Genomic DNA, 72,089 nt, shown 5'->3' on the forward strand with positions numbered 1-72,089 from the left:
CTGGAGGAGCAGCACGAGCCTCTCGTCCTGCAGCTACACCAAATGAGTTCCACCTTGAGGAAGATTAATACCAACAAAGCTGCAAGACCAGATAAGGTGTCAGGCAGGACTCTGAAGGCATGTGCTGACCAACTGGCATGGACATCTTCGACCTGTCCCTGCAGCATGCCACAGTCCCTGTCTGCCTCAAGTTCTCTATCATTGTGCCTGTACGAAAAAAGATCAGCTGTCTCCCAAGTCAGTGATTACCGCCCCTTCACCCTGACTTCAGTAACTATGAAGTGCTTTGAGAAGATCGTTCTGAAGCACATCAAGGGCGTCATCCCTGTTGGTCTGGACAGCCATCAATTTGCATACAACCGAGGATTCATTAGCACTATACTCAGCCTTGACCCACTTCGAACATCCTAACTCTTAAGTGAGGATGCTATTTGTTGACTTCAGCTCAGACTTCAGCTCAACTTTCAACAGATAAGCCTGGCTCTGAAGTTTCATAACCTGGGTCTTTCAACATCGCTGTGCCACTGGATCAGGGACTTTCTTTCCAACAGGCCTCTGGTGGAGAGAATGGGGAGCTGGACATCTTCCACATGTGTCCTGAACATGGGCATGCCACAGGGTTGTGTGCTCAGCCTGGCTTTATTCATTCTCTTTACTCACGACTGCTCTGCCATTCACTTTACTAACACAATTGTGAAGTTTGTAGATGATACCACTGTAGTGGGTCTCATATCGGACAATGATGACACTCACTACGGAGAGGAGATCCAACACCTGGCACAGAGGTGGTTAGACAACAACCTCATCCTGAACACAGGCAAGACAAAGGAGGTAATTTTGGATAGCAGGAGGTCCCGGAACACAGAACACACTTCTCTCCTCATGCACAGAGAGACAGTAAAGCATTTGAACAACATTAAGTTCCTGGGTCTCCACATAACATCTGACCCGACCTGGTCCCTGAACACATCACACTTGGTGAAGAAAGCCTAACAAAGGCTCTTCTTCCTTCTTCATCAGGAAGAAGAGCTGCTTTTGAACTTCTACAAAGCCACAATAGAAAGCATCCTCTGGCTTAGTATGGCAGCTGCACAACACAAGACAGAAAGAACTTGGGCTGCCTGAAGAAAACAGCACAAGGGATTGTGGGAGGTCGACTTCCTCGTCTGGACTCAGTTTACACTGGATGGATCCAAAAAAAGCCCAGACGTATCGCTGCAGACAGATATTTGGACATATTTACTCTGCATATGTGCACATATGGATAATGTGCATTCAATTATGTTATAGTGCTGCTTTTTCTAGTGTCTTTCTTTTGTGAGTGTATGTGTGTATGTATGTAGATGTATGTATGTAGATATATGTAGGTGAGTATGTGTCTATGTACAGGTGCATATACACTACGGGTCAAAAATTTTAGAACACCCCAAATTTTCCAGTTATTTATTTCAATTCAAGTCGTTCAAGTCCAATGAATAACTTGAAATGGCACCACTTACCTTTGTAAGTGGTGAACTGCCACAGTCCTGATCCTCAAGGACCCCCAGAAGGGACTGGTCACATCCAACTACCGGCCAATAACCTGCCTCTGTACCACATGGAAGCTTCTGTCAGGCATCACAGCGGCTAAGATATACAGGCACATGGATCAATACATGAGGCGCAAAACACCAGCTACTGGTAGACAGAGCAGTCGCCCGAGACTGCAAGACTAGGGTGATCAACCTGTGCACTGCCTGGATTGATTACAAGAAGGCCTATGACTCGATATCCCACACCTGGATCCTGGAATGCCTAGAACTGTACAAGATCAACAGGACCCTAAGAGCCTTCATCAGGAACTCAGTTTATTGGCCAACTTCAAGAAATAGCTCAAGTCACCATCAAGTGCAGGATCTACCAAGGACATGCTTTTTTCCCACTGCTGTTCAGCATAGGCCTGAACCCCCTCAGTGAGATCAACAAGACTGGCTATGGATACCGGCTACGGAATGGAGCAGTTGTCAGCCACCTCCTCTACATGGATGACATCAAGCTGTGTGCCAAGAGTGAACGAGGCATCGATTCACTGATCCACACCACCAGGATGTACAGCAATGACATCGGAATGTTGTTAGGACTGCAGAAGTGTAGTCAGATGGAAACAAAGAGAATAAGAATAAGAATAAGAACAACTTTATTTATCCCGAGGGAAATTCTTTTGTCATGTACATGCTCAAAGCAGCAGGAGAGACAGAGAAACAGATATAAGATATACAATATATACAATAAGAATAGTGTACAGTAATATACAGTAGGATAGAGTTATCCGATACTATGTCTTGCACTAACAAAGTAATGTATATAACTATATCCTGGTGAATAAATAACTTAACTATCAGTGCAGGCGGTTCTAGAAAGTGACAAAGTATTGTGCAATAGAATAAAGGGAGTAGCAGCATATGATGGGGGGATGAAAACAAATATTCAATAAGTACTCTTGGGTAATATTGCACGGTCTGGGAGGGAACAGAATAACATAGGTAATAGTCTCAGGAGAATCACCTACAGAGTGAGGAAGAGTTATACAGTCTTATTGCCACCGGTACAAAGGATTTCCTGTGGCGATCGGTTCTGCATTTCGGGGCAATGAGTCTTTTGCTGCGTTTGCTCGATGGTCCATCATGGGGCGTGCATGGGGTGGGAGGGTTGTCCATGATAGAAAGAAGCTTTTTAGCATTCTCCTCTCAGACACCTCCTCCAGGTTCTCAAGTCTGACACCCAGGACAGAACCAGCCTTTCTAATCAGTTTGTTCAGCCTGTTGGCATCAGCTGTCTTCACCCCACTTCCCCAGCACACAGCTGCAAAGAACACGACGCTCTCCAACACCGAGTGATAGAACATGGTCAGCATTTTCCTACCAACATTGAAGGACCTGAGCTGCCTCAGTAGGAAAAGCCAACTCTGCCCTTTTTTGAAGATAGCATTGGTGTTCTTGGTCCAGTCCAGTTTACAGTCCAAGTGTACCCCCAGGTACCGGTAGTCCTCAACGATCTCCACATCAGCCCCACTGATGGTGACAGGGGTAGGAGGAGGAGCCTGCTTCCTAAAGTCCATAATCAGTTCCTTTGTCTTTGTGATGTTAAGTTGTAGGTGGTTTAGCTCACACCACTCGACAAAGCTGTCCACCACACTCCTGTACTCCTCCTCCTGTCCATCCCTGATACAGCCCACGATGGCAGAGTCATCAGAGAATTTCTGCAGATGGCATGACTGAGACTTGTACCTGAAGTCAGATGTGTAGAGAGTGAAGAGGAAGGGTGATAGGACCGTCCCCTGCGGCGCCCCTGTGCTGCTCAGGATGTTATCTGAGCGGCAGCTCTTCAGTCGGACATGCTGTGGTCGACTTGTTAAATAGTCCGTAAACCAACCTACCAATAGGGCGTCCACCTGCATTTCCGTGAGCTTATTCCCCAGCAGTGATGGTCTGATCGTGTTAAAAGCACTAGAGAAGTCAAAGAACATGACCCTCACAGTGCTCCCAACAATGTCCAGATGAGAATAAGCCTGGTCCAGCAGGTAGATGAGGGCATCCTCCACGCCGATACGAGGTTGATAAGCAAACTGCAGGGGGTCCAGCCAGGGCTCCACCAGCAGACGCAGATGTTTCAGGATGAGTCTCTCCAGCGTCTTCATGATATGTGAGGTCAGAGCCACTGGCCTGTAGTCACTGGGGGAGAAGAAAGGTAGTCAGAACTGAGGGGCTCAAACTACCAGGAGGCAACATTGCAGACATTGAGGACAGCTACAAGTACCTGAGGACCCCACCGGCAAATGGGAACCATGAAGAGGCCACTAGGAAAGCTGCAACCAACAAGTGCCTGAAAAGGTTCAGGCAAGTCCTGAGGAGTCAGCCAGATGGTAAGAACAAGATCTGGGCTATCAACACCTATGCCCTGCCCATGATCAGGTAACCTGCTGGGATAATAAGCTGGCCAAAGGAGGAGATAGAAGCCACTGACATCAAGACAAGGAAGCTCCTGACCATGCATAGGTGGCCAGCACCCTGAGACTGTATGCTAAGCGGAAGGAAGGAGGCTGGGGACTAATGAGTGTAAGTACCACAGTGCAGGATGAGACAGCGAACATCCACAAATACATCTAGAAGATGGCCCCAACCGACCGCGTACTCAGTGAATACCTCAGGCAGCAGAAACCCAAGAAAGGGAAGGAACCATTATGGAAGGACATACCCCTGCACAATATGTACCAGAGGAAGTGGCTGACATCCAGAAGTCTTACCAGTGGCTTGACAAAGGTGGACTGAGACAGCACAGAGGCACTAATCATGGCAGCACAGGAGCAAACTCTGAGCACAAGATCCATAGTGGCTGGGGTCTGCCACACCAGACAGGCTATGTAAAGATGCCCCTGAGACAATCCAGCATATAACAGCAGGGTACAAGATGCTAGCAGGCAGTGCATACATGGAACGTCATAACCAAGTGGCTGGCATAGTATACAGAGACATCTTTGCCAAGTATGGCCTGGAAGTCCCAAGGTCAAAATGGGAGACATCCCCTAGGGTGGTGGAGAATGACTGAGCTAAGAGCCTGTGGAACTTCAAGATACAGACGGACAAAATGGTGGTGGCTAACCAACCAGATATAGTGGTGGAAGACAAGCGGAAGAAGAAAGCCGTAGTGATTGATGTAGCGATACTGAATGACAGCAACATCAGGAAGAAGGAGCACGAGATGCTGGAGAAGTACCAAGGGCTCAGAGAAGAGCTTAAGAAGATGTGGAGGGTGAAGGCAACAGTGGTCCCGGTGGTAATTGGAGCACTCATTGCATTGACTCCCAAGCTAGGTGTGTGGCTCCAGCAGATCCCAGGAACAGCATTAGGGATCTCTGTCTAGAAGAGCGCAGCCTTAGGAACAGCAAAGACACTGCGCAGGACCCTCAAGCACCCAGACCTCTGGTAGAGGACCTGAGCTTGAAGGATGAAGGACCGCCTGCAGGGGCAAGAGGGGATTTTTTTTTTAAGTACCTGGAACGACAAGCTATCTGGGCACAGTAAAACACTGTGCTGTGAGCGGCGTTTGGTATGACTCAAACCCAATACATTTAATAGTGGCTTGAACTATATTTTAAATTGTTTAATCAATTATTTGTTGCTACACCTAGGATGTTTTTACATTTGACTTTGACCTTAAGCTCACCTTAAAAAGGCGTAAGGTACAGTTGAGGTGAGCAGTTTATTGGCAATTTCCCTTTATAGCATTAGTCTTGGAACTAATTGGACTAAATGAATACACTGTGGACTAATTTGATTCAATTGTGCTTGTGGCCTGTCAATATGTCCGCCCTTCAGTTGCTTCCCTGTCTAAATTCATGTTGTTAGTATCGTGTCTGTCTCTCTTCTTAGGTTATTTCACTGATGGGGATGTGTTGAAAAGATTTAAAATGCAGTCAAATTAGCCCGAATAAAATATTCCTTACATGAAGTAGCTGAAGTAAGGTTCTGTCTCTCTCTTAGGGACAACTACACAAAAATTCATACACACAGATATGCATGTATGCAGACATAAGATTGTACACGTACATGTACATACCTGCCATGCAAAAATTGACTCCATTTGGCTGGCTGCTGGTTTGTCTTCTTCCCTCATCAGTGCAAGAGTGAGAGTCTCATCATTAAGAGAGCATGCATAATGACGGCAGGCCTAACCCTTTCTGATGCAGGGACTCTTTGATATTCTGGAGGTAATCTTACACACCTTCAACTGTGCTTGGCTCGTCACAAAAACCTTTCCTTCTTGCTAATTTCTCTAAATATCTTTCTGCTTTACAAAGATTTGGTCATGCAGTAATAAAAAAAAAGTGCTGATGTTACTATTAACATAATTTTAGGACATATTGTGAGATGTGTGAGAAACAGCTTGTTTGGCTTTCTTTATTGGAAATAAGCACCAACCTGACACACTAACTGTCTAAATGGGTACAATGGGTTTGAATCTTTGTTGAAAAAAATCTCTCTGTACTGCCTGATACAACTTATAATTCATTATAAAGATGCAAAGCCATGGAACTCCAAAGTGTTTAGTATTAAATAAATCTGAAGCGGAGAAATCTGTGACCTGGTGTGCTTAAAATCACTTCTTTATTTTTCAAAAGCGTCAGGTATAAGAGCACGTGGGACAGGCACACTTCCAAATACATGCACAAATGCACAAAAGCAGAAATAGTGAGTACTGGTTCTACTCGACCTCTTATTGTGCTATTTTCTAGTCTTTGTAACGACTGTTCAATAGAACACTCCTCCGCAATTTCCTCCTCTTTTTATTCATCATGTAATTAGGTCCAATTATTGTTAATAACTTTGGGCAAAAAGCCTTTGTTACCAAGGTCAGTATGGTCTGACAAAGCTTTAAAGCTGCCCTGCCCTCATCTTTCTCTCAGCACCATCCAGTTAATTATGTCCAACATGAACACACACACATGCTCTTCCACTGACTCTTTATCGGTTTCTCTCTGTGCCTCTCTATTTCTCTCATTCGCTCACATAAACACACATAAAAATCATTTGACATTTTAAAGGTTCTTTCCTGCACACAATTATAGTTGATAAGCTTGAAAGAAGAGCCTCTTTAGTCTATAGAAGCGTGGTAATGAATTATCAACCGAAAAGTATGGTCTCCATGGGCTTTAAGGTGGACAAGTTGTGTGTAAAATACAGCTATAGTTGTGAACTTGCCAAATTTATACTGCAGTCTTTATATGAGAGTCACTGCTAATAAAAAGATTTTTTTCTGGTGTTTGCACATGAATGTGGTGTGAAATTGACTTTCTCTCACAATTTGCTTAATCAGTTTGTGCTTCAAAAATAAATGACAAAAATATGTTTTCCAGCAGTGAAGTTGGAAATTCAAAGAACCAATCAGTGAAACAGATATTCAAGGAACTGGCTTTCTAAGGCTTTACCATGGACCTAAAAAATAAGCAAAGAAGATTAGAAATCAATGATCTGCAATTGGTTTTGAAATACAGTCATTAAACAAACCAAGATCAATTCTTGTTAAGCAAAGAACTGCATGAACATTGCTTTATCCTTGTTAGAAAATATTAACACAAGAAGTCTGTCAGAGTTTGCTTAAGATGAAGAACTTATTTTAAATTATATTAGGTAAAAAACCTAACCATTCCACATGTAACTCATTGTTTTTATTTTTAAACAGAAAGTATGTTATACAGTTTTCAGTTAGAATAATCTCATTACAGGGTTGTACAAGCACACACACTGCAAGCTCAAAGTTTACTTCGCATAAATTAAAATACAGTCAGGACCATAGGTTTTTGGTTAATGGCACATTTTATAATTTTGTCCCTTAAGACCAGCACAATGGATTTTAAATTAAATAATCAAGCTGTGATCGAAGCGCAAATGTTCAGTTTTAATTCATTAGTTTGGTAAACATATTGTAGTCACTGTCTAGGAATTCAAGTCATTTTTGTACAAAGATCTCCATTTTCAAAGGAATTGGACAACTGGCTGACAGGCAGCCATGTCAGGTTTATTTCTTCATTATTTGATGAAAAACTAAGCAGATGAACTTGAAGTCCATAGCTTTCCAGACAGATGAAGCTGCAAATAAAGGAGGCCATAATTAGGCTGAAAAGAACAAAATAAGCATTTCAGAGACCTAGCAAAAACTTTAAGAGTGGCCAAATTAACAATTTGGTACATTGTTAAAAACAAAATGAATTGCCTGACCAGCTTAGCAACATCAAAATGCATCGGAGATCAAATAAAATAGCTAAAGAAGATGACTGCAAATTCTTTCCTTTTTTAAGGTCTGAAAGAAATTCTTCATATCTTTGGACAGACATGAAACCAAAATTATCTTGCACCAGAATGATGGGAAGGGGGAAAAAATTGAGAACGAGAGAAATAACTCATGATCCGATACCACATTATCTATCAGGTGGTGGAGGCAATATTATAGCATGGACTGACAATGACCTGGGTCCCTAGTGGAATGTCAGGTCATATAAGCTGTGCTCATATTCCCTCAAATGCTGCAAAACCTATTGGACAGTGCTTCACAATGTAAATGAATATTTGGTGACCCAAAGTATTTTGTAAAAGCAACCCAACAGTTTCTTAAGGCAAATAATTGGGATTTTCCTTAATAGCCAAGTCAGTCAATTGACCCCAGTCCAACAGAACATGCTGCTGGATTGAAAATTACAAACAAGAAACAACTGATGGTGGCTGCAATTAAATCCCAGCAGAACAACAAACACCTGGGTTTTAGTCAAAATACACAAAACAAACAAAAAAATCCACAGCAGTGGATTGTGTGGCTTGGAGGCCGCAAGATAGTCGGTTTAGTGTTAGCAACTAGAGAAGAGGGAGAGAAGGCAGGTTACACAAGGCTAAATGCAAGAAAAAGTTGAACAGCAAAGAGGCCTAAATGTCACCATATTGGTTAGGATGATCTGGTAAAAAAACCCCAAAACTATGGGACCCAACAGCCGAGAAATACCCAGCACTTGACTACACGAAGAGGAACACATGGGGCAAAAATGCAGGAAAACTCAATCCACGGTGGCACCAGCCTAGCAACTCTATCTGAGATGCATTCATTTTCTTCTACAATTAACAGCCATGGGGGACTGGAGCTTATGCTGTCATATAGTGAGAGACAGAGTACACCCTGAAAAGTTCATCAGCTGGTTGCTGTGCCAACACAGAGAAAAAGACAATAACTTATAACTCTTTCACACTTTGTAGAGAACCCACGCACACAGGGAGAATGTGCACAGAAAGGCGCCAGCTAGACGGTGGATTCAAATCAAGGACCTCTGACTAAGGTGGCATTTTGAGGTAACAGTGCTAGCCACCACACTACCATGCTACCCAATGCTTCCTGAAACTAGGAGGAAAAAGGTTAAAAAAGAAAAGACAGAAACTAGAGACCATCCTGCCAGACCATGACAAAAAAAACCCCGCACTGAACTGACTGTAACTAAGATCAATTTAACTGTTAGTAAAAATTGTGAAACAGTCCCGGGAACTGTGGTTGTTTGTAGTTTTTGTGGAATGGACCTCTCACCTGTTTATATGTACAATGGTAGACTTTATCCTGCTTTTGGATGTTCCAATGAAAAAAAAATACCACAGGGAATAAGGCAACTATTAAGCTGTAGGTTATACTTATAAATACAACAGAAGTTAGAACAAGTAATAATCCCGCAAACAACGAATGAAAAATTAAAGGTGTACCAATAGGAGCTATAAGATCCCCATCTGATTTTGGCCCCATGAGCATGACGTTTGTGTACAAAAATAGTTAAAAAAATTTATATTTTTAGTTTTTAGTTCTGATCACATTGAAAAGAAGAAATAAAGAAATGTTTGCTAGGAAAGGTTTTGGGGATTTGCAGAGCAAAATGTCTAAAAGGCCAAACTGACTGTAAAGTTTAACAAAAAACCTTTTTAGATTTTTACATGTTTCAGTAGGTGAAAATATTTCAGACCATGATTCTTCTTGATACAACTTTTGGACAGGACAGGTGTAGTAACCTGATGACTTCATAATATGTCATGCATTAATGAAGTTTTTTGACTGTAACTGTTTTAAATGTAAAAAAAAAATACAAGGCAAAAACAGGCCGTTTTAGCCCATTAGTAGGTGGTTGCCGTGCAACCTGATGGCATCATAATATATCATGCATGAAGATATCATGTTCTAGCAAACACCATTTACTTAATTTACTGCTTACTGCAGTAAATTCACTCTGCTTCACAGAGTGAATGGGTTAAATGCAGAGAGGAATTTCCCCATGGGGATCAATAAAGTATACATCATTGTTATTATTATTAATACTAAAAACATGTTCAACAAATACACTCTTTTTAGCACATTCATCTTCCCACAATTAATGTTGCAATGCTGTTGCTAAATGGTAATTCTCTTATGACAAGAATATTAATTTTAACCTATAAAGTAATTTTCAGTAGGATTAGAAAAGTAATGATCTACCCTTCTATAATCAGAGTGCCCTTTTGCAGACTACATTCACTGATTCACTGAGCTGCTTAAAACACCAATTTCTGGTTCTATTTGAATTGTGGATTGCAGTGTTCAACAGAGGGCCACTAAGACCTTGAGAGTGAGTGGCAGCGAGGATGATTAACACAGCTATGGGGAATGTAAGTGAGACTTACACATGGATACACAAAGATTCCCTGCTATGGAATCAAGACTGGTTATACTTAAATGTTCTTAAGGGATTTACATATTATAATTGTAATTGCAGCAATGAGCCAGCAGCATACATTTGATTGTTTGCAAATATTACAGTATACTAAAAGTTACATCTTTGTATTCTCAGAGATGACATATTGTATGAATATGTATATATATCTTATTGTGGTTATAACCTCATTATTGTTGTTTTTTTACTGTTACTAATATTCTAATTATCAAGAGGTTCTGCATATGCTCTAAAAGTTGGATGTAAGTTAGAGGAAAAAGAGGAATTCTGAAGTAAGACGAATGAAGTGGTAGAGTGTCCTCAGTGTGGTGAGAGTGGTGATTGGAGCGGACTTCAATGGACATGTAGTGAAGAGAGTAGGGGTAATGATGAGATGTTAGTTAGGCATGGTGTTAAGGAGAGGAATGTGGAAGGAAAGAAGGTAGTAACTGCCAAGAATGTGTATCCCATGGACATAGAAAAGAGGACAAGAAGACTTGGTGGTGGAATGAAGAAGTACAGGAACATATTCAAAAGATGAAATTAGCAAAGAAAAAATGGAATGGGCAGGGTGATGAAAGAAGTAGACAGGAGTAATAGGAAGCTAGGCATACAGCAAAGAGAGAGGTGGCAAAGGAAAATGTTTAAAATTTTATGTGAGGCTGGACATTAAAGAAGGAGAAAATAACTTGTATTGAAAGAAAGATTGCAGTTGCCAGCAGACTTGCCTGAAGAATGGAGAATAAGTGTACTGATACCAGTTTTCAAGAACAATGATAATGTGCAGAGATATAGTAACTACAGAAGTAAAAAGCAGATGAGTCATATCATGAAGGTATGGGAAAGAGTTGTCAAAGCTATGTTAAGAAGATAGGTAACAATCAACGACCAGCAGTTTGCTGAGAAAGAGCACTACTTTGAGAGTGTTGATGGAGAAGTAAAGAGAAGGTCAGAAGGAGCTTCACTATGTTTTTGTGGATTTAGAGAAAGAGTGCCAGGAGAGGAACTGTGGTGTTATATGAGGAAGTCAAGAGTGGCAGAAAAGTTTGTAAGGACATGTACAAGAACAGCAAGACAGTGGTGAGGTGTGTGGTGGGAAATGACAGATGAGTTCAAGGTGGACTGACACCCCAACCGGTCGCAGCAGATGGCCGCCCCTCCCTGAGCCTGGTTCTGCCGGAGGTTTCTTCCTGTTAAAAGGGAGTTTTTCCTTCCCACTGTCGCCAAAGTGCTTGCTCATAGGTGGTCATATGATTGTTGGGTGTTTCTCTGTACCTATGAAGCGCCTTGAGGCAACTTTTGTTGTGATTTGGCGCTATATAAATAAAATTGAATTGAATTGAATTGAATAAGGTCAGGCAGAGGTATCTATGGAGTATGTTGTTTGTAAATGACACTGTGACACCAGATGAGGAGCAGATGAAGAAAGCCTGTAGAGGTGGAGGTATGCACTGCAGAGACAAAATGAAACTCAGTAGAAGCAAGCAGAATGCACGTGTGTGAATAAGTGGGGGACAAATTAGAATGAAAACAAGTGGTAGAGAGAGTGATGGTAGACGAGTTTAAATACCTGGGGTCAACCATTCACATCAAGGGCACAAGAGAGGTGAAGAAGAGAATGAATGTCTTGACCTATGTACAAGACAAAGTCTCTAGATAAAAGTGTTGTTCAAAAGCCAATAGGACATTATATAACCACATTCTAGTATGCAACTGTATGCAATTAAAATGCTGAAAATGCCACAAACCAGTGGATGAAACTTAATTGTTTTTACATGTCATTGCTAATAAGCTACTCTTTTATTAGATCCTGAACTCTGACCACAAAGTAAGAAAGTAACATTTGTCAAGTTATTTGTGCTGGAAGATTCCAGTAAGTTACAGGCTTTTGTTAGCTACCTGTTGAGTTAGAGAATGTATTTTACTAGCCAATTAAGCTCAGAAATGTTTTGGGGAAAAAATCGACAGCTAGGTGAATGTGGTGTATTTCTATTACTTTTCTTGTTGTTCCTTGTAACGTGGTATAAGTGTTCAAATGCTACGAGTATTACTTCTGATGTTAGGTGTGACGCTTACTGGTAAGTGCAGTTAGCCAAATCCCCTAAACCGTAGCACGACAGGCAAGTATAGGTACTGTTGGGATTCAGAGATTCTTTTATTGTTACCATATAATCTGCCTTATGATAAATGCATTAATAACATGTTTTACAGTATTATCAGTAATATTTCTTATAGGGTTCATATTGCATTGAATATGTTTGTTATCACATTGACCTTTCTATTCACAGGTTGAGTTCATTCTATACACAATGCATAACTGTGCTTGTTTAGAGTTGATGTTCCATCCAAGAGGGTTTTAAGCTTCACTGGTGAGAGTGTCCAGGTGATACATGTTGAGGGAAGATGAGAACATAGCAGGTTAATTGCATGCATGCTTACAATACACATATTAATCTAGTAGCAGGCCTGAGCGAAGGCCCCAGTGTCTTCGGCTTCTTTTTGAGACCTGCGCCAATTCAGTCTTCTTAGTGATTGGTGACGAGGGTCAATTATTAGCTCTTAACGATCCCGAAGCTTGAAGTTTATTACCTTAAAAGGCAGGTGTTATAGAAAAGAGAAGTTATATGACTGTTTATAGTTATTAAGATGTACGAGATGTGCTCATGTCTGTAAACAATGTATTTTTGACCAGTATTGACGTGTATGTGTGGGCGTTAATTTTCTATGCTATAAAACCAGCATTCGATGTATTTTTGTCAGAGGAAGACATATGCTGATGTTTCCTCTCCTGTGTTAATAAACTCATCGTTTGATTGCATTTGTCTGGTGCCTCCGTCGTTTGTTGTCTGGTCTGCAGTTGATCGATCTCGCTTCAGTACTTGCTCTGTTTATCTTAAAAACGGTTCTGTCTTAATAGAACCAGCCTATCTCAGGTTTTTTAAGTATTTGCACCGTAAATTAAGTTACATTTGGCTGTTAAAAGGTAAGGATGCTAAATGTTACTTTTCATTGCAAACAGTGATTATTACTGTTTATTTATGTTTTCCTTACTGGGACATTGCAATTGTGATTAAATAACTACAGTACTACAATTGCCACTGCAACTACGATTGCAGTAGCAATTTGCTACTACTAAAAATAAGTTACTGTAACTGTGGTAACTTTGTGAAGCTAAAATACCATTTGTTATTAATGCATCTGGGATTGAAGTACATACATAATGGATAATATTAGATAATATTATTTTTCGAGGGTTAGGGTTAGGTTTAAGAAGAGAAGAAGAAATTCATTGTCCTGCATTGTTTGTGCAGATTGGTTTTTTGAACTGCTATAAAGGATTCTGGAGAACCACTGATGATAAGTCCAGCCCAAATTACATTCTTAATGATCATGAAATGGTGTGGCCAGCCATGCAATTGGATTCTGGAAAACCTCAGAAGAACTGAGTCAAGTCATTCCTTAGATTTCAGATAGGTCTTATGCACTATTAGTCCTACCTGGTTAGTAGGAAATAGGGTCTGCACGCCGACACTTCCTTTACAGTACTGGTGTTTGGGTCTCAACAAACATTAAAGGACAATTCAGACTAGAATTTTCTTATTTCAGCGTGGGAAGAATTTAATTTGTTTTATTCATTTAAGAGATTATACAGTACAACCCAATACAATCCAATACAACCCAATATAACTTTATTCATTTTAGTTTCTTATTTTATTTTATTCTATTTTATTTTATTGTATTTTATTTTGTTTTACATCTATTCACCCAAAAGCGCACTATTAGGGTACCACCTTGGTTGTCTGTGACTGTATGTGTTTATGAGTTGTAGTGAGGCAATAAAGGTCCCAGTTGTTCATTTCCAAGACAACTCCTTCTGTGAGTCCCTAAATCAAAACCTTCGGAACCTAGCTAGACGTCTAGGGTCCCTATTGGAATTGATGTTGTTCTGGTCCTGACTAGAGGCGCTACACATATTAATCAGAGGGAGTCAAATACTATAATTTTCCCTTTAAAGAGGTATAAAAACTGCACTGTATTGCAGTCTTTGTAACTCTTTAACTTTTACTTTCTTATTTAGATTTTGCTTTGTGTTTAGTTTTCGAAAGTAAAAACTACCTGGCTGAGTTCATTAAAAAAAACAGTGGTTTAAGTTAAACTATGGCTTTTAACCCCTGGTTTCCCTGGGCAATTAAAATTCTCCCAAAAGGTCCTACACTAGCATCCATTTGCTAAAAGTCGGGAGTACCAGATCTGTCTCACTACTGGCTAAACCTTGAGTGACAGGTAATGATGCAGCAGGACATCTGTGAGAGACCCAAGTGACTTTGACCAATGGCAGCACTTTGTAACCTGGGAATGACAGTTGCATTGTGAACCCTACATGCAGATCCCTTCTGACTGATCTCACAAATAAAATTCACCTTAGGTTTATTTCACTACCAGTGACTCCTTTTACCTAATTATGTTGTTTTCACATTGGTATATGATACTTCTTAGCTGTTGCTCTCTTTTTTTCATATGGATAAAGTAGGAAGAAGTTAACAAACTGGTGGGTTGTACTTAAAGTGTACAGCGGTCCCTTGTTTATCGCGGGAGTTACGTTCAAAAAATAACCTGCGATAGGTGATAGCTGATTATAGATGTTTTAAGGCTGTAAAACCCCTCACGACACACTTTTCTCAGACAGGCATGAACATTTTCACACTTTTCTCTCTTGTTTAAACACCCTCAGAGTTCAAACCTTCGTAGAAAAATAAGTCCAGTATTATAGAATGAAACCAAAGATCAAACCCTGTTTTCAGGTCCAGAACATGAGAATAGAGCAGCTGCCAGTGAATTCAACATTAATGAATCAATGATACGGAAGTAGAGGAAGCAAGAAGAATGAGCTGAGTAAAGTTTTACTTATCTGACTGTTTTGTTTCACATAATCCGGTGTGCCTTATGGTCCGAAAAATACGGTAACTTCTACTAACCTTTAGCATGTCCAGAAGTCCAACTTTTTGTGCGATGGTTAGCATCTTCCTCTGTCTTGTGGGTGCTACCGCAGGTGCCTTTGATGGTGCAGAACCTTTCATTGACGTTGTTGTGTTTGTCGGGGAGAAAACTTACAAACATAGAGTACAGCACTTCAGATTTACACTGCTAGCGATCGAAGATTTATGTAAATTTGATAAGCTGAATGCATTCTGTACTGTACAGGGAACACGGCACGGAGGAGATTGATTGAAAATGGTCTACAGCCAATCGGGATGCAAAACACAATGCACTGTAAAAAAAAAAACAAAAAAAAAAAAACATGCAAAATTGCACAAAAAAATCCACGAAACAGCAAGGCCGCGAAAAGTGCACTGCGTTATTGCGAGGGACCACTGAACACTGCAATTTGCCATTAAATCAAACTTAGTTTGACATATTTTAACCTTCACCATCAGGTGATAGTTAGCTCCAGACTTTTGAGCAAATGGTTCTGAGTCAACCTGCATGGTCTGGAAGAGTACAGATCTTAGTGGACTATGCATAAAAATACAGACTTTGTCCTTAGACTGGTATTGTCCATCCAATCACAGTTTCACATTGCAGAAAGTGTGACAGGGATTGAGAAACTGAGATGCAATAAACAGCAAGTGAATTGCAAAAGTCACACAAAGCCTCTAATATACCTAGCTGCAGCTTTCCGATGCCCGATGTTTTATGACTTCTATTCACAACCAAATGCCAGTACTTGTAAGTCTGTGTTTATCTTTTTGAAGTTGAGGCCTTCCCAAATGTTGATGTTAATAGTTGTTTTCAGAGGCTGAATGTCCCCCTCGGTGAATGTTATCTGTTTCTCTGGCTCGTTCTCTCTCCACTGGCGCAGTGCAGATTAGTTAGCTTCTACCAGTTGGTACAGTCTGGGGCTCCAAACGTTCACTTAATGAATTGGCAGTCATCTCTGTATGTGTGCGTGTGTGTAAGTATGCATGTGTGTGTGTGAGAAAGGGAACATGAGCGAAGGAGGCCAGTGAGATGCTAAATTAATAGCAGTCATCTTTACATGCTTCCCTCTGCTAGCTAAGCCTGCTAATGAACAGACTTGGACGCCTGCGGTTAGTATCACACAGAACTACACATGCACACATGCACACGCTAATGCACAGAGAGGTTTCAAAAAATGCCTGTGGACTGATTATGGTACCACTCTCTCAAATACACACACACACACACACACACACACACACACAGACACACACAAAACCAAAAACCAAACCAAACACAATGTCATGACATACGCCTGCAGTTCCAATGAGCAGGGCAGTTTTTAGGTCTGTGAGTTTGTTTTTGTACTGTAGTCCCATTTATCTCTCATTCATTTTTATTTCTAGAAGTTTCAAATGAGCCACAATACATACATGCACACACATGCACACAGCTAAGCAAGCCTGCAAAACAACACAGGAGTGCAAGCATGACAGGTACCTTGGTAGTGATCAGGGAGGACAACATCATACATTCCCATTCTGACACAAATTAGCCGGCACACAAACACACAGCACACCACACACCTACCGAAATATGCATGCAGGCGCAAAGTGATAAGACGGGGCGAGGGGATGCCTCTAGGGTGCTACAGTTTCTGTAGAGGAGCGAAGGGACCCCCCAGCTGCTGCTTGCCATTTCCTCGCTGTCATCCCAATGGGCCAAGTGTGTGTGTGTGTGTGTGTGACAGTTTCTCTGTGTGTAGGAGCAAGATTGCAGAGCTTTCACAGTGGCATGAAGAGAGCCAAGCTTGTGTGTGTGTGTGTGTCTGTGTGTGCATTGTCCCATTGAGGCTGAAGCCAACTCCAGGAAATGGATTGGCATGGAAGACCTCGCCAGGGATTCTGGGGTGAAGATGAAAGAGTTCCTTCACATACACTCAAAAACTCCCTCTCTCTTCGCCTTTTCTCTTCCCTCTTTTTGCTTCTGGATGCACTCTTTATCTCCGCTACTAACACATGTTCCCGTTCAACGCAAACCTGCATAATCACACAAACGGACTCACACAAGCACATACAAAATTAAAATATACATCATGTAGATCATCAGTACCTAGCAACCATTGATGCGGGCCTAGGAATATCCATGTTACATTTAGCCATGAGTGCACAGTAAGGCACAAAATGTAATGTACTTAAGAAACACACACATGCACACACACACACATCCAAACACACACAGGCTCACAGAAACAGAAAGAAGCACGCTTTTCAGCTCATTACATGTGTATACCTTGTGACACAGTACATGAATACTTTGAGGATTTATTTGTTGTGTTTTTGTGGAGATCAAAGGAATGTTATACCTTTTGGGAATGATTCTTATTAGCTTTCTTTCCAACTTTTTGCAGGATTAAGCACAGAATCGGCATGAGGATGTGTTCATGAACATGTTTAACTCAGTTTAGCACAAAGAGTGGAGGCAGGGAGAAATAGCCAGTCTGGCTATCAACACCTTTAAAGCTGTGATAATTAGATAAAGTACTGCATCCTGAGCAGAAATGAAGAGAAATTTGAAAACTATTACTAGTGCTAACAATGGCACACTAGATTTGATTGGCAAATGATAAATAAATCATTTACATAGGTTGCCTAGTATTATTTACTTTTGGGTATGCTTAAAAAAATGGTACGTTCGAGTTAAAATGCTTATGAAGTGATTTCTTTCAGCAAACCTTACCTGTAAAAACTACGCATAAATACTTGAAATTTGTGAGAAATAAATCACCCATACACATTTTTTGTAATATATATATATTACATTTCAAACAGTAATCGCAGCAGTAAGTTAAAAACATGTAGGAGATTAAAATAAATGTACATTAGCAAACATTGCTTGGCTAAATTAATAATAGCACCCATCTTCATTTGTCCTGTGGTTTCACAAAGTACGTCATTTTGCAATACATTTTGCATTCTGAGTTGATCAATCTTCTCATTCTACGTTTGAAAAGAAACCAAATAGATATACAGTTTATCTGTTAACTGTTTCACAATGTTATTGAATGTTTAACTATTATGTATGCATGCATAAAAAGCAAAATTCATATGCAATATTTTCTGAAACCTTTGAGACACATGTAGTAACATCTCTTCAGTTTTTGTACCAGACTAGAAGTTTTAATTATATAAATTTTAGCAGCTAGAGAACATGCAATTAGGATTTCTGTATGAACCTGCTGCAATCTAAAAAAAAATCCTGATGGGAAAAGAATGTTTGTGGATGTTTATCTCCCACAAAAAAACAGGTGTGCATGTTTGGGAATAGGGAGGGGAGGGAAGCAAGCTTTTTTTTTGGCTCCTCCAAATGACATGTTTTGATATAACTGGGTAGAACTGTTTGCATATCAGATACTTGGGTGCATGCTGGAAGCCATACACAGTCATGAAATGTGTTTGTGTGTGTGTGTGTGTCTGCATGTGGTTTTGTGTTTATGCTTAGAAGCTGAAAAAAAAAGCTGATATGTGTTTGTATGTGTTTTTTTCCATGATTGGCATTTAAAAAGCCACTGATTATCATAGATAATTACTGTTGCTCAGTTCTTTGATTGGGCCACACAACTGAAGAAGTATTGAACTTTAGTTTGTATTTCTCTGCATTTGCTTCCTAGGTTTTTATTTATTCTCATTCATTTACATTTACAGTGCATGTTGAGTGCATGATTATCACGAATTGCTGATGATAGCATACTTCACGTTTCATTAGACCTGGTACATTTTTAAAGCAATTTTAAAGTAATTTCTATAACAGCTCTTCATTTTTTTAAGCATATCAAGCTGATTTGAAAAAAAGAAACAAGCACAAACATCTAGAAAACTGAAGGTTGCATTCTGCTGAATTACTATTTTCTAAAGTTAAGAAATAACTTTAGAAAATAGTAATTCTAGAGACAGAAAGGAAAATTCTTCTTCTTCTTCACAGCTGATCATCAACTTCACCCTAACTCTCCTCTTATGTATGTATACATAATGTAAATCCTTAATCTTCTATTTTCTCCAACTATCAAACTTGGCTAATACCAAAACACCTCTTAAACCAAATAGTAATCAGCTGTTCTTGGAGTTTAGTCCAAATGATCAGGTATCGGTATACAAACACACAAAATGAAGATTGCTTGCATGATAAGCTGGTTTGCCAAACTCTAGCACACTGTACTCACAGCTGCATTTATATGTCCATAGACTACAGATTATATAGGTTTAGTTTTCTTTTTGTTCTTCCATTTTTTATCTTCCCAATTATCCTTTTATTGGCCAACCATCTTTGTTGTTCCATGTCCTGTCACACCAATAATACTGTATAATTCATGCTTAGTGAAATATTTTCTTAAATCATTGCTGCATCTAGCAAGCTCTGCCCACCCCACCATCACCAACCTAAATTGGAAAAAAAAGAAAAAGAAAGAAAGAAAGGGAAATAAATAAACATGCATGCATAGACACACACAAACATGAGTCCATCTCTTGAGGCAAGGCTGGCAGAGCCAGAAACTTGTGCAGATGGCTTGTTCGGGGCCTGTGGCATAAAGAGTTGGGAGATGAAACTGTTAACAGGCAAGCCGGGGAGCATTAGTGTTTTTGTGGATATGCATGTGAGGGTTCAGCATACATGCAAAATGCATGTAGTCTGGATAATACTAAATGTTTTAATAAAATTTAAACCCAAATGATTGAAACATATATTATCACAGTATATCCTCACAGTTTTAATGGCTGCATGGAAATTGTCTTCATCTTCTGTGGATAAATTGTGTCCTCCATTTACTTTAATACATGATATTTAATTTACAGATATGATCCAACATATGTTACCAGTGCAAGGCTTCTTTGGTCCTATTTACAATATATTTTTTAAAGTTTAAATCCAAAAGTAAATTGAATTCAGTCATTCTCATTTAGTCTCAATTACTTTTTATTATTTAAACCTGTTGATTACTACTTAAGTTGTTTTGTATAATAACTTCCAAACAGTATTATCTAACACAGGTTTTGTTTCCGCATAACATAGTGGTGCTATCATTAGCACTGTGTAGAGTTTCAGTGTTATCCCTGTGAGGCTTCCTCCCACAATCTAAACATATATTTGTTGGGTTAACTGGTGATTCTAAATTGGCTGTAGGTGTGAATTTAACATGAATGGTCTGTGTCTTTGTGTTGCCCTCTGACAGACTAGAAACATGTTCAGGGTGTACCCCGTCTGTTTGGCTATATAAGATGATGGGGGCCAATACAGTTGGAAATGACATTGTAAGTGCTCAAAGTAAAAAGTAAGACGATTAAAATAACACAAATAGAAATTGCATGCAGAAAATATGTTGGATAGAGGAGGTAATTTTGGGTCATTAGAATTAGAAACAACAGCAGCTAATCTTTTTGCAGAAGATTATTAGATTGTATTTCCTGTCAGATCGAAAGTATTCTAGAGCCACATACCCAGTGAAGCTCATCTGAACACACTCTGGATACTCTGATTCCTCGTAGTAGCATAGTCCTCCGGGTATGTGCCATTAAAGCAGTTCTCTGCAACTGACACCCATGAGACTGCTCTCACTGCTGACATTCATATTTTTTGCCCGCTTGACCTTGTTCAGCAACATCAACAATGAGTTTTATGATTACAGCAGTCTTGCGTCTTGTTCAATAGCTGAGGAGGGCTCATTATGAGTCACTAGAGGCAGAAACTTCGGCGAAGAGTATGGAGTGCATCTACTGTCAGTCCTCACAGAGAATTGCAGCAGTGCTCACAGCATGTTAATAGCTGTTGGCAGTATACCTATCACATTCAGTCAATGCCAGATCATATTGCTGTTTTAAACTTAAGACCTCTGTTTTTTTCTTGATTTCTTCAAAACATAATAGCAGCTTTAGGTATTATTTTGTCCAAACAATACCTTGTGGAGACACGGGAAACTGTAATCTACTTAAAACTGATGTTTGTGTAGGCATCCAGCCTGGTTTGCATAAATCCAACATGCACTTGTCATGCTTTATGGTAATTATACTTATATTAGTGATAATGAATATTAATGAGAGGAAGGAGATTTTGGAGGGAGTTCCTGAAAAGCAGTCTTTGAAATGTTTTCCTGCTTCCCGTGGTTCTGCATCGTTACAAAACAGATGGCTACAAGACAAAACCTGCAGACAGATGTGGGTGGTGGTCTGGACTGGCTCTATCGTCGGTTGTCCTGCAAACCCCATTATGTGAGTTATCTATTGTAATGTAAGACTATGAAATTCTTTGTCTTAATATTTATATACGACATCACTCTAGTATTATTGTCTTCTGAAATATCTTAATGAGTATGGAAGGGAGGGGGTTTGACTTTTAGAACAGTTAATATACAGGGCCTCCCATCTGCAGGGTAATGATAAAACACTTGCCTCAAACTGTTCACTGTAAGTGGTTTACCATCTTTCACTGTAGTAGCCACATCCATTAGAAATAATAGAGAAAACAAGTGAAGACCTAAATTCTGTGTCTCCCATAATGTTTAATGTATAATGTCCATTTTTCCTTATCTATATTGTGGATGAATTTTTACTGGAACTTACAGTACTAAAAGCCCTAAACCATCCACAACAGCTGCATAGTAAATTTTTCCAGTATGAAATGGCAATGCTGTACATCCTACTAGTTACTTAGTAACTATGACCAACTACTCATATGATTGGTTACTATATGACTATGTCTGAAAAGCTGAGTAGCTGTTATTTTTTTATCTATCTAGCACCATGATTTCACTAGCTGTTAGCATACTGGTGTTCAGCCAATGAGGAATAATTGATTTTATTAATACAGGGGTGGCTGTAGCTCAGGAGACAGAGCAAGTTATCTACTAGTTGTGAAGTTTGATGGTTTGAACCCTCGCTGCATGAAAATCCTTGGGTAATATACTAACCTAAGTACTAAGTATCAATGTGTGTGAATGTTAGATAGAAAAAGCATGGAAAAAAGTTATTGTATAAATAGATGAATGAGGCAAGCTGTATAAAGTGCTTTGAGAGCTCAGAGTAGAAAAGCGCTATATAAGAACCAGTCCATCTACCTTTTTAAATATCTGTCCAACAAGAACATAATGGACTCTGCAGTTCTGTCACTTTGAAAGTCAATGCCATCACTACAGTTTGTAGTTAACTGACATCTGAACTCTCCATTAAGGCCCTGTGTGGTTACTTTACTTTTGCCTTTTTGACAAATCAAGCTTCTTTGTGGGTGATAGGGATAAGTATATATGTTTTCTTTCTGCCCTAATGTGTAATTCTATAGACACACAAAATATTGATTGGAGAATGCAGCACAAGCAAAATTATTTTGACCGTATGATGTGATGTGCACTGTTGTTGCTTTGGAAATAGTTGTGTTGTAGATGGGGACCAGGTCTGCAAACACTCGCAGCAAATTGCTGTCTCGAAAGTGACTTTGGTGTGTAAATACAATGATAAATAAGCAATAAGATGTAATTTTCACTTGACTGGAGTCAAGTTCACAACTATATGCAATGTGGTATGTGGTAATACAGCGATTAACTCTACTGCAGCTTGTTGCAAATCTCTTTATGCACACAAAACTTATATTCAGAGTAACTCAGATTTTAAACAAAAATTCAGAAATGTCTCTATAAAAAGAGATGCAGATACTAAAAGGTGATAATTAAACTGCAAAATCACATAAGTGACTGACAACCTTGCATTTACAAGAGTATAACCAGAAAACAATCCGCTATTTTAGCCAAGTCGCGTATTGCAAAGAAAGGGATCACAGATGATTTGCAGACTGACTCAGATTGATTGCAACATGTTGGCAGTCTTTCTGCACTTACAAATTAGACTGCAATTATTTGCAAACCTTCATCAGTTTGTCTTGAGAATGATTGCAATGATTGAGAAAAAAAAAGTGCCATTATTTTTTTTTAGTAGGACGTAAAGCATTTCAATAGCTTGGACAAGCAAAAAGCTGTTTATTTTATTATTATTATTATTATTATTTTATTTTAACCATCATTCCAAATATCCAAATTATATGACATTTAAACATGTCTGCTACTGGATTCAAACTCAGAAAGGTACAAGCTTGTGTATATAAAATGACTCGGAGATAAGTTAAATACAACTTCCTTGGTGCATTTCAGGAGGCAAAATCCAATCACAAAGATTAAAATTCTGTCTTGTCAGCTCATAGCGCTTATCCTCCAATGACAACCTGCTACCTTTTTCCTTTCTGTCTCTAGCTCTCTCTTCCTCTCCTTATCATGTGAGTGTGTTGTATTTGTTTGGTTTTTGCATGGGGTGTGGCATGCAAAAAAATTCCCACACTTGGGCTGGCACACCTGATGATCATTAACACTTACCTGAAGTATAAACTTTGGACCTGAATACCCATCATTTCCAGATCATTAATTTACCTGAGGGTATTGTTGTCCAGGCTAACTAGTAGCTGAAACTTTAATATAAATTGTTTCTTTCTAGTTTTTTGTGTTTCCTAATTCCCTGACTGTCCTTCCTTCTTTACAGAAGAGTACTTCGTGCTCCTATTCTGAATTCTGCTTTAGTATCTGCCTATCCCCCTTCCCACGTGCCCACTCTTGCTCACAGGCATTCTAGCTCTTTGCCCCCATTCTCCACCATTTAGTTACTGGACTTACCTGCAGCCATCTGGACTCGCGGACTCTTCAAAACCCCTTGGCAGCCCCATTCCCCTGCACATGTTGTGTTACTGTTGAAGTGGCTGTAATAAAACTGTAAATGAACTCAACATTTTGCTTTTGGCCCTCCTGGTTAAACCATTACAGTAGCCACTCGTTCAATCAAATCAGTAACCTTAAAATTGTTGACAAGTGTGTAATATTTTTTTCTCTGTCCATCTTGTCTACATAGGTAGACATGGAAGCATGTCTAGTAAAAATGAAAGCATATACATACTTCATAAAATATACATGTAGCCTACAGGTTCAAGTGCAAATATCTAATCAGCATCTTTTCTGCTGACCAACAAAGGAATGATTGATTTTGCTTAAAAATAGAAGTCTTTGAGAAAATGACTCTACCTCTTACTTGATTTATAACTTCTATATATCTTGGAATTTATAGTGCCATTCAGCAGTAAAGTCTTCTTCAGTAAAGTGTGGATTTGTAAATTACATTCCAGTTTAGAATTATATAAGGTATACACTAAAGCTAACAATGCTTTATAGTACATGGGTACATGTGATTGACAAGTTGCTACCCTTCCTTGTCATCTCCTGTCACATAATCTTTGCCTCCCAAAAACCAGGATGGTGATAGCCAAAACAAAGCCTGAGGATTTAAAATGGTATTCCACAAAGTAGTGGGTGACATCACAGTGTTTTATTTAACTGTGAGACATTGGAAATGAGGTAACAGCATGAGAAAAAACCTACTCTGGAACTAGTGCTGTTCCCTACTTCTCAAATCTTTTACTGTCAGTACTGTAATGTAATTTAATAAAATAAATAATGTAATCTCTTTTTGGGGGTGTTTTACCATATTGAATAATAACAATGGGAAAAAAAATGAAAAAAGAAACTAACTAAAAAGCAACAGCTTTATATTTGACAAGTTTTACAAATGTATCGGATCAACCTTACTACACAGTAGAAGCAGCCTCATACAGTGTAGTCTGGTCTTATGCACAAACATACAAATGCAGACGAATACACACACACACACACGCACACATACACACATACACATACACATAGTATACTGAGTGCCAGCTCGTGACATTTCTGAGCATGCCATAGGGACAAGTGGTTGAGGGTTGGCGGAGGGCTAAGTGTCTGTCTGTAGGCCTGAGATAACGGCTGTCACCTCCCCAAGTCCTCTCATTCACACACACAGACAGAAACAGAAACACACAAAATACGCTTTCTCTCTCTCACTCACCAGCCTACAATTAAACCATCCATCCGGTGTGACAGTGAATGCTAGTCAGCCGACCATTCAGCAATGCTCAATATCAATAGAGTCCCTTATTCTTGCTCTATTGTTGCTATGTCGAGATGGGAATGGGTTTAACAGTTGGTAGAACTACATGGCCTGTGAATAGAACTGGCTTATGACTGTGTTTATGCATTGTGCTGCTCTCTTGTCTTTCAGCCCAAGATCTTTAAAAGTGCTGTGATTATGGCAAGAGCGGTGATGACGCATTGTTTTCAGGCTATCAACTTTGGCACATGTAGTGTGTGGATTTGTCTTTCCTGTGAGCACTTGCAGGGTACCTCATTGTGTCACTGACTCATTGTGCTGTGATGTGTGTGCATGTGTGTGTAGTTCTGTGAGAGTAGAAACAAGAGGAAGAGAGATAAGGCAGTCAGAAGATGTGCAGAAGTGCAACAGCTATACACAGGCTTTTTCACAGGGACAGCAGACACCTTTCACTAACGTACTAACCCCTGTCTTTCACAGGTAATCACTTTTTCTCATTCACGCATAAGCAAAGAAAGGCAGAGAGAGAGAGCGAGAGAGGAAGAGTTAGGGTAAGAGAGAGAATGAACCATTGAAAGAAGAATACCAGTTTTTGAGCTCCATTGATTTCAACAAATGGCTACACATCATGGTGAGGATGGTACAATGGGGGACAATATCTAACAGAATATACGAAGAACAGTTTGTTTTCGATCTCCTAGGGAAATAAGTGTGTATGTTGTTGTTTGTGATATAGGTATGTACATTTTGGTGTCTAAAAAAGGGTTTGACAAGAAAGAGAACAGTGGCACACTAAATCAGCAAAAGTGGTAGATCTCTCTCTCTCCCTCTTTCTCTCTCTCTCTGTCAGTGTGACTGCATCTGCATTAGCAAGCAGGCCCATTTGTCAGTGCAGATTGTAATTAGGGAGACTAGATCAGAAGTAAGGCAACCCAGAAATAATCAGCCTCTCATTTAGGGTGTGTTAGTCTTTATGCATGCCCTTTTGTATGTGTTTGTGATTGCATGCATGCCACCAAATGCATTTACATCCAATAGGAACCTATTTTGGAGCCAAGGCCACTCTCTTTGGCTTTCACTCCCTCTCTTAATTTGTTTCTTTCTTACACCCTACCCACAATCGGAGATCCCTCCGCAGGCACGTACTTTTTCCCAGCGTCGCTCTCTTATTCATCCACATCCCGTCCGTCCTTATCATTCATCCCCGCACTCCGCCCTATTTCATTCTGACTTCCTTAGCTCTACCAATACAGAGCTGTCTAAGAACTCTCAGGTGGTTCAAGTCCATTACTTTGGGAGATAGAAAAACACTGCTGAGGTGTTCTGATTGAGGCCTATTAAAATTCATAAGCTGTGGAATAAGGCCAGAGATAAAAAAATAAAAAAAAATTCTTCTGCACGGGGGAAGGGTGGGGTGTATATGTGTGTGAATTTGTCAAGTGTTTATGAAGAAACAGGAGAGGCAAGTAAAGAAACTGAGAGTGATAAATGCTTGGTGATCCCATGAGCCTTCACCTCTTTAAATTATCTCTATATTTCGTCCTCTTTTCTTGTCCTCTTGGTATTTTCCTCCTTCCTTTCAATTTGTCAGTACTTCTTGTGTATTCTCATAACCACCTTAGGTCTACTGTTTATATTTTCTATTATTTTTCATCCCACCACCATGTACACATTACATACTATGAAATACCTGTTTTTTTTTCTTTTAGTTCCAGATTTTAAAGAAAACGTATTATTTCCCACATTTGTATAAGTACTGAAGACCATCACAGAAAAACACACATTCAACACATACCAATTTCTGTTTTCCCCTGCATTTATGTAAAACACACAAAGAGCATAATGTGCAGGCAACTCTACAAGGGGCAGAGGTCAATAAGTGTCACTAGAATGAGATGTCTTGCTTATCTCCTTCATTTCACTCGATTCTTTTTCCTCTTCCCTGTTGTTTTCCTTTTCCACAATAGACTCATCCTATGGGTCAGTCACCTATGATTGCATTTTTCAGTTTTATAACAAAAGCTGAAGAATGATACCACGGAGAAACGCAGAGAGAAAATTAAAAAGGCTAGTAATTAAAAAAACAAAAACAGTTGGTTTAGCTGGTTATGGTGTTATAGTTATGGCACTGTAATGGCACTATTTGGCCAGGTAAAATGACAATATGACTATGTAGCTACTAACCCTAGATCTATGAGCTTCTCTTTCTTCATCATGGATGTATTTTTTTTTAACAGTTGACGGTTCAGGTAATTGTATTTCTTTGTATGTCTAAATAATACTGACACAACCCGTTTAATTAAATTAAGGGTCACATTTATATTATTGAATAAATGTGGCGTTGCAGATCGCAGCCTTGTTGCTGCTGTCTTTGGTACTTTTTACCTACTTTTTTTTCAGTTTCCCTCTTCATCGCTGTAACTTTTATATATCTGTCAATCAAGTTATCAAACTTCATCACCATCTTTCATCCATCCAGAGAGTTTTGCATTATTCTTACTTGGAGGAGCAGCAGCTCTCAACAGGATCAGCAGGATATGCTGACGAGGGAAGCGAGCCGGAGCTCTCATTAAACTATGTCAGCAGGGATTCCGATCTGCGCTCCCTTCGATTCATCTGTCGAATGTCCTATCTCTTGCCAATAAGATGGATGAATTGCTGCTACTCAACATAATAAACATGGACTTTTCCAGCTCTACCACCCTGTCACCCTGTGCTTCACCAAAACCTGGCTGGGCGAAAGCATTCCCAACAGCTAACTGTATCTGTTAGGCTTCCAACTTCTCTGAGTGGATTGCAATATGGAGCTTTCAGGGAAAGTGAGGAGAGGCAGAATCTGTTTCTATATAACCAAAGGTTAGTGTAAACATCACAGTGTTTAAGTCCTCAAAGACCATTGTCATCGAATGTTGTTTTATTCAACCTGGGAAATTTCATCATTTATTCATGTTAACATTCAGATCCCACCTCAGGCCTGTGTTAGTGAGGCGTTACAACACCTGGCTGACCAAATAACCATGGCTGCTTTTTCGCTCATGAGACAGCCCTGTTGCATGCCCAAAATCACATTCAGTAGCACACACTTCCATTTTGATTGTCAGGGGGCTGGGTCTGCAACCCAGCATTTTCAGTTTATTTTGTATTTTCGATTTTCTAATGTTGAGTTTTTTTTTCTAGTTTTTGTTTCATCTATGTTTCCTTGGTTTTGTGTCTTTTCTGTTTTCTGTGCAGTCTGTCTTGTCTTCTATGTTTACTGCTAATTATGTCCATGCCTTTGTTTCCCTTATCTGTTTCCTTGAGTCTCTCCTTGTGTTCCGTGTCTCCCCATGTGTTTCATGTCTGTGTTCCATGTTCTATCCGGTCTTTAAGTGATGACGTGACGAATCCTGCTTCCGGGCCTAAAGTAGTCTGCGTTTAATATGGCTTTTGTGTTGTTAACATGTTTAATGCTTTGTATTTTCTTCTATTTAATCTCAAAAAGCTCCTAAAAATAGTCAGTGATCACTGTTGACCTCCCTCGGCTTTTATTACCGCTAATCATTTATTTAAGCTCAATTTTTAAAACCTTACGATGTAACTACAGCCCAGCCCATGCAGCAGTATATGAATGACTAACCTCGTATTGTGGAGGGATTATCTCAGTTGTTCTCCTGGCTGAAGTTTGGTCCGTTTACAGCATCCTGCCATGTGATTACATTTGTTCCTGACCACCGGGAATCCTCACGTTAACTTTTATCGAGTGGACAAAAGTTAGCGCGTTTATATTATGCTCACATAGCTGTGTCGCTAGCGGTCACGTAGCACATCATTATATACCAGCTAGCCAAACTTCAGTAACCCTACAAACGCCACTGCTGTTTAGTTTTCTGTCTTCATTTATGTTGGAAGTGATACCAGAGCTGTACGTTTGAATTTGTTTCCAAAATCCCTCAGTCAAGACATGCTATATTGTATTTAGATGGAAGCTAGCGAGCTAACTTCCTGCTAACTTCTAACTCCGTTAAATGTCATAAATTCTGTTTTCACGGATGCCTGGATGTTAAACACCTGGTAGAGCAGAACGCTGATCATTTTATTACAGATGAAAGACTTTAGACAGTTTTTCAACTCTCAGTTGTTTGAATTATATCTATCTAAAAGACTCCAATTTGTTCACGTAAATGGAGAGTCCGCTTCACACAGTAAGGTTAATTATGGAGTTTCACAGGGTTCTGTGCTAGGACCAATTCTGTTCACATAATACATGCTTCCCCTAGGCAGTATCATCAGAAGGCACAGGATATATTTTCACTGCTATGCAGATGACACCCAACTTTATCTATCCATAAAGCACGATATAAGCCACAATGGGGATGTGGCGTACAACACTAGAGGCCAACTTCAAGCCCATAGCACAAGTCACCATCAAGTGCGGGATATACATAGGAGATGCTCTGTCCCGTCCCCTGGATCCACCAATCACAGAGAGGCACCTGCACACTCAGATTTGCACATGAGACAACATTACGACAACAGTCATAACACTGGGAATCACACAGGCAAATGGAAACCACGAAGAGGCTGCTAGGAAAGCTGCAGCCACTAGTACCTGCAGAGGGTCAGGCAAGTCCTACGGAGTCAGCTGAACAGTAAGAACAAGATCTGGGCTATTAACACCTACGCCCTGCCCGTAATCAGGTACCTTGCTGGGATAATAAGCTGGACAAACAAATAGATAGAAGCCACTGACATCCAGACCAGGAAGCTCCTGACCATACATGGAGGGTTTCACACCAAGTCCAGCACCCTGAGGCTGTACGCTAAGTGGAAGGAAGGAGGCTGGGGACTGGTGATTGTCAGTACCACAGTCCAGGATGAGACAATAAACATCCACGAATACATTAGGAAGATGGCCCCAACTGACCACATTCTCAGTGAATACCCTAGGCAGCAGAAACCCAAGAGGAGGAAGAGGAGGAATCATCACAGAGGGATAGGCCCCTGCACAGTATGTACCACCGGCAGATAGAAGAAGTTTCTGACATCCAGAAATCCTACCAGTGGTTGGACAAAGCTGGACTGAAAGACAGCACAGAGGCACTAATCATGGCAGCATGATGTATATAGTTGTATATAGTATTTGTATTTCTATTTTATTCTATTGTATATATTATTCTATTCTATTTTATTCTATTGTATATAGTATTTTATTTTATTTTATTGTATTTTACTGCATTCCAGCTATTTCTAATTTCTGCTACATAACTTTGCACTTTTGCTGTAACAAAACAAATTTCCCACCTGTGGGACTAATAAAGGCCATCTTATCTTATCTTATCTTAGCACAGGAACAAGCGCTAAGCACAGGATCCATAGAGGCTGGGGTCTATCACACCAGGCAAGACCCCAGGTGCAGGTTGTGCCCTGATGCCTCTGAGACAATCTAGCACATAACAGCAAGGTGCAAGATGCTAGCAGGCTTGGCATACATGGAATGCCATAATCAAGTGGGCAACATAGTATACACCAAGTGTGGCCTGGAAGACGCTAAGTTAAAATGGGAGACACCCCCTAGGGCGGTCAACAATGACTGACGTAAGATCCTGTGGGACTTCCAGATACAGATGGACAAAATGGTGATGGCTAACCAACACAATATACAGCTGGCAGTTTCCAAGGCCTTAGGTATTAACAGTTTGCTGTACTTCTTAGGCACCTTCTTCATTGTACCTTAACCTAGTCTCCTTTACCATGAAGGGTACTGCTCCTTGTGTCCTTGTGGCCAAGCATCTCACTGATCACTGCTGCCATAGTGTAGATCAGCTGGTTGTGGTATAGGTATCATCCATAGTGCTGCATTCATGTTATATACATGATGAGACAAGAGACAGTACTGGATCTGTGGTTGTTCAGTATCAGTATCAACCAGTTGTTATACAAGAATACAGAGAACAATGAGTTGTGTGTGTTGTGTGTCTGCTAGGGCTGGCTTCCCTTATAAAGGGCAGAATGCATGACATTCGCAAAGTATGGCATAGATTTCTTTTACCCTACCAGGCTAGTGACCAGGCTAACTTAGCATGCTAGCATTAGCCTTGTATGCTCGAGATAAAACACCTTAAAAAATTAAGTTTGCGGACTCACTCACACAGAATGCAGCATATATTAAATAGACACAGATAGAGCAATTTGGTCATATTATAAGTAATGACTTTAATAAACCTATCAGCAACCAGACAGTGACCCAACAGTGGCCACAGGCACATGCCTTTGTCATCAAACAGTGAATGTCTGCACACGCACACACACACACACACACACACACACTCATAACACCCACCCAGGAGATTAAAAAACAAAATAAAATGTTTAATAGAAAATAAGTTACATATACATGTTTTTATTGTCTGTGTTATTACTATAGACAGTATTGTGCCTATTCTGTTATTCTATGTGCCTATTGTAGGAGAGCAAAGCTAATCTATTGTATTTGCACACACAATTGGTCAATAAAGCTGATTCTTATTCATATTTTCAATCTGTTTAGTATTTGTGCAGTTGGTAGAATGTGACCAGGGTTGTTGTAGTAGAACACACTGCAAGGAATTGACTACTGACAGCACTAACCACTTTTTCATATATGAAAAAAAAGATTGCCAAAATCATTTACCATAGGACGAAAGAACAAGATCTGGAAAACTTCAAAATTCCATCCTGTGCTGCGACATCCAGCTGATCAACAAATGTAGTACCCTGAATAATTAGGACTTTTCTCCACTAAAAAAACCTGCCATCTCAGAGAGTACTGCAGGGAACTCAAGTGGACCAGGGTCCCTAAGGAAATCTGCATCCCCATCGACTGTCATCCTACTTCCACAAAGAAACTTCAGAGGCTAGGCCTTTCCATGCCATCCACAGCCATGCTATCCCATGACACAACAGTCAATCCTGCCTTGGTTCTCACTGCATCCTGCTTCTTAACGGTGGAGGAGATTCTATCATCTGTAATGACAGACAGTAAAAGCATTGTTCATTGTAATAGAGACCTTTCTTATTTGAACAGAATGGCTGTTTTAACCCCTAAAATCCCAAACTCCCAGAGATTATGTCGCAGACCACCTAAAGATAAACAAAACAAAATTTTTCATGAGAAGTCATGAAATTATCAAAGAACTTACGAAAGTAAACAAAAGCAATAGAACAGTTTTAATTTCACTCAAAGCAAAACAATTACATTTGGCCTATCAGGTAACTCTCTTCTAAATCCCTCTTAGTTAATGATTTAATATTTGATCAAAATACAGGGTATATCAAAAAAGAATATATAAGCTATATTTTTTTATGTAATAGATGTAGAAGTTTGCAATAAATTTTAAAATATATACATGAATATAAAGTTTTACAACTTACAATGTTCTCAAGTGCTTAATGTGTCCCCTTTCAGATGCACAGCATAAGTCGATTCAACAGACAAACTCGGCCCATACTTTTGCGAGCATGTCTAGAGTGACGCAGCCACTGCTGCTGTTATAACTACCTGCAACCACGTGAAAGTCCTGAATCCCCTCTTTCTTATTAATTAATTAACTGTGAAATTGGATGATTCTTTTTAATAAACCCTGTATTCAATTATTTTGCCTCACAGGAAGCTAAGAAAATCTTAGTTTAAACGAGTTAATACCCCAGAGTCCTACTTTCAGAATCCTTGTAGCACAGCTAAGGAGGAAGCATACAAACAATATTTCACTATAGCTTAGTAATAAACCAAAGATCTACACAAAGTTATAATTCATTTGAAAGCCTTACTCTTAGCCTTGTGCACCCTAGCTGGAAAGCGCAACAATCAGTTCTGCAGTTTGTTAACTACTTGCCGCCTGGCTCTTTTTCAGAGTTTCTGTCTGATTTCTTAGACATTTTATTCACAATCTTGATCTTGTCCTGATATTTGACATATGGCAAAGAAACTGAACATCTAACCATATTTTTCCCTGAAAATTACTTTTTATCAGACCATTTCTGGATAACATTTAATTTCACATACAATAATAGAGTATAAAGCACTTGAAAAACTATTTCAGTTCACTAGATGTGGTTCTTAATGCGCTGTGATGAAATTTAAAGAAGTGCTTCATTCTTTGTTATGTCCTTCAATGCCATGTGCCAACACAATGCTGAGCAGCAGCCTGAACTTTGCGCACACAGAACATGATCTCGTTTATAGTGTTTCATACTCGTGCAATGCTGGACACTGTGGCTACTCTGAAACAGAAACTAACAAATCAGAGAAGTTTGACTCCCTGGTATACCTCACATACTCATATACACACACCTTAAAACAGATGACTTATAAGTAGGAGAGGACATTGCATTGCACTCTGGAGAAGATCACCATTTGAGATGGAAAAATAATTTGTTGCACTATAAAAATGATCTCTATAAAGCTAGGACATCTTACTATTCATCACTGATAGAGGAAAACAGGAACAACCCCACATTTCTTTTCAGCTCTGTCATGGTAGGCATTGGTTTGCTTTTGTATTTTGTGGATCTCTTCCTGATGCCTAGGCTATGTTGTGGAGGCATGACCCTATCTTTTGGTGGAGGCACTATTGTCCACTCCTATGTCCCTGTAACTATTTACTGTTCATCACCCCAGATCCTGCATTCAGTCTCTATCAAATTATCTGCATATCTAGTGTGGTAATCAGGCTCTTCTGTGAACTCTGAACCTTGTCCCCATGACTTTACAGTCTTTTAAATTTTAGTTTTCCCTGTTTGCCTGGATCTTTGGACTCTTTGGAAACCTCCGCTGAAACATTCCCCGTTTTCACCACCTACCTGATCGACCTCCTACAACTTCCAGCACTCTCCATCTTTGCCCTCGTTCCCAAGATGCTTCATCTACTAACACATGTAAGCCAGTTTATTCACTCTTCTCAACCACCTAAACAGTGTTCGGATCACTTTCCCCCCATTTCTCCTTGACTAACTGCCTTTTCCTCTCTCTCAGTGAACCACAGTCTCAGATCCAGAAACTTACCTGTCTTTGATTCCCCTGTGCAAGTATCAAGCTGTGTTCAACAAAAACTTGAGAAGTGCTGAATCTGTCTTTACTAGACAGTGAAGGAAATAAGAGTCGGCTTTTCTCTCTGCATTATATACCGTGACATAGCCTGACAGAGTATTCCATTAATTTTCGATACAGATGATGTTTTGAATTTATTTTCAAATAAAATTTTAAACAAGCAAACAAACAAAAAAAGAAGCAACTATTAGCAGTCCCACAGCTGTATCATTAAGTACATTATACTCTCAAACAGAACTTTTGACAACTTTATTCTTCCCAGTTGTCCACTGTAGCAACACTCGCATGGCAGCTGGAGTGTACAACCTCTAACTTCTTGGCATCAAGACAAATTAAAATAATGTACCAAATATTTTCATAGCAAAATTGCAATACAATTAGAAAAATGCTGCAGCAAGACTACTATCATGAACAAGAAATTGAGATATATAATAGCTTCTGTTCACTGGTTCCCTGTTAAATGCGGAAATGAATTTAAACTCATTCTCCTCACATTCAAAGTCTTGAATGATCAGGCCCCATCATATCTTAAAGACCTCATAGTACCATATTATCCCAACAGAGCACATTTCCGTCAGACTGCAGGCATATTCGTCGTTTCTGAAGTTTCTAAAAGCAGTTTTAAGATTAGTCTCAAAACTTTCCTGTTTGATAAAGCTTACAGTTAGTGCTGGATCAAGTGACTCTCTGTTAATCTGTTTTTTGCCCTGTGACCACCCCCCCCCCTTTCATACAGTTGCGGCAGATGGCTGCTCCTCCCTCTTCCTTTCTCTTAAAAGGATTTTTAACAAGAACGAAAATAACTGATCTTCTTCCATTCCACCACTGCAAATTGCTTTATTATGAGTAGTTTGTCTTTACATTTAGTGTCTTTACCTTACGTTACAAAGCACCTGGAGGTAACTGTTCTTGTGATCTGGCATATATAAGAAAACCTGAATTGAATTGTACTGGTGCCCCATCGTGAGATTGCCAATTTTGAATCACCAATTAATCTGCAGAGTACTCAGTGTTCTTCTAAATGTGCTCCTTGTTGAGGTCTTTCTGTTTGGTATAAAGGTACCTCACTACATGCTGATCTTCTGTTTGGTTGAGCCAATCTTTTCAGCATACAAATCTGAATATTTTTATATATGCAAAACAACTGCCATTCTCTGTTTTGCACTAGTTGTATTCTCTCAGTCATTCTTTTATCTAACATACAGACACAAATATCCAACCCAACCCCCTTTTTTGTTGGCCTCTTTCTTTCCTACCCTCTCCTTTTTACGCAAGTGTCTGTCACTTCTCCATTTGTCCCTTTATACAGCATTGAGATCACAGCATCTGGGTTTGACACACACATTTGTTTAGTCTCCAATGTGCTAAGTGGATTCATGTGGAATGGAGATTGTCTGTAATATATTGAAAGGGAGCAGGGTGTGCAATGGTAAGGTAAGGCGAGTGAACAGGAAGGGAAGAGCAATGGAAAAAGAGCAAGAGATTGATGAATGATCCAAACAGACCAAACTAAAAGACCGACAATGAGAGAGTAAAATGGAGACAGTATATAGAGAGAGATATGAGGAAACATATGCTGCTCTGTCTATGCCATCAATCTAAAGTAGTGAGCTCACCTGGAAATTGTCAAGCACTAGTGTACTTGTATCAGTGTGTGGCTGGCTGCCACTAAGATGAGTTTCCTCACAAGCAATATACATATTCAGCGAAAGCATGCCACTCTATCATCTCTCTCTTTCCTGCATTCTCCAGATCAGTGGCTGAGCCGGCATTGATGTGTGATAGTTGTGTGTTGTACTTTTCTTTGTTTTTTGATCGTGTTTTTGTGTGTATGTAGTCTTCATAATAACTCAACTTGAACTCTGTGGAACCACAGCAAATACAGAAATAATGACCTAAACATGCAATGATGAACACAGCCAGAAAAAAAGAGAAAGTACCCATGGAGGACTTTTAAAAACAGAGAAGAACTACTGAGGAGACTTGAAGTTTGTTTTTGTTGTGTAAATCACCTTTAGCCCACAAAGAACCACTAGAGAGGAGCTTTACTTTGTGTGAATCGTCTTTACATTAGACATTAGAATAGAGGGCATAGGACAGACACAGGACAAGAAAACCCTGACATTCTTATTAAGTGTAACATTTGAATGTTGCTATAAACCACACAAGTATTTTTCACCTTTGGTATTTTTTAAAACATAAATGTAAATTTTTAAGCTTTAATGACACTTACATTATATTTAATAGCTAATGCATTACTTTGAAAATAAGAGTGCATAAACTAAACTTTATTCCTCAATGGCCAGAACAATTATTTTGTAGATAACATACTCTAACTTTGTGGAGCCATGCAGAGGGAAAAAAAATTCCTTCTTACACCATTTTTTCCTCTATGTGACTCCACGCACAAAGCAATGAGCCCTAATACGTTAAACCAACAATGATGAAGAAGAAAAAGAAAACAGTCTTAAATCAAGCTGCTGTAGTAAGCTAAGAAAAATGTCTTTTGATCAAAATCCATAATAACATGGCCAATTAAAAATGACTCAGCTAGTTATGTTTTCATTATGGAAAAGAGAAACGGGAGAAAAACGTGAGGGGTGAATGAAGGAGAATGAGAGGAAAATCTATCATAATTAAGTAATAGCTTAAAAAAATGGAAGTGTGTGCGCTTTTTTCTTAGATGACTACTAATTGTGGAGAAAGCACAGAGCTGATTCTGCTGCATATTAGCTTTTAATTACCCTAAATGAAAGAAAAACCTACATGCATAAGTATTCACATGCTTGTGTGCACACAATATAGAAAGGATCTGGCTTTTAGTCACATTCCAATACATATTCTCTGGATCTCTTTCTCTCTCTCTCTCTCTCTCTCTCTCTCTCTCTCTCACTCACACACACACACACACACACACACACAGTCATTCACACATACTTTGTTCAAGGTTCTCTGTCTCCAGACAGCTCACAGTATTTAGCGTGTGCCTGTCCCAAGCGATATCATTACTTTTCTTTGGAGGCTTGCATGCTCAGAATTTTTCCCATCTCATTATTGAATATAGCAATGTTTAATAGAATAATTATTACATATTTCATACCACTTGCTGATGGAAAATCTAGCTCAAGTGTGCCGCAGTTTTTATGCTTGAGGGTCTGCTCTTGATGCAAGCTGAAGTTTGTCAGCTTCTATTATTTATTTTGGCCTAACAAGTCAAACTGCATCTGCTGAGAAGAACATCATCAACACCAGATAGACATTCATTAATTTATGTGACAAGATGGTACAGCAGCATCTGCTGAGGAAGACAGTGATTGGTGGCAAAGGGATTTCATGATTTGAATGGTGTAACTGAAATGAATGTGATGATTTCATTTTTTCGTGGCTATGAATACTCAATAAGACAGCTAGAACAACACGGTTCACATGCATACACATACACAAAATTCCAATCAACAATGCAAAAATTTATTTTTTCCTCAAGTCATTAAGAGAGGATATGTCAAGATGTATAACTACCAGTTTAAAGCTGACCCATGTCTTTGCTGGTTTCACCAAGGGCACTCATCAGTTACTTAATCTGCATACAAACTACTGTATTTTCTTATCTAGAGGACAGCAGCCAGTGAACCACGACCTGGCCTGAGGTATATGATGTACACACAGACACAGAACTCATCTCTCCTTGCTCTCTCTCTTTCATTCTCACTCTCTAGAGTTATTGTCAACCACCAGACGTCCCTCTGCCTGGATTAGCAGTCTGTTATGAGAGCCCAGACAGCTATAATGGCTGATGATACGATATGCACCCTTGCTGTTGCTAACTCTATAGGACACCAATTAACCTCTTTGTCCTCTGCCATTCATTTTCAACGAACACTGGAAGCCCAGCATAGCTAGCATTCTTACCTATCGAGGTTGGATGATATTCAGGATAGCCTTCTTTTACAGAAGCAAAATGGGGTTTATGGCCAAAAGATACAGCAAGTAAATTCCTGAGTAATGTGTAGTGGCATTTAAAAAAACATGTACATGTATTCAGAGGGTGTATTAAACTTTTTAATTTTTATTTTGAAGAACAGAGACACAGAAACTTTTTACATTTTGAATTTTAATAAGCATTTTTAATAACATTAATAAATATTTAATAGCTATATATTTTCATAAACACATTAATAACACTAACTAATTTCAGAGAAAAAAGTATACATTTATGAGTTCATGGAGTCGATTACTTCTCAGCATCACAACAGCTTTTGTGCCTAAACAAGCAGTTACAAAATAAATGTACTTAAGCTGGGTGTTTGCTTGGGCATAATCAAATGCATTACGGGAGGCTGATGCAGACACTGCCAAATTTTCATGCTTTATTTATGACAGTGGTTGGAAAACCTACACCACTGAGAACATTTACTGTCATAAATGTCAGAACATCATGGCTGGATAGAGAATTGAAGGAGCATATGGTAGAGCACATTCAGGCAAAATATTAGGCAGTAAATCAGATTATAAAATAAACTGCCAGCTATATTATAAATTAAGGAATGTTGTTACTAAGTTAAATAGAAGGACAAATGTATTATGAAAATAAGATCAGTGATATAACAAATTACCCTTAAATTATTTAGCACATGAAAATACATGAGCCAATACATTAGTCATAATTGCACAAGTCCTACTATTAATTAATGCTTCAATCTTAAATATGATCAACCTATCTCTAATAATTGGCTATATGTACCACATGCCTTCCATTTGCCCACGTAAATGGAGAGTCCGCTTCACACACTAAGGTCAATTATGGAGTTCAGCAGGGTTCCGTGCTAGGACCAATTCTGTTTTTACATTATACATGCTTCCCTTAGGCAGTATCATCAGAAGGAATAAGATACATTGTTACTGCTATACAGATGACACCCAACTTTATCTATACATGAAGCCAGATAACACACACCAATAGTTAAATTGCAGGAATGTCTTAAAGACATAAAGACCTGGATGACCTTCTAAATTCAGATAAAACTGAGGTTATTGTACTTGGCCCTGAAAATCCTAGAAATATGATATCTAACCAGATACTTACTCTGGAAGGCATTACCTTGGCCTCCAGTAACACTGTGATGCACATATATTAAACAAATATGTATGACTGCTTTCTTCTATTTGCGCAGTATTTCTAAAATTAGAAATTTTGTGTCAGAGTAACCCTGAAAAACTAATTCAAACATTTGTTACTTCTAGGCTGGACTACTGTCCAGGAACTAGACAGGGACTAGAAAAAGAGAGAATATTTCTCCAATATTGGCTTCTCTTCATTGGCTCCCTGTTAAATTCAGAATTGAATTCAAAATCCTGCTCCTCACACACAAGGTCTTGAACAATCACACCCCATCTTAGCTTAATGACCTTATAGTACCATATCATCCCATTAGAGCAGTTCACTCTCGCACTGCAGTCTTACTTGTTGTTCCTAGAGTATTTTAAAGTAGAATGGGAGGCAGAGCCTTTAGTTTTCAGGCCGCTCTTCTGTGGAACAAGCTTCCAGTTTGGATATGGGAGACGGATGCTATCTCTATATTTAAGATTAGGCTTAAAACTTTCCTTTTTGCTCTTCCACAGCGTGCTTTTTATCCTGTGTTCCTTTTCTCACCCCAACCTCTCACAGCAAATGGCCTCCCCTCCATGAGTCTAGTTCTGCTGGAGTTTTTCCTTCCCAACAATCATATGATTGTTGGATTTTTGTCTTTATGTATTATTGTAGGGTCACCCTTACAACATAAAGTGTCTTGAGGTGATTGTTGTAGTGATTTGGTACTGCATAAATAAAATTGAATTGAATTTGGCTTTGGAAAGCTGGACAGAGCAGAACTGAAAGATAGCACAGAGGCATTAATCATGGCGGTACAGGAACAACCTCTAAGCACAAGATCCATAGAGGCTGGGATCTACCACACCAGGCAAGACCCCAGGTGCAGGCTGTGCAAAGATGCACCTGAGAGAGTCCAGCACATAAAAGCAGGGTGCAAGATACTGGCAGGCACCAAGTGGCTGGCAGAGTATAGCGTGTACTGAGTATAGCATGGAAGTCCCAAGCTCAAAACTGGACATGCCCCCTAGGGTGCTCAAGAATGACCAAGCTGAGATCCTGTGGGACTTACAGATACAGACAAACTGCTGATGGCTAACCAACCAGATATAGAACGAACATGAGAATCTTGACCAATACCAAAGGCTGAGATAGGAGCTGGAGAAGATGTGGAAGGTGAAGTTAACAGTGGTCTCAGTGGTAATCGGAGCATTTCGGACAGTGACCCCCAAAACTGAGCAAGTGACTCCAGCAGATCCAGGAACAACATCCAAGATCTCTGTAAAACCTTAAAATAAAAGAACTCCTCTTCCGCTTTAGCCAATGGAGTAACCGGTCACGTCGAGGAGTCACTCTCCCACCTTCCCTTTGGTTATCCCTTCTCAACTCTTTATCTTGGATTGTTTTCTACTCACTCAACATTGAAAGGGTTATAACCCCTAATAGGCCTTAAGGGAGTGGGGAAATATGCTGAAACAACAAGATAGAAGTGCTTTGACCACCAAACCTAACTCTCAGCCGGACCAAGCTAATGCTAGCAACAATGCAGTCGCTAGCAAAGACTCGGAGATACTCCAAGCTATAGTAAAGCTAAAAGCGGAGATTCAAGAGGACAGCAGACAAAATATGGATAAACTGAGCCAGGAAATTAATGGCAAGCTGGAAAAAGTTGGTGACAAAATAAACAGCAAGCTGGATAACATTGCCAGGGACATACAGTGCCTATCGGAGCGGGTGGATGAGACGGATTCCATGATCACCCAGCACGAGAGCTGGGCTGAAGAGGTAACCACGGCCATGTGCACGAGTCTGGAGGAGCGGAAAAGTCTTCAGCAAAAGATTACTGATCTGGAATCAAGGTCACGGAGAAAGTATATCCGTCTTTTCCGTTTGTTGGAGGCGGAAGAAACGAACCCGGTTCCACAATTCATGGATATCTTTTTCAAGACCCTGCATATATATCTGCACGTACGTCATTTTTTCAATACAGAGATAAAGGGCGCCTCCTCCCCAGAAATTGATCTTGTCAAAGTTTTTACAAATGCCTACAAATGTCTGCCCACCAAAACCGTGTCTAAACTCTACAAAGGGCTACAAAACCAAAATGGCAACAGCACACTATATGTGAAGTCAAATTGGGAAGCAGAGTTGAAAATTGGATTGTCAGAGGGTGATTGGCTCTCAATGTGTACCACACAACAAACATCAACTAACTCCAAAAGGTGGAGGGAATTCGGGTGGGAAACTCTAATTAGATTCTTTATTTTTCCACATATTACTAACAAATTTCAAGGGCACCAGCAACAGTGTTGGAGACATTGTGGCCACCCGAATGCCAATCACTCTCATATCTTTTGGACATGTACACAATTGACTCCCTTTTGGGACAGTATATCCAAGTTAACAGATGACATCATGTCCTATGCCATCCCTAAGGATCCCAGTATCTTCTTACTCGACTTGCTACCCAGAGATTCGACTCTAAAAAAGGACAGATTTATTTTTAAAATCCTGTTGATCGCATCTAAAAAGGCCATAACAAGGAATTGGTTTAAGACAGATCCTCCCCGAGTAGAGCAAGTGCTAGAGATTATAGAGGAAATACATCTTATGGAGAGACTGACTTTCTTTCTACGACTAAAATGTCATCTTTTTCAACAACGTTGGACTAAATGGCATAAATATAAACAAAGGCTTGAAGATTCTGTCACTTAATTTTGCGTATCTCTCTTTTTGTATGATGCCTGGAACAGTGCCCCATTTTGTTCCTCTTTTAATTTTGTTGTTGTTTTTTGTCATATTCCTGTCCAGTGTTGGTCAAGTTACTTGAAAAAAAGTAATCAGTAACTAATTACTGATTACTTCCCCCAAAAAGTAATCCCGTTACTTTACTGATTACTTATTTTCAAAAGTAATTACTTAGTTACTTAGTTAGTTACTTTTTAAAAACACAATTTACAACCTGAATAGGTGATAAAGCGATAGATCTTTCAGCCCAATTCTACTTTTTCTGCATAATCCATCATAAAAAATGTAATCAAATGGAAATGTCTCTTCTTAAAACTTGTTTTATTAGTTTTAATCTTTTAACTTTATGCATCAAGCAAAAATTAAATTATATGCAACATTCTCTGACTGGAAGAAATTTGTTTAACATTTAACAAAATAAAATATTTTTTTTTTGTGTTTACACTCACTCTTTCAAATAGATGCAAGTAAAACACAGCAGAAAATAAATAAAGTCAAAGACTAGTTGCTCTATTTTCACCTGTAAAGCAGGACTGGGGTAGGCGGAGGTTTGCCCTGGTGCAGGTGTGCCGCAGCGGTGAGTTGAAGACTCCGCAAGTTTCTCTGTGAATTTCTCATTACAGTCGTAGCGCATTCGGTGCTTGCTTGGAAGTTTAGGGGGGGTTTTCGCTGTAAAATGAAGTTTTCTTCCCACGCACAACGGACACTAATGTTTTTGTCACTTTTATGGAATCAAACTCAAAATAAGGTCAGTACTTCCACGCTTTAAACGCTGCATGCTCATACTCTCTCCCGCACTCGATATATTATCCATTGTTGATCTGCAGACAGCTGTTGTCACGAACGTCGCACTCGCTTACGTCACTGTCATGAGACATTCTCGCAAAAAACTCAGTTTTAGTAACGCAGTAACGCAGCGTTCCTACGGGAAAGTAACGGTAATCTAATTACCGTTTTTGCAATGGTAATCCCTTACATTACTCGTTACTTGAAAAAAGTAATCGGATTACAGTAACGCGCCCATCTCTGTTCCTGTCACAATTCAAAATAAAAAACTTTTTTTTTTTTTTAAAGTTTCCAAAAAAAAAAAAAAAAAAAAAAAAAAAAAAAAAAAAAGAACTCCAGGTACTGACTGGCTTGATGTGACACTAATTAAAATTGTTGCTAATTTTATTGCTTCTGCTTTTTGTCATGATTTAAATCAGAGCTTCACTTAAAGCCCATGTCCACAGTCATGGAAAATTAGCTAAATTAGTTCCACTGCAGAAAAAATTGCAAAATACTTTGGGGTTATTACAGTCAATGTAATACGTTTGCTACCTTTCATTAGTAAAATTAATTGTAAAATTATACAAAGAATTGTATATGATCAGCCTAAATGTTATTTTTTGCGATTCTATAGTTACTGATTTAACTCAAATTACAGATGATTGGTTAAGAAGTATAGACGAGAAGAAAATGGTTTGTGTGGCACTGCTGAACTTCACAGCACCAACTGACATAACCGATCGTGATATTTTGTTGAGGAAATTAGAATGTCATGGTTCGTTTCACATCATTATGTATGAAGATTTCTTTGAAAAATAGGAAAAACTATTTTTGTAAATAGTCTGTGGAATACCTCTCAGAACGTGTACAATATTAGAAAGCACAAGAAACCAATAAAACTGTACTATAAAGAACTTTTGGACTTTTGAACTTAAAAAACTATGGTAACTCTATTTACCATAACCTCACAGGTGAAATTGCTAATATAAACTTTGTGTTTGTGTTTTATTGTGTGTGCGCTGTAGTATGTTATGTTTTATAAGTGTTATCAGTGCTTACCCCAATATGGAGTGTACGTTGTGTTGTAAAGAGCTGTTTATTGTTTTCATATGAGTTTTGTTTTTTGCTTTGTTATGTTATTATATGTTCTTGTGTTCATCGTTATAGTGCTCAACATCTAAAAATTTGTGACACAGGAGGAAGAGTCGCTGCATTGTTGCAGTTAAAGGGGATCTTAATGAACTAATAGTTCTGATGCAATAGTGTGTTTGTTTTTAAATCATTGTCCTGGAATTTAAGAATATGTTATTATTTCAGAAACACCTCAAAGAATGAGAGAAAGCGCTCAAGGCATTCTACCCAGTCTTCAAGCACCCCACATCTCAATCTCTAGCATTTACAGGATATGCCAGAACAAGAATGAGATAAAGAGACCACATTCTATAATCCACAAAAGCCAATAATGTGTGGGTTAACTATTTTTGGACTTTTAGCTAAGAAAATAATCATTCTTCAAATGATTTTAACAGCTATGTTTTTATTTATTTGTTTTGTGTATTTTATTGCCATGTCAAAAGTCAAACCATTAAAGACTGTAATGTCAGTGTCAAGTTTCAAAATGGAAAGTTTTACATGAAACTCAAACTGAGATTTTGAGTTCTAGCATTAGTCAACTTTGTATAAATTTTTTTTGTCTCATCATATCAATATATGCATTTTTTATGTATGTTTTGATTGGCCTGGTGATCTATCCATGCTGTAGCCTGCTTCTTGTCCTATGTCAGCTGGAATAGGCCCCCATCACGAACCTGTGTTCAAGAAAACTGATGATCTCATTGGAGTACTTGTGCTTTTGTATTTTTTCCCCTTATGGGAATTACATCAAATTTATACTGGGTGTACGACTGCTCCACTTATCTGCAATTGTTTGCTTTTCAAACATGAGAAGGAAGACACATTGAAAGCCCAGAAACACTCGCCATAAGGTGGCTCTGCATTCATCACTGTTGACCATTAACAATATTATTTGTTTTACAGTAAGTATTCTAATTTTCTATATGGATATCTGTTTTTTAAGAATTCTTTAAGATTTGCACAGTAAGTCTTCTGCACTGGGCTATGTAGGGCAAATAGCTCATTAAAATACTAACATGCTTAATGTAGTCTATCTAGAGTTTATGTGATGTGGAAAGGATTGTTTTTTCTTTTTTTTTAAATGAATGAATATTTATTTATTTAGTTTTCAAAGCCATACAGAAAATCATTTAAAACATTTTTTTATACATGTTGTCTTCTTTCAGTTGCACCCTTTAGGGTTTACCACAGCTAATCATCTGTCTCCACCTCAGCCCATCTCTACCATCCTCCTCTGTCACATCATCCCTGTGATTCTCCTCCTTCACTACATCCTCGAATCTTCTCTAAAGTTTTCCTCCTCTTCTCCTGCCTTTCTGCTAAATCTTCAGCAGCCATTGTCTGGTATAGTCACTATCCATCCTTTGCACAAATTCAAACCATCTCAGTCTTGCCTCTGTTACTCACTTTGGTTTTGGTGGCAGCTGTTTTTACCTATTCATATGTTAATTGTTCTCAAAACAACTATAAAAAAAACAGAGTTGTAATTAAAATAATACATAGCTTTCAAACGTAACTCCTACACACCAAATGTTGCTGAGTGAGGCATAAATACATGAAGGTATAATGATGATTTGCAGAATCCTCTGGGTCATAACTACTTTAAACCATCTTTCTCATGAAAATGATGATGATGATGATGATGATGATGATGATGATGAACTGGAGAGGTGATTTGTCATACAATCATCTTGTGAATTACTGGATTCATTTGTGATCACTATCTATTCATTCAGGACAAATCTGATAAGCCAGATCTGAGACGGTAGAGCAGCCCTGTTATAATAATGACAATGACCCGGTTCACTACCAAGATCTGCTGATGGACTTATTGGTAATGTATGGGGTGATCTACGCACTATACTTACACTACTACTATTACCTCAAGGGACTGAACGACACTGCATTAATTCAAAGTACAGTGGTCTAAAAGCAGGTAAAGTGCAAGACTGGATGATGGTGGGGTTTGTTGAAATGTCTGATACTCACTGTTTTGAATGTAAATGTTAACATAGCAGGTACAGAAAAATAATATAAATTATTAAACAAAATTAAATTAAATTAAATATGTCTAGTTTAATGTAAGTTTGATGGGAATTAAAATGCAAGCGTGAAATATAACTAAAATATTGAAGTTCTGATGAGCTGCTAAGTTCTGATAAACCTTTGAGTTCATCAAAAAAATTAAGACATTGTTTGGGAGTGGGGTGTTACCGTGCATATAACTGAAAAGCTGGTTTTTGAAACATTTAATCAAAAAATAAAAAACACACCAGATGAGACATGCATCTGTAAAGTGAAGTTTCAAAAGAGGATTTATCTTATACCAGTATTTCTAAAAGGGAGAATCCACCCGTCTTACATTATCATATGTATTTGGATCACAAATTGGGTCTTTTAACCTCCAAGAAAATAGTGGTGGAATAATGGTCCCACCCATGTGTAAATGCGATATTTTGCTTACACATAATCCAGAAATGTTCATTTATTAACAATACAGTAACATTACAATATAAGTTTGGCACATTAAATTATCCCTGTAGAATCTATAAAGGTAACACCACTGAAACACTCCAAGTCCATTTTAGATAAACTGCCTCAATAATGGCCTGAATGAAATTATTCAACTTTGTGGATGAGAAACCTTGGCATCCAGCAGACTGTTAATATTAAGTGCCTCTCCCAGAGTGCAACTGTACTTGCAGTTCTGAATAACACTATAGCCCTCTCTCTGTCTCTCCACTGCACTGTTCAAAGGCCATATTCAGTGTTCCAAACACTTCTCTTGCCTAATACTAAATCATCACTGCGGGTGTGTCATGTTTTCAATTTAAAAATGCATGTGCTCCACCCACACTACCATCATTACACTCACACTCAGAGGAAGACAAAAATGCTCTTGGACTCATATAACTCACACACTTACAGACACACACATACTCCATAGCTATTACTGATGCTTAGAGTGGAAGCATCCTTTTCAGTAATAACCTTACATTTTGTTGAGGGACCATAATTTATAGGCCATACATAACTTGTCAGAAACCCAAATGAATACTTAGTGCTTCAGCCCAGTGCTTTATCATGTCACTGATAAACACAGGAATAATCTGATTCTGTAATAAGGTGCTAGTGTCCAGTGGATAGCACATGCACATTAAAGCACCCATATGTCCACATTCACTCAAAACTGCATGTACAGTAGACATTCAAGCACAACGCCTAACATATAAAACTACAGTCATGGTATGAGCTAGGAAGCAGGGAAAGACAGGTGGGTGTGTGCAGTATGTATAAGGACTTGTGGCGGACCTCAGTTATAAATAATCTTGTGACTCAGGATTTGAAAACTGGGGTTTGCCCAGGCCATGTTTGGTAAGAAAGGAGAACTGCTAACCAAAAATGGGGATTGTCAGATAGTAGAAAGATTAAATTGAGGAACTTATGAACGGATCAAAATATCTGCTGTGGAGAATGCAGAGCCTGAACACTCATGGGGAAGACACATGGGGGAGGGCACAGATGTCTGAGAGACTATGGCAGACCTGGGTGATGTTCCCCATTTTCAAAAATTGAATATGTTCCACATTGCTAAGCCTACCGTTCTTCCAGAGTGTTGGAAATTAGACCAACCTTACATTATGCAGGAATAGCGTTTTGTCCTGGCTGTGAAACAGTGAACAAGAATTTCACCCATGCAGAGATCACTCGAGTTTGACCACGTCGTCAACAGCTCTTTCACAGAACTGCAAAAAATGGGGTGTGCTTTGAAAATATGTGGTTCTGGATTTGCTGGTACAGCCAAAATGAGAGCTGTGTCTACATTCTTGGCACACAGTCAGGAATGTTTTTAGGAAGTATTGCACTCCTCTAGGCTTGACCCTTGTCTCCAATCATATTTGTAATATTCAAGGACAGAATCTTAAGGTGGGAAAAGTATGTCCTCTTTGGAAATCTCAGAATAGCATTCCTGTTTATTGAAGATGATGCGGTTTTGTTGGCTTCATTGGTGCTTGACCTTCAGCAAACAGTTGAATGGTTTGCAAGTGATTGTGAAATCCCTAGCATGAGACTTAGCACCTACAGTAGCTGGGGCATCTGGTTAGGATGTCTCCTGACTGCCTCCACTTGGAGTTTTTCTGAATACATAGGGAAGACCCAGGACCCAGGTTTATTTACCTTGTTTGGCTTTGGAATGACTTCACTGAGATCCCCTGGGAGAACTTAAATGTGTTGCTGTGGGGAAAGATGTCTGGAATACCTTGCTTAACCTGCTGCCATTGTGACCCAACTTTAGACACGTGGAAACTAATAAATGGATGGATAATACTATAACAATAATAAACTACTTCTATTTCTAAGTCTGTTTGAAAATTCTTCAGCTCTACAGTGTGATATAAAGTAACAACCTACAAGTATTAACTGATGTACCAGCTCTGCTGCAATGTCTTCTGCAAACCAGATTTAAAAAAAAAAAAAGTTTTTAATTAATGTGTATTTCTTAGCTCTCTAAAATTTCAATTTCAATTTTTATGAAGTGTTTCCATACAATTCAATTGGATGTTTTTTTCCCTCACAAAGCACATTCAATGTTTTAGAAAACACATTTATCCAAAATACTCCCCTTTAAGTTCAGTTCAAATTTGTAACCTTTGTGAGCTCATTTACTGAAACCGTTGCAGGCCTGATCGTTGCTCGGGCTTGTTGGGCCAGAAAACACACAAATGGCCGCTTCACTTGTTAAACAAGCAGAAAACAAAACGCACGTGCTCAGGTCTACTCACAAATCCTTTGGGCTAAGTGCGGGGGCAAGCTGAGAGGCAGGCTCGGTTTGTGACCATGCGGCCTCCACTCGGCAACGTGGTCGGAATTAGCGGCATACCCGGGCTGCTGAGTACACTGGGACAAACCCACGGAAATCCTATCCACAGCAGAAGGGCCCAGAGAATTCCTCTCGGTCCACTGTGCATTAGAAATTACTATTTAGTTCCATTGAGTAATCTGTAGCTTACATACTCGGCATACATAGCTATTACTGGCTCTAAAATACTAACATGCTAACTCGCGATTAACATCATACATTTTAAGTACTTCCACATTCCGTTTAAGCTCAATACTAACTCTACATTCAGTACTCACTCATCACAGGGTAAAACAGTCCATAACAGCAACGTAGACTCTGCATCCACGGCTATTGTTTTGACTATTCTCCCGTTAGCTCTGGTATACAACCTCCGTAAGGTGCAGCTGCTGACTCTCACTAGCTTAGTTGGTGTTTTTTCTTTCGCCTGGCTTAGATCCCCCCTTCCTTACATCTGATTGGACAATAGGTTTACATCCGCCAATGGGATGAAAGAAAATACAAGATTGACAACCCAAAATGAGCTTGTAAACAACTTGCAACAAATACAAAGTTTTTATTTTCTTGTTTCACATTAGATAACAAACCTTTGGTTTTCTTTTTGACTCCATGAACACTTAAATTATCATTGACTTCTATTTATTGTGATTTTAACCACGTTTTGAATGCATTTGAACTCTTTTTTTATTTTTAAACACATTTAAGAAATATTTACAATAAAGTCTTTGCATGACAATATTTATATCCTTTTAACCTGTAGGGTCTAAAATAGATATTTGAGACCAGGCTACATAACAATGCCTTCCGTAACTGAAGTGCGGTTGACTAAACTTTTATTCTTAAAAATATCAGGTAATCTAACAAGCTTTCAATTCAAACAGCTTATTGACAGTGTTAGAAACTGGCACTGTGAGTGGTCACTGCATAGTACCAGGTGGAGATTAACTTGCAGTGCGACTTTGTGGTGTGACAATGGCTTAAATGAGATGTTCAAAGCTTGGTGTTTTGTGTCAAGAAATCCAGCCTGTCTTTGAAAGATTATATAATTGCGTAAAAGTTATAAATATAATCTTTGTATTGATAAGTAAATATGAAGGAAACGGAATTAGTAAAAGGTATGAACAAACCTCCTAAAATAGATATTATAACCTATTTCTGATATTCAGAAAGTACCAGCAATGCAGACTTACTCAGGCTCATTATTTCTCAGATTAAAATGCCAACATTATACCGGTAAATCTATAACACATCAGTACCAGATAAGATAAATGGCATGGGTTTATATTGATATAGAAAAGAAAGACTATGGCTAGACAGACTGATGTATATTATTCAGAGATTTCTATTTTGCGCTATAGTTTGGTGCTCTAGGTTAAAGTTTAAATATATAAGCTTTAGGTAGCACTTACTGGAATCTTGCAGAGGAAATAGTTCATGTAAGTGCCTTGATGTATATAAGAATAAATATAAGAAAGAAATAAAGACATAGGTAAAGACAGGGAAGAGATGATGAAATTAGTTTAAGTAATGACGAAGTGAAAAAGGGTGCAAAGGACCTGGGAGAAAAAAACAGAAGGGTATATGTCTTAAAAAGATTAGATATAAGACCGGTGATAAGAATATCAATGGAGATGAAGCTAGGGAGGGGAGCTGAGGAAAGGTAAAATGCAACCACCTGGAAAACTTCTGACAAGTGGATGAAAGAATGAGGCAGAGAATAATGAGTAGGTGTAAGTGGAAAAGAAAAAGAAGAGTGGCTTTGGGAAGAGGTGTTTTGGTTATTTCTGTCTCAGCCTGTAATGGGATTTTTCACCTGAACCACTGAGACCAGGCCAGATGAGCACCTATTTCACATGATGGGATTTCACATTGCTACTACCTCCATTGGAGCAGGTTCTTTCTCCACTTGTTTGATTTTGGCTTTGATTAGAAAAAAATTCCCACAGTGGAGAAGTTAAATGGATGATTAGAGTAGAGTTCTGTGGAGAATAGGGAAACTGGAAGACACTGAGACACATAGGTCAAGGTAATATACGACTTTACCTTATCATGATCATTTATAAGTTGTACTTGGTGTTTTATGCAGTTGTGTTCTTGAGAGTGTGTTTAAAGCCAGGTGCAGTTAAACAGAGAAAAGACTCATAGCACATCGAGTCCTGTTTCTTAAAAAAAACAAAATAAAACAAAAAACTTTCTTATGTAACTATATAACTAAACTGAAATTTCAATTACTTCTCCAGTAAATCATATACTTCCCACAATAAGGTTTGCTTGTGTCTTTTCAGATCCCATTAATAGAACTAGTAAGCTAGGACTTGTTAGTTTGGTCAAGAGTTCTTGGCATTATATTTGAACAGTATCCTTAAGCACTGCTTTTCAACATGTGCAAAAAGTCTCAAGCCAGCCCTTGTTTCTTTTTATTTTGGTTCCAAGGAGCCAAACTGTTTAAATTTTTTATCTTTAGCAATAGTTTTCCTGGCTTTCTGAAGATCTTTCAAAGTTTTTCTTTGAATATTGGCTGCGTTTTCACTCATTTTCAGTCCAGTCCTTGTACCTGACCATTTTAAGAGAAATGTTGGTATCAGCATAGTTTGTAGTGTGCCCTTAATTGTTTTAGGAAAATGGACAAGTGGGGAACAAAAAAAGAAATGGCGGGTCTATTTTTTTTTTTAAGACAACAACTGAACAATATCTGAAAGTCATGTCGTTAAGAAATAGGAAAAGGAAAATCCAGCAAAGGCCTGACACATAATGTGTGGGACGCATCTGGCCCTTAAGTTGATCCATCTACTGATTGTCAAAGCCTCATCAGAAATGGCCTCAGTGGAAGGGTGGCTGACAAAAGCCATTCTCAAGGAGCGAAAGAGAGAGAAAAGACTGAGCTATACCATAAAACACAAGATCAAGAGAGATGAATATCAGTGAGTGTCTACAGTCATCTGTAACTTGGTGGAGATTTTCTTGTGGCTTGGGGCTGTACCTCTGCTGTTGGTGTTGGGGATCTTGTCAAAATTGATGGAAATATGAAAGCTGAAAATTACTGTTAGATTTTGGTCTATCATACAATTCCAGCTTGCTAGAATGGAATATTTTGCCATATATAGTATATTTTTATTTATGTCCACAGATGTTCTTTGAAACAACGCACCTATTTCTCATCTTCCAAGCAAAATATACTTATTTAAGAGACAGCTCAAGACTTTTGAACAGTATTTATTTTAAGCCAAACTGCAAATTCAAACGTAAACAAGAATTTGTGCAGTAAATTTCTGCATGAATCTAATCAAATAGTGAGCAAAAGTTAAAGCAAATAACTGGTGAAAATAAAAATGTACAGCGAGAAAAAAGCAAAAAAGCTCCCACAAAACATGAACAACAACAGATCAGTGATTTGAAAACAGACAGAGATAGACTTTGTTACTCTTTTAAAAGGGACTGTTCTTGATGTGGAATATTTCTGTGACATGCACAGCATACTCATATTATATTTTGCATTGCTGTTGCTGTTGTATCTTTGGCTCATGTACATGTTTCAGATCATCAAACAAATTTTGATTTAGTATTTCATCTTATTATTTTAAATTTAGGGTTAGGGTTAGGTTTTGTTTCGGTTTTGTTTTTATTCACAGTTTATTTTTGTTTACAATCAGTGTTTGATTAGACTTGGGTAACAAAATCTTTTATGATTTTTGTTTTTTGGATACTTGTCACACATGTTTCAGATCATCAAACAAATTTTAATATTAGAGAAAGATAAATATTAATGTTGAAAGGGGCAAATACTTTTCCATTGCACTGTATGAAATTTTGTTGTTAACCGAAAAGTGGCTGTAAACAAAATTAAATTGTTAATGAAAACAAAACTTAAAAGTACCAAAATAAAAAGACAATTATGGAAACTGGTTGAAGCATGCAGTACTTTTACAGTCTGCATGGTCACAACAGAGTGAAGGATATAGGGAACCCTCCACAGAACCTAGTGGACCATTCCAGCATTTTATACTGGGAATGGAATCCTAGTCTCCTGATCATTTGTGATCATAGCGGATTATGCCTTTGTTAGGTAGGCCTACTTCATTTGTCTTTCAAATCGCAATGTTTTGCTGGAGAGAAAATATACTTCCCTTGAAACCTAATTGAGAATGCAGTGTAGCTGTATGAGAACATAATTCTTAGGAGACAGGGTTTGCACATCAGTAAGGAATGCATGAAATTGTGAGTGTCAAGAGAGCACATTTCCCTGCAAACTAATATATCAATCCAAGCATCTAAATAGTAAGTGACTTTGTGAGTAATTTTTGCAGGTTACAAAACCACATTTTATAAACAAATCTGTCATTTCTGCTCTATCATAAGACAACCCCCCCCCTTTTCCATGTCTTTGTATCTTCTGCACGCAAACACAAGATAAATGCACACCAGACTTTAAGTCTCTCATTTTAAGCAATAACCTATCCCGCCATCTATATCTGCAATAAAAATCACTTCATGTTTTCTTAGTGCCTCGGCCAAACTTTAAGAGTATGAGTTGTCATTATATTAGATTACATCAGTATATTATGCCTAATTGAATTGCTTTGGTGACTGCTATAGAGTTTGCACCCTCCCTACTCTGATGTACTATATACTGTCTTTTCACCTTTCCAAGTCAGTCATGGAAATTAGGTGATACTACAAAAAGTATAATAATTCAAACATCATTATCATTATTAGAGGTAGTAGTATTTGTAAAGTATTTTTGAAGGCTTGTGATATTTGTCCAATTATATCTCATTGAGATTTTTAACATGGATAAATAAGGGATTATATTAATAATGAAAAGATTTTATTAAAGTACAACACCATGTAAAGACTGGAGTGTAGTGACGCTTGACTGCAATGGGTAAGCCAGTCCTGCATAACATTTCCCTACCTTTATCTGAGAGGAATGCCAAGTTGCATGCACCACTAGGGGATCAATTAAATCTCTTTTCTCCTCTTTACACCTACAGCCATTGGTCTGGAACCTGCATTCTAATACCCCCACCCCACCCAATTAAGACCATCTTCAAATGGATGCTTTAACCCCTCTAGCGAGGGTAAAGCTGTAGTGTCTTTCCTGAACCTCTGCGTCATCTTCCATGCTGGTAACTCCTGCCACTTGAGAGAGAGTCACAGTACAAAGAAAAGATGAAAATGCAATGGGGCTGGAAATGTTTTGGTATGTAGATTGTGTTTCAGTAATGTTACAGGAAACTGAAACTGAACTAGATAGTCTTTGTAAAGTTGCTACCCATGTTCAACTAAATTTTAAAGTTTTAGTTGACTTTCCCATCATTGGCAGATGGAACGAAGCAACTGTATTAACACTACATTCTTTCAGCTACGGCGGCACAGTAGTTAATTTGTATTTTATTTTTTTATTGTTTTTTTTGTTTTTGAGTTTGGAATTCTAAGTCATGAAACATCTATAATTACTTCATTAAGTCCCATTTTCTGCTCATATTCTTGTGAAAAAAAGAATTTCTCAGCCTAAATGAAGCTTTGCAGTCAGCTTGTCTAAGACCATGCTAATTTAACATAGCAAGACAGGTAGAGATAGGACAGACTTTCGTATTTGCAACTTTAAGTGCCACTATTGAAATTTAGAAAATTAAATGAAAATTTGAATATTCATTTCTGATCAATGATACCGGTAGTTGGGAACGTACTGAAAGATAGCAAAGACAGCACTTGGGATGTGCAGTTACAAAAGAAATATATATACTTAGTAGTATGTCACTGAGATTTGAATTAAGAAGAATGATTTATTATGATTTAAAGGGACATTATTTCCAGTGTGTATTGATCGCATTATGCTTATACTTAATTTCTTTTACCTTAAAACCCTAAAAAAGTAATTTCATAATCATTACAGTAATTAATAATTAAAAAATAAAGCACTAAATAATACTTACTGATGCTGCATATACTCAATGCGATAGATCTTACATTAGATCTAAAACCTCATAAAGCTGATTATATGAGGAGCAATAAAATATATTGTCACATTGTAGGATAAAAGGGAGAAATGGTTATTAAGAACTGAAATGTGAAAACAGGTGTAATCTTAGCTTTGAAATCCATCCTACAAAGTGCAGTTCATATTTGTCTTTCTCTCACCACTGTGAGTGTCAGAGAAAACTCCAAGGCAAATTCTCAAAGGGCCATGTAAATTACTTGTGCGGTCGATGTGTGCAATGGGCCATTCACATATAAGATTTATACCTTTGGTGGTCTTAATTATGTCTACCTTTTATTTGCTCTGTAAAGCAAGAAGCACAGAAGCTTGTAACAAGCCTACCTTTCCTATTATAAATCTGCAGGATGGGATTGGTGGGTTTAGACTTATCGCCAATAGCCCTCTCTATCATTTGCTGTTCTTTTCCTATTATTACTCATGTCTTCTAACTCGGTTTTTTTTTCATTCTCTAATCCTTTTTTCCTTCTTCCATTTTCTTGTCTCTATGCAGCCTCTTAGTCATCACATCCTTGTGGTTATCTTTGATTTCACCCTAATTCCCTCATGTGAACTTATATTGATTAAATAATAAAACATATTCAGCTGGAAATATGTTAGCTGATTGGTTATATTTCGTAGAAGCCAACATGATTGTTTGATCTTAGTAAACTCCTGCCTGAACAACTGAAGGAGCTACATTTTATTTTAATTGCAGTTCTTCAACACTGATTTAAGGACAATATAAACAACTATATCTTTAAGACATTATGATAAAGTTGTATTGCCACGCCCTCACATGTCCTCATATCTTCTTCTCCTTTCTTCCATCAGCATCCATCCATTATCTCAGAAGAAAGCACATAAAGCTGAACTTGGCATTCTTAAAAAGAAAAGGTCACTAAAAGCTTGTTCAAAGTGACTTATAACTCAACTCACAATAACCCATCACTCTCACTGATATGTGGGTTTTGACATTTACATTTTTAACATTAATTCCCCTAGACCTTAGCAATGTTTCTGATAGACTGAAAAAAGAAGTAAAACAGTCATCTTTGCCATGGTATGGTTCATATTTACTGGTACCAGAACGAAGAAACACGATTCTTGTTTTGAGTAAGTATGCAGAATTGGTTACCCTGTTACCACAATTTCTGGTTAAGGAAGGCCCTCAATATCTGCCTATCAATCAGCATCTGTTGGTAACAGAGATGGGCAGTAACTGTAATCCGATTACTTTTTTCAAGTAACTAGTAAAGTAAGAGATTACTATTGCACGAAAAGTAATTGGATTACGGTTACTTTCCCATAAGCACGCTGCGTTACTGTGTTACTAAACCATGATTTTGTTTGCGAGAGTGTCTCATGACAATGACGAAAGTGCATGCGACATTCGTGGTAACAGACATGTGCAGATCAACAATTGATAATATATAGAATGCCGGAGAGAGTACGACCGTGCAGTACTGACCTTACTTTGAGTTTCATTCTGTAAAAAGTGACAAAAACATTAGCGTCTGCTGTACACTGCATGGGAAGAAAACTTCTTTCTACAGCGAGAAAAACCCCCAAACTTCTGAGCAAATACCCAGCAGGCTACCACGTGAATGTGAAATTCACAGAGAAACCCCCAGATCACTCCACTGACATGACTGCTGCGGCACACCTGCACCAGGGCAAACGTCCACCCGCCCCACTCCTCCTAAACAGAGTGAGTGTAAATACAAAACATTATTTTATTTTAAATGCTGGAACATGCAGAAAATAGGTTTAAAGATAAACAAATTTCTTCAAGGCAAAGACTGTTGCATATAATTTAAGTTTTGCTTGATGCAATGCGCATAAAGTTAAAACATTAAAACTAATAAAACCAGTTTTTCATTTGATTATATTTTATATGATGGATTATGCAGAAAAGGTAGAATTGTGCTGAAAGATCTATTGCTTTATTACCTAAAAAGTAACTAAGTAACTACTTTTGAAAATAAGTAATCAGTAAAGTAACAGGATTACTTTTTTGGAGAAGTAATCAATAATTAGTTACTGATTACCTTTTTCAAGTAACTTGACCAGCACTGGTTGGTAATAGTGTGGCCATTTGGAATGTTGTCATTGCCCTTACCTAAACAGACAACCGTGTTGGGGTTGCCTGTCCCACTACAGGATTCAGAACATGCTGGGCCTCACATTGGGTTAGTAGGTTAAAGTGAAAGTTGGTGAGAGTTAAGTGCCATGGCAGTATGAGCTCCTTCAAGGAGGCTGTGGATCAAAGAAGGAGAGCTTCAATCAACCATGACTAGGTCACTCGGGTGAGGACATAAACACTAAATGATTGCAAGAAGCATCATTTATGAAATTCCGTGCATCCTGGTACTGTATGTTAAAAAAATTAAAGGTTATTGAAAACTCAGTGGACAGAATAATCTTACCTCAAAGTCTTCTGTGGCATAGAAGCAAAAAAAATGTTTTTGGTTGTTACTCTTTACACTAAAAAAGATTTTCCAATATTAAGCTTCAAATCTAGTTGAAGTTTTTAGTATCTACTTTAAATTTGATCGCTTATAAATATATTACTTATTTAATGTATTTAACCTTGAATATCTTTGTGTCATTTACAAGAAAAAAAAAGAGAAAAAACCCATAAATGACCTATAACTGTAATTTAATGCTAACATATTTTCTGCTTGTTTTCTGACTACTGCCCCCTTAGCAAAATTGGTATGGCCCGGATCTGGCCGACACAATGTGTTTACACATGGCCCACATACCGCAAAGAATGACGGCCCTTTGGTGGCCCAGACCTGGTTTGCCAGAGGTGGCCCACACATGGGCCAGCACAAGGCCAGTTATATACACACTGGTGGTCCTGTGCTTGCCCATGTGTGGATTACCTCTGGCAAACCTGATCTGAGCCACCAAACGGCCATCATTCTTTGCGGTATGTGGGCCATCTGTAAGTGGTGTGGAGCCACGGGCCAGTTGTAGACACACTGCAGGCCCTGTGCTGGCCCAGAACAGTTTCAGCTCTGGCCCCAGATGTCAGCCTAATGTGTACCATGCAAAACAGTGCAAAAGTAACATGACAAAACTCTGTTCAGACAGTGAATGGACTGATTCTTATATAGTGCTTTTCTAGTCTCCCAGATTACTCAAAGTGCTCTATGCAACACGCCACATTCACCCAATCACACACACTTTCTCTTAAATGAGTGCTTCCTAACTACATTGATAAACATTCACACTCTTGACATGCAAATTGGAGGAACCAGGGACCGAACCACTAACCTTCCGATCAGTAGGTGACCTGCTCTACCGCCTGAGCTACAGCCATGCACTGGCAACGATGACTAAACCGTTACTAGGTTTTGGATAAAGTGTACACTCACAAACCTGTCAAACCTGCATTTGAAACATTGGCTACCATAGCAGTTGTAACAGTCACTATGGTGTGGTGTCCCTTTAAGACACCCAAGTCGAGGGTTGATGGTGTCATCAGTTTGTGCCACTGCTCTCTCTCTCTCTGTGATTATGTGGACATGTGCTTGCACGCTTGTGCTTAACGAGGGACGGATTTATGTTTTTTTCCTCCAGACCTTTTTTTTTTTTTTTGCAACGCTTGGGTTGTATGAACGCTGGGTGTTATGTTGTTGAGCCGCAGCCGTTCAGCCGAGCTTTTATATGGTTGTTGAAGAAGGCGTATTAAAGAACCACCGTGGATTACCGATACCAGCGTGGGTGTGTGTTCTTCCGACTAGCCTGCTAGGTGTTTTGCCGCCTCCTCTCAACCACGCAACATAACCCAACGTTACACAGTATAGTATTGTAACATGGCATTTGGGTCTTCTAACTAAAATAGGAAAATAGGAACATAAATAGTGCCATCATTGTCAGACCTGGCCCACATCTGGTTGACATACACTCTGCCATGACACCAGTCAGTCAGAAGTGCCAGCTCGATGCCAGATCCGGGCTAGACCTGTTTTCTATGAGCCTGGGCCACATAACCCAAACCACAATCAAGCCAGATATGGCATGCCATCGCATAAATAGTGCCATCATTGCCAGACCCGGCCCATATCTGGTTGACATACACTCTGCCATGACACCGGTCAGTCAGAAGTGCCAGCTTGGTGCCAGATCTGGGCCAGACCTGTTTTCTATGGGCCTGGGCTACATAAACCAAACCACAATCGAGCCAGATATGGCATGCCATCACATAGACAGTGCCATCTATGCCAGGCCTGGCCCATATCTGGATGACATACGTCTTATCATGCCAGAAGTCAGCCAGCAGTGCCGGCTTGATACCAGATCCGGGCCAGACCTGCTTGCTATGTGGGTGACTGATTAAAATCGGTTTAACTGATACAAAAAAATAAATCATTTTATGACCTTACAAAACAACCAGAGTAATGCTTAACCATGAAAATAACTTACATTGACTCATAAGGCCAAGAATCATTTGTAGTTTGCCAGTATCTCTCTCTTCATAATGCCTTAATGGTTGCTGACACTATCAGTTCACCTCCAAGCATACATTACAGCTTTTAAATATATCTTATTACTTTTTTAAAACCTAATTTGCAGCAATAAATGCCACAGTATATGCCGAAGCATGAATGATGAGAGTTAACCTCTTACCCCGGCCATAAAAGTGTTTAAGCAAATTGGCTGCTAATAGTGTAAACTCAGGACTGACGTGTTAATATTCTGTAAAGCCACAGTCCCCCTTTTTGGTAAAGTGGCTATGCATTCAGTCCTGTCCTCTTTGCTGAAGATCCCCTGTCTCCCTTTGCTATTCTGTAAAAAGTGGCTCATTACCACAGAGTTACGCTAACAATGGTTGCAAGAGAAATGTTGTCATCTGTGTTTTCCTGAGTAATTACCAAAACACAAAGGCTCCAATTTTCACAAAATCATTTCGGAGAGCTCTTCACATGAATGAGCACATGAATAAAAATGAAGTTGTCTTCATGAGTGACCTCTGCCAGAAGAAAAGAGAGAGAGAGAACAAGAGGATGAGGAAGGTAAAGGTTGGAGTGGTGGCAGTGTGTGTGTGTGTGTGCGTGTGTGTGTGTGTGTGTAGGGGGTTGATGGAGAAATGAAAAAAAAAGATGGAGTTAAAGCTGAGGTTTTAACATAGTTCATAAAGGGTCAGGACATAATTACTTACAGAAATGCCTGCTCAATGGGTGGGCAGAGAAATGCATTTAGCAGTGCTTAAAATTTTAATTTAGCTATGAAAGGCCACTTTTCCTTTTTTTCTCTCTCAGCTCTCCCATCTCTCTTTTTTCTCTCTCATTTGCTGTTACTACACATTAACAACCTTCATTCTGATCAAAATACAAAAGCACTGAAATTCCCATTAGGCCCTTTTTTTCTTTTAACAGAGTGTTTTTTTCATGGAGAAGAGCTCATCAAAAGAGAAAGCATTTCTCTGGTTTTATCTTTATGTTAATCAAATCGTCTCTTTCTGTATTTTATTCGCTGGTTATTCTTTGATTAAACATTGTCCCCTATCAAATTCACTAAGCTGTTTACAGCAGCTTGTGATTTCTACTCTTTAACAGCTCAAATACAAAGAGGCAACATGATTTAATGGCCACAGGCTTGTTATGAGGAATATGTGAAAAGCATTAGTAAGAGGAAAGAACTATTTAAGAAGAAAGTTGAAGAGAAGAGGCAATCCTGAAAGAAAAGAGAGAAATAAAAGACTAAAAATATCAATTAGTGTGAGTGCTTGTGTTGGAGATGAGGGTTATTTATTTGTGTTCCTTTCACCTGACAAGAGGAGAAAAAAACTCACAAATAGTTTTTGATGTAATTTTAAAAGTGTCAAATGCCATTTTACCAAACCCGCTGGGGGTTTTCAGTTATGTAAACATGAATGATGTCCTTTCAAAGCAATGCACCAAGTTATAGCATCAGTAAGATGGGGTTGTCACTTGCCGCTCATCATTTTTTAAGATTGTGAAACTGTTGTGAAAGAATGTATTTTAAGCCACACCACACTCTTTTCCTAACCTAAACAGGATCTATACCCTAAAGCTAATCAAGTACCTTTTGACACCTATGTGTAACAAAACAATTTTACTTTTAACTAAAAATGCACATAAAACACTAAATTAAAAAGGAACAAATCAGTGAGTCACTCCAAAATAAGCAAAACTAATATGTAAAAGTCTGAGCAGAATCGAAACCTGCAGACTTTGATGATCTCTAAAATAGGACCACAGCCATTGCTTCAAAGTGCCAATACCAAAAGTCACTTTGTTATAATAGTGAGATGCAGGTGGCATCTAACAAAATTGCAACATGCAAACAGCTGGGATGGGAACATGCTGCACAGACATACAGTGGGGGAAATAATTATTTAATCCCTGCTGAATTTCTACATTTGCTCACTTACACAGAAATGAGCAGTCTTGGATTTTCATGGCAGTTTTCAGAAAATAAATGAAAAATAAAGAAAACCAAAAACGCATTACATAAAAAGTATACATTTTCATCCTTTTAAGTAAAATAAGTATTTGATCTCCAAGCAAAACATGATTTAGTAACTGGTAGAGAAACCTTGGTGGCAAAAGGTATTTCTTGTAGTTGGTCACATTTTGGATTCATGTCAGGAGGGATTTTATTGGACTCCTCTATCCAGAAACGCTCTATATTCTTTAGCTTTCATGGTTGCCATTTGGCAACTTGAAGCTTTAGCTCCCTCCACAGATTTTATATAGGTTTGAGGTCTTGAGATTGGCTGGGCCACTCCATGACCCTAATGTGCATCTTCTTTAGCCCCTTCTTTGTTGCCTTCCTGGTATGTCTTGGGTCACTACCAAACTGGAAAACCCATTCACAACCTATCATCATTGTTCTGGCTGAGGGAAGAAAGTATTTTTCAAGATTTTATGATACATGGACCTGTTCAGTGTCCCCTCAATCCAATGAAGTCGCCCTGTACACTCAACAGAAAATCTGCCTCAAAGCATAATGTTTCCACCTATGTGTTTGACTGAGGGGATGGTGGTCTTTGGGTCTCAGCATTTCTTTTCCTCCATACATGATGGGTCGAGCTGATGCCAAAGTCCTTAATTTTGGTTTCATCTGACCACAGCACTTCCTCCCAAGCTCCCAGGAAATAATGTGACCTTCTGGTGTTTCAAGTTAAACTGAATCACTAACAAATCACTAACAACACTGATTATGCTTTGCTTTCAACAACATACAGACTTTTGAAGCTTGACCTTGGTTAATCTCAAAAAACAGATTTGGATTTTTAACACCAGCCTTAAAAAAAGCACCCTGGCACTCAGCAGTAACTATGATTTTGAAATTGTGAGGTGCCTCAACAGTATCTAATCAGGTAACAGAACCTGAAACAGTGCCTCACTGTACCCAACTCACTAACCACACTCTGAATGCAATTTCATTGTACCATGTGAGTGACACTCAAGGCAGTTTAAGTCTTCTATGAGCACTGCTGAAGATTGGAAGGAAAAGATTACTTTTTTTATGATAATGTAACTAGTTGTAAGCATCAGGGAAATAGTTCATTTGAGGGTTGAGGGGTCTTGTGTAATGACTGTTCATGCTAACCAATAGTTTACTAATAAGTAAGCACACTGGAAGCCACACGGTTTAATTCAGGTGGCAAGGTTACCCAGTCTGTCCCAGTACAATGTCAACACACACACAGATTGATGATTGTGAACTCTCAAAAAGACAAGGAGAGTGAGATTGCAGAGAAATGTGTTGTTTTAAAGCTCCCTCTTTACACTCTGTCTATACGTATATACTATATACTTGTTTTTATTCTGATCATGTGTCATGTCAGAAACCTCAAATAATCTCAAATTGGTTTCATTAACATTATTCACTTCATTTGAGTTCACTGCACACAAATGGCCTCCACAGACACGAGCTCTCTGTGGAATAGAGCACCTTTGGGATTTGTTGGAATAGTAGATTTGCATCATGAATGTGTGGCGGACAAATCTGCAGCAACTGTCCAATATGGACCAAAATCTCTAATGAATGTTTCCATCATCTAGTTGAATCTATGCAATGATGAAATAAGTATTAGTAAGATGTACTGTATATGTATAGTTTTTGGCCACTGTACTCTATGTCTATCCTTTCTGTTTCTAAGGAGACAGGAGGATACATAACTTCTTAATTTTGAAGTCACTGCTTTTGAAAAGTTTATCAACTATGAACTCTACCTGTAGATTTATCCAGTACTGGTTGATTTTACAGAATTATTTTCTGTAATTTAATACAGTCAGTTAAATTTATTGTAGAATTAAAGCTGGTTAGACTGAAAATATTATGCTTAATTAGATGTTGCTTCCTGTGCTGATTCATTTAAATGTGTTTATGATTTATGATGATATTAAGCTTGGCATTCAGATAATTACTTTAATTAAGTTTACAGCATCCAGACTGATTTTTTTTCTTTTGCATTTCAGACAATCACTGCTTGAGCTTTATTTGGATTTCAAAACTTAACATTTTTTTCTGCTTAGAAAGGTAGTCTACTTCCTGGAGACGGCATCACTATTGGTTGGCTACAAAAGCATTGAAACACAGGCATGCAATGAACACATGCAGGTATGCTTTAAAATATAATTCAAACATGCTTTGATATGGTAACGGGATCTGTGTGTGTCACGCGCCAACTAGGACACCTCTCCTCTGGCCATGCTGAAAGGAGCTGGCACCAGGGCGCACATGCACGCACCTGCGTCACCACGCAGCACATACGCACATGAACACACACAGACTCAGATCACATAGGCAGGAGATTAAAACGCAACATATTCAGTTAAAGCAAGTTTTGGTGAAATTCAGTATAACACATATGCTACACATGCAAAATACACTAGTAACCTACACCTTTTAGTGTATCTTTAATATTGTGTGCCTGTGTCATCAGACTGTAACAAGAGAACCCCCCCCACCACCACCACCACCACACACACACACACAGAGTTCTCCAGGGCTGCAGTGTCTGGCGGGTGTCCAGTGAATGCTGAAGTGGTTCTGCTCTAGAGAACGGCAGGCCTTGTCTACAGCCCATCAATCAAGCACTGCCTGCTGCCCCTCCTCCTCTCCCTTCCTCCACTACCCCTCTTTCCCTTCGCTCCATGTCTCCCTCTTCCTTCTTTCACCTCTTCGATTTGTCTGATAAATCCACTACTCTATAAACCATTTCTCATGTGCTACCTCACCTTTGTTAATCACCCCTCTCTTTTCTCTTTGAATGTTAAACTCCCATATCTCTACCAATCTACCCTCCCCCTCTGCATATTTACATGGTTCTGTACTTGAAGCTATCCAGCCAGCTCTATCCCTGCACTTTTACTTCCTATTTCTTTCTTACCACACAACCTTACACATCCCATCACTTGCGCTTTCTCCCTCACTCTCCACCACCCTGTCTTTTTTGCTTCCCTTTGTCTCTTGTGCCTGCCCTCCTGATTGATGCAAGCAGACGGCCTCTATCAGTGTTTTATACATAATCCAAATAAGATATGCTTGAGACTGCATTTCTGAAAAGTCCTAGCCAGCCCCTGACACGATGTGCTGACAGAGGATTCACAATATGTGAGCACACAGAAACACCCACACACTCACACACACACACTTGTAGATGTATATGCACATGCACAAGAGTAAACACTACCACATTCATTGAGACCCACAATGACGCAGGGGCATCATCAAAGGATTATTCCAAAAAGTTGTGGCAGGAAAGACAAAACACTGTGTGGTTCTGTGAAGGAATATATTGATGAGCATGTGTCACCATGTTTTAGGTGTGTATTTATGATAGGCTGAGAAAGACTTTGTGCATTTAAATGGCTGTGTTAAGTAATGCTGACCTATCGTTCTTTTCTTGATGCTCCATCCACACTGTGGCAGCAATTCAGCATGCATGTAAAGCTTTATGGGAACCATAAGAAATGCAATAATCCAATCTGTTCCTTACTGCCAGGTACTAATCAAAGGATTTCAATCACTATAATTCATGCTAACTAATCTGTTTACCCCCTATTTTCACTAGGGTCCCCAGGAATTTCTTCACATCAATACACAAATTACTGCACTATTATAACTGTTACTCTTTTTGAACTATGTCCAATGCTTCGCTGATGTAAGATCCCTTCCAACTTAACTTAACCAGGTAGAATAAAAAACAAAGTAAATCAGCAAGTAAAGAACAAAAAAATACAAAAAAATAAAACAAAACAAATAACATCTGTTGAACAAACATGTGATCTATGCCATGACCCCTCCAACCTCCTAAAATGGAATTTTTTGCAGCTAAACCTTCAGTCTAACTCATCCCAAACTATCTCTGTAGGATTTAGGTCAGGTGATTGTGGAAGCCAAAGCCCCTAATCCAGCACTTCATTGTGCTCATCTTGGTTGAATAGCTCTTACAGAGCTTGAAGGTGTTTTTTGGCTCACTGTCCTTGCGAAAAACAAATGACAATACCACTAAATGCTTACCAGATGGGAATGTGTATTGCTGCAGAATGTGTAACCATGCTGGATAGGTGTAGCCCTGAAATCTGAAAAAAATAAAATAAAAATCACACAACACTTTCATAAGCAGCCAGATGGAAATGTCTCTATGTATTAGGTGGTCAATGGTAAGGCAGAATGGGGATTGTGTTGGACATTTCAAAAACAGAAGTCATTAAAATGCTTAATCTTTTGAATTACAATACAATAAAGCTCTTTTCCGACATACACCCATTTATTCTAAGTCAAATTTATGTAGCAACACAGTACATTCTAAACTGAAAGTTGTCAGATGAAGGCAACAGGATGGCACCACATAATGGTAGATCACTTTGGACCAACAAATGATGAGCTTTTATTGATATTTTTTGGACAGGGAAGTTTAAAAACATCCTAAGGCTATCCTAGAGCTTGAGGAGTTAATACTACATGGGAGACATAAATGTATAGGGACTTTTGCTTCTCGTCGTCTCAGAAAGTTATTTTCCAAGCTCAACTCACCTTCTATTAAAGTATTAAATCCTGAAAAACTGAGAGCAACACAATAATGGCAATTACTCTGCTTAACAGTAAATAGATATAATCTTTAGATGAGCAGATCACACATGTCAAACATGAGACTGCCATTAAGGAACACAAATTCATGACATATTCAGCATTTTGGGGTGGCTGTAGCTCAGGAGGTAGAGGAGGTTATTAATTGGAAGGTTGGTGGTTTGATCCCTGGCTGTTCCCAGCCTCCATGCCAAATATCCTTGGGCAAGATACTGACGCAAAGTTGTTCTCCGATGCATCCATTGGAGTATGAATTGGTGTTAATGTTAGACTGAAAGCATTTACTTAGAAAAAAGTGCTTGTGTGAATGTGCAGGTGTGTGTGAAGACTACTGTGAGAGACACCTTTGACAGAATGAAAAAGAAATTATGGTGTTTAGCATTTTGATGAATCCAGCAATTTTAGTATTTATGTCTGAAAAGGGCTTCACATTCAATATTACTATAAAACATTCCTTTTCATTGAAATGCAGCATTGCACACAGTTGTCTCTTTTAATTGGAAATACAAATTTAAAAGAGGCAATTTTCAAATTAGCCTAACCATCATACTTGTGAAATAAAAGACACAATGTCTACATTATACCAAAGATTCCCTTTCAAAGCCTCAGCTTCAAACAAAATTAACTAAACGCTTGTCTTATGTGAAAGATTTTTAGAGTCCACTGCTGACTGATGAAGCACTGATAAGGCCTTGTTAGTGGTAGAGGGGACTACTTAATTTAACAGACTAGTGACCACAATCTTCCTCAGTGTTCATGCAATTCATAGCAGGCAGTTCATGGATTTCATTCTGTTTATTCAAATGTTTAACACTTTATAGTGATTATTTGAATGTTCAAACTGGAAGCTTGCATGGAATTGTTTTAGGAACAATTTTAACTAAAAATGGTTTCACAACACAGTTGAATTCTTTTCAATGCTTTTATATTGCACAACAGTAATTACAAGGAAAAGAAGCACACCTACTTTAGGTTTAAATTACAGCTACTTTTACTGATTATGTTTTCACTAGAATCCTCACACGAGCAGGTTGAGTGCTGTAACTAAGGTTTGGTGAAGAATATCAGGTAGAGTAATACAGTAGTACAATTTATATTGAATAGCTCTCTGTTTATACAGTGGATGAAATAATTATCTGATCCTCTACTGAATTTGCTGTCTTATAAAGTTTATAGTTTTCATGGTAGTTTCATTTTAATGGTGAGAGACAGAATATCAATCAAAAACCAAGAAAAACAAATTAAACCAATTTGCATCCCCAAGCACAAAATAACTCAATACTTGGTACAGAATCCTTGCTGGCAACCAGAGAGACAGGGGTAAGCTGTTTCTTGTAGCTGGTCAGCAGGTTTACATACATCTCATAAAGGATTTTAGCCCACTCCCCTTTACAAAAACTTTGAATCCTTTAGTGTTCTTGGCTGCCGCTTGGCAACTTGAAGCGTCAGCTTTTCTATAGGATTGGAATCTAAAGACCGGCTACGTTTTGGGTTATCATGCTGGACGACCATGACCTTCATTGTTATGACTGAAAGAAGTTGTTATCATTTTAAAAATTGTGTAAGTCCATGACTCTTTCTGAGATAGGCTTATTCACTGAATCACTGGATCACTGAATTGGAGACTCGGCAGGCTCCTGTAGCTGGTACAGCCAACGGTAGCGTAGGCCTCGCTAGCCTTTTTTCCCCAGCAGACTGTCCTGAGCAACCAGCGCATATTGGGAATGTCATAGGCACCGATCGGTTTTCTATCGCCCATTTGCTGGGAGTAAGGGCGCCCTCCGTTTTGAGGTGTGCCTGCTGCTTGCGGCACAGGGAGGAGAGGGCGGGGCGTGGGGATTCTCTGGCTGGCTGGAGCAGCATCTAATAACCAACTCGCAAAATAAAACAAAATAAAAACAAAACAACAAACACGAAAACACCGGACATTATGATACAGACTTATAATTTGCACCGATGTTTTTTCGAAATTCTATACACGAAAACTGAGCGCGAGAGCCCTCGGTGCGCCTGCTGCGCTGCTGAAGTCAAAGTAAACTTTATTGTCATCTCCGCTACATACAGTCCAGTATATAGAGGCGAGGCGACGAGGCTCCAGTTACAGCAGTGCAAATAAATGAACAATAAATATAGTAGAGTAAGAAAATAAATATACGCTTTAGGACTCGGGGTAAAGGGATCAATAACAATTTAAAATTTATAATTTACAGTTTGATGATTTAAAGTCTCACACATAACCCGTCAAAAGGGGAGGGAGACCTGCTGCTTCCAAATAGAGCACATTTCAATCATAATGTTGTAAATCCAAGCCCATTATGTATTCATGATTTGAATCCTGGGTTGTGTGAAATCCCAGAAATACACCCTAGACAAAGTTAATCTGTGAACTAAGGTGTAGGTCTATTAGGTTATGTTGTGGTGATCCTCTGGTTGAGGGATGGGTGTTCATACTGGAGTGCAAAATTAAAACCAATGGAAGATGGACAAGAAAAGTTCAAAGCCATCAGGTGCTCAGTTTAGAAAAAAGAGAAAAGAAGAGGAGGAGAAACGAGCAAATGATACAGGTAAGCAGATGTGTCATTGGATAATGGCAGGTCATCCTGAAACAATCAGAATCAGAATACTTTATTAATCCCTAAGGAAATAATGTGGGTTACAGTTGCCCCAAGAAGAAATGGTAAAAATAGTAACAGTAACAGACTAAACTCCAAACAATACATTATGTTACAGATTTTAATATTAATTAGTCAGTGTCAACTGTTGATTTGTCCTGTTCTCATTGTATGACGAATTATGATGGCTGTTTGGTAGCCGTTCGCATACTATGCATACTCTCTCTCTCTCTTCATATGTGTGTGTGGACAACAGTTTTATGTTAATGTACAATCCTTAACATGTTTAAGGGGGGGGGGCGCCAGAGGGAGTGTTCGCCCAGGGCGCCAAACAGGCTAGGACCGCCACTGTTCACCCTGGTTCTTTTGATTCCTCGGGCATCCAGAGACGGCACCGGAACTCAGTAGTAATTTCACAAAACCTTCATTCATCTTTATTCATCTTCATTTAAGCATGCACCTTCTGGAAGGGGAGACTTGCCAGGCCGGTGTCCCTCTGCAAAATCTTCACCTCTTTGTTTGTTACAGTCAGCTTTATAGAAGCGACCCCATCATAAAACCCCCATGGTGTGCTGCAAACTCTGTGTGTCTGTGTGTATGCACGAGCACGTGAGTGCCTGTGTGTGCGCATACCCGTATGTCTATGTGAGTGCACGTGAGTGACTGTGTGCGCGTACCTGTGTGTATGTCTGTGCACGTGAGTGAGTGTGCATGTAGGTGTGGGTGCGTCGTAACAGTCAAAGCACTGTTTGTGTGTGTATACGTGACTTCCTGGGGGTCATAAAAGTAATCTCCTCACCCAAGCTAAACCAAATTCCTCTACACAACATAGAAAACAGAGTTAACATATTACAAACACTGAGACCCCCACTCTGCATCCACTGAGCCATTGGCCTCTTGTTGTCTTACATTTACAGATAAGGTGGAGAGTCTCCTGCAAGCCTACTTCTAAGTTATGGCAATCATGAGTTTTTATTAAAGGTACAAGCATCAGCATCAGCAACCCCCAACTGTAGCTTCCTGTCTCCTTTTATGACAGCAGACCCCCAGTGTCAATAAATTCCTTTCCCTCTAAACAATTACACACACTCTCAAGCCCACAGCTAAGCCAAACTGAAACACAGACCAATCCTTCCTTATTACTGTGATCTAAACAAATTTAACACATTACATTCTAATAATTATTTTCTTGTACTCACACTAGAAAGAGAGAGCATATTTCTCCTGTATTGGCTTCCCTTCATTGGCTTCCTGTTAAATCCAGAATTGAATTCAAAATCCTGCTCCTCACATACAAGGTCTTAAATAACCAGGCCCCATCTTATCTTAATGACCTTGTAGTACCATATCACTCTATTAGAGCACTTCGCTCTCACACTGCAGGCTTACTTGTTGTTCCTAGAGTATTTAAAAGTAGAATGGGAGGGAGAGCCTTCAGTTTTCAGGCCCCTCTTCTGTAGAACCAGCTTCCAGTTTGGATTCAGGAGACAGACACTATCGCTACTTTTAAGATTAGGCTTAAAATTTTCCTTTTTGCTAAAGCATATATTCAGGGTTGGATCAGGTGACCCTGAATCCTCCCTTAGTTAGGCTGCAATAGGTGTAGGCTGCTGGGGGATTCCCATGATGCATGGAGTATTTCTTCTTCAGTTACCTTTCTCACTCACCATGTGTTATTAATCTCTGCCTCTATTGCACAGCATGTCTTTTATCCTGTCTTCTTCCTCTCAAGCCAACCAGTCGCTGCAGAGGTTCTTCCTGTTAAAAGGGAGTTTTTCGTTCCCACTCTCGCCAAAGTGCTTACTCATAGGGGGTCATATGATTGTTGAGTTTTTCTCTGTAGGTATTATTGTAGGGTTTACATTACAATATAAAGTGCCGTGAGGCGACTGTTGTGATTTGGGGCTGTATAAATAAAATTGAAAAACAAAAACAAAACGGAAACAACAACAACAAAAAAGATGTTTACCTATAACCACCAAGCACATTGTTTTGACCCCATAGATATTAATATAAAATAGTTTCTGCATCACTCTGGACTGCCTAGCAACACAATTGTTTATGCACATTTTCATGCAAAACATAAGGCAGAGCTGTTTAGATGTGATAGATTATTAAATATACAGGGAACTGTAGTTAGATAACAGATGAATAATTACTGCCGATGCTGAGAACAAGATTTTGAGCCAGAGCAGAGTGGGGGAGTGTGTGACCGAATGTGTGGTGAAGAGGAACGGTTGCTGACTGTACAGGAGCAATGGGAGAATTGTAGTTGATATGAGCAAAGAGTCGAGAGTGTGGAGAGCTAATCTGAGCAAATAAAGTAAAATCTACTTTAAAAAATCTACTTTTTCCTAAAACCACTGAGGACGTCATTTTTATTTTTTTGAACCAAGTTCGATTTTTCCAATTATTTAGATCTGAATAAACAGATATGACCAATCATATCACTACATTTGGCAATAACTGCGCGTGTAACTTAAATCACTCGCCGGTAGCAAACACATAATTTGATGGAAATAGTAAAATTATTATACCATTATTGCTATTGTTGCAGGATGGGTTTAAAATTACACCTCCTAGTATTAGGATGGACCTGTACATGTACAGTTCTAGTATTAAGCTTGACCTGTACATGTGACTTCTTAAGAAACAGCACAGAGACATTATAGTTCTACATCCCGGTATGACACCAACACTGGGCAGGATCTGTTTTGATACCACGTGATATGGAGATCTTATCCCCAGTATGTGAGGAATTTTAAACATACATATCATTATCTGAGTGCCCATGTTTTATGTGTAATTAATCTGAGTCATCAATGGTAGTATTTTTGTTGCCAAATGTTTTAGAGCTGTTATCATTTTTATTTCTGGTCTCAGGGCATTAGGTAGGAAATAAGAGAATCTCTAATGAGAGAAAGGGCACATGATTTATTTCAAAAGTGTAGTGACCAAGGCAACAAACATAAAATTGCTATCAATAGAAAGCAGCACTTAGGATCAAACTAAGCTCTTTAAAAGCTGTGTGCTATTTCTAGTTTTTATAATTGTAAATGATAACAATAACTCGTCCAAAAGTCTGAAGGCCCTTGTGCTAACAGGCAGCATAGATGGTGGCAAGATTGAGTTACTGACAGAAATAATAAAATAGTTTTGTATATTATTAACTGCAGGGGACTTAGTTTCCTACTAAACAGAAAACTGAATGAATGAAAATGAGGCCAGTAAGGAGAATGTGTATGATAACGGTATTGTATCGATGGCATTTTTTTAATCAATATTAAGAAATGTCTTACTCCTTATTATTTACAATTTCACCTTAAGAGCAACCTTAACAGATTCTTTGTGAAAGGCTTACAGCAACTGTAACTTCAAATACCTTGAAATTAAATCTATAAATTACAATCTAAAATTTTATTTCATTACTAAGAGCAACTCTTTCCACTAGAAAGCTTTACAAATATTGACCTTGTATTAGAAAACAGTGAAAATGAACTTAACCCCTTTACAGATGGTTAGTTATTTGAGCCTCAAGGTTTCCTGCACAC

The 72,089-nt window shown here is 38.8% G+C and overlaps 1 long non-coding RNA gene across 1 annotated transcript; it reads right to left on the minus strand.

Annotated features, from left to right (window-relative positions):
- Positions 1 to 31,441: 31,441 nt before the first annotated feature.
- On the minus strand, positions 31,442 to 49,253 carry LOC120440562. Its single transcript, XR_005613337.1, has 3 exons — positions 49,146 to 49,253; positions 48,791 to 48,968; positions 31,442 to 32,187 (listed from the first exon to the last, which is right to left on the minus strand). It is a non-coding gene; the product is annotated as an uncharacterized LOC120440562 (long non-coding RNA).
- Positions 49,254 to 72,089: the final 22,836 nt, after the last annotated feature.

The sequence above is a fragment of the Oreochromis aureus genome, linkage group 6, assembly GCF_013358895.1.
Source record: "Oreochromis aureus strain Israel breed Guangdong linkage group 6, ZZ_aureus, whole genome shotgun sequence".
In the NCBI taxonomy this organism is placed as follows: Eukaryota; Metazoa; Chordata; class Actinopteri; order Cichliformes; family Cichlidae; genus Oreochromis; species Oreochromis aureus.